Source organism: Tetrao urogallus (genome assembly GCF_951394365.1).
Source record: "Tetrao urogallus genome assembly, chromosome: 1".
Lineage (NCBI taxonomy): Eukaryota > Metazoa > Chordata > Aves > Galliformes > Phasianidae > Tetrao > Tetrao urogallus.
Window position 1 is genome coordinate 123,216,251 of NC_136813.1, and position 72,089 is coordinate 123,288,339.

The 72,089-nt window shown below is 38.2% G+C and overlaps 2 protein-coding genes across 4 annotated transcripts; one reads left to right on the forward strand and one right to left on the reverse strand.

The window, feature by feature from the left end:
* Positions 1-3,760: 3,760 nt before the first annotated feature.
* CDPF1 (cysteine rich DPF motif domain containing 1) lies at positions 3,761-12,370 on the forward strand (the record flags this gene model as incomplete). The annotated part of the gene is made up of 3 exons (XM_079550619.1): positions 3,761-3,876; positions 6,094-6,205; positions 12,227-12,370. Exons 1-3 carry the CDS (start codon positions 3,764-3,766, stop codon positions 12,368-12,370), a joined length of 369 nt encoding a protein of 122 aa, XP_079406745.1. The 5' UTR covers positions 3,761-3,763.
* Positions 12,371-22,330: 9,960 nt separating this feature from the next.
* PPARA (peroxisome proliferator activated receptor alpha) lies at positions 22,331-33,234 on the reverse strand (the record flags this gene model as incomplete). Of its 3 annotated transcripts, none has more annotated exons than XM_079549333.1 (6): positions 22,331-22,578; positions 24,074-24,521; positions 26,788-26,990; positions 29,437-29,575; positions 30,989-31,149; positions 33,024-33,234. In XM_079549333.1, the coding sequence occupies 6 exons, from the start codon at positions 33,229-33,231 to the stop codon at positions 22,331-22,333; spliced, it is 1,407 nt and encodes a 468-aa protein (XP_079405459.1). The 3 variants fall into 3 exon arrangements, with proteins under 3 accessions (XP_079405459.1, XP_079405458.1, XP_079405460.1); XM_079549332.1 differs by having other exon boundaries at positions 26,803-26,990; positions 33,024-33,231; XM_079549334.1 differs by lacking the exons at positions 24,074-24,521; positions 26,788-26,990 and having other exon boundaries at positions 33,024-33,231.
* Positions 33,235-72,089: the final 38,855 nt, after the last annotated feature.

A 72,089-nucleotide genomic window follows, 5' to 3' on the forward strand; every position in this document is an offset into this window, starting at 1 on the left:
AGAAAGAGAAAGGTGCCAGAGAAAAGAGAAATGCCCAATGTTAGTACTGCTGATGATTTGAGTCGCTCAGGGTCACAGATTTGCCTGTCATTGTGGTAAAAGGATTAGTCTCTTTGGCTTTTAACTTCCTCCAGAGATCCTTCATCCTGTAGTTGGTATGCTGGAGAGGAACTAGTCCTCACTCTTACTTTGTACATCTGCTTGGAGGAGAGGCAGATACTTTGTTGTAGTTTTCGTGTTGGACATCTTGCTAAGATTGTGTATAAGACCAAAGCAATGAGCTTGGAGTCTGTGATCGTCTACCTATCCCAGAAATGCTTATGTGCCCTTGTTATCTGAGATGAAAATAAGGTTCTTTAGTTGCAGATGAGCTTTTTGGAAGTACTAGAAGTTTTGTGTGAGAGTAGGATGCATGTGTTTGGTGGTTTAGACTGAAGGTGTGAAGCACATGCATAAACTAAAAGTTTATTACACCTGTCATTAATTTTTTTTTTGCAGAAGGATGACAACCTTGCTTTTTTATGTAACAGACTTTACTTATGAATGGGAGCATTGGTCCTGAAATCTGTATGTGTGTGAACTTTGCACTGTCAGCTAACTTTCGTAAATGCTACTGTGTAGACAAGCTCTTGGAACAAATGCTGTTTCCAATGAGGTAAAACTTGGTACAGCTGATCTAGTGACGTATAAGCCTGGATTAAAATGGAAAGCATTGTGAGTTTACCCGTGCCTTGCAGGCAGGATCATATGTTTTTCAACTGGCATAGCCAAAAATCTGTTTGTATGTAGATATCATTCCTTCCCAGTGGTAGTCGGTGAACAGATTCTGTTCTACATTCCAGAGGTTTATAAGAGAGCTGGTGTCCCTGTATCCAACACACTTCATCTCTGAAGCCTGGGCTGTTGGTCTGACTTGGAATAAGGGCACATTCATTCCAAAGTGTGTGATCCCCACTGCCATAAATATCTTTGTTTTACGTTGGTTTTTTTGTTTGTTTGTTTGTTTGTTTTTGTATTTAAATTGGTGTTTTGCTTTGTTTTAATGAAAGGATCACTGTGATTATGTTGTCTATTTTAATTCAAGTGACTTTCCATACCCTATGGGGTTAATTATTTCCCCTGGTTTAAAAAAAAAAAAAAAAAAAAAGACTGAAAATTGCATGCAGTTTCCTAGACTGAATTTCATTCAGACAGGTGAGTGTCTTGGTATTGCTACCAACTGCTAACTTCCAGTGTGTTTGGGGGGTCTTATATGTTAAACCTAAAATGTGAGATTCAAAAAGCAGACTTCTTACTTGAGGTTGTGTACTGTTTGAAGAATCCGGATTTTAATATTCAGGGAGAAATATATAGCACATATGTGCTTTATATCTAACTGGAAAATCTGAAAGCACTTCACTTAATTAAATTTCCTCCACATCCCTGTGGGCAAGGTAAAATGCATAATATCCAAGGTTTACATCACTTTCCAGAAAATGTAGTTGCCTAAGGTATTTAAGAGTTGCATTTATTTATTAAATCAGTACCCAGACCCATTTGTGTTACGTTTGAAGAACTCGTGCCCCTGAAATGCCAGGAATTGGTGGTGGTTGCAGGAATTAAATGGTAAGGGTGATTATTCCCAAAGTTAAATTTCACAGTGTAACAGAGCACAAATTTATGGACTGAATGTCTGTCAATGAGGCCTTGTAACCATTTGAGGATCTTGGGGCTCCTTGTTCTTCTGGAATATTAGCTGTCAAGTAGTCACAGCCCTGCTTCACCTTGGCTGCAATTCCCCTTGGCTGCATGTGTCTCTAAGGATTCAGTTTCACCACACAGGGTGAGCAGAAATAGCAGCTTACTGTCACTGAAAAGGGAAAACCTACGTCCCTCATCTCAGCCCTCCCTTTCTAGCTCTGTGGTTTTGCTTCTTACCATCTACTGCTGTTAGCACTTGTTGGATTCCTCTGCAAGCCAGTTTAGCTCACAAAAGCAATAAGGGAAAAAAAAAAAAAAAAAAGTAGTTCTTTTGACTACATAGGTAGCTAGTAGTAAATAGTATGATGCAATAAGAGCAAAGCCATGAACCCATGATGCCAGCTACTGGATCCCCACTCTGCATGCATCAGGGTATTTCCGACTCTCTGTAGTCCTATCCTGTAGACTGAATGCCCTTTAGTTGGACATTCGGATTGGAGTGTATTAAGATACTTAATATGCTTCTGGAACATCTTTCAGTTGAGTTTTATCGGAAACTCTGGCTTGCGGGCTTTCAGACTGCTCCATGATGCCAACCAAGTGTGGTAAGCGGGGACAGTTACACAATTAGTTTCCAAAGCATACCCCTATCCTCAGCTGAAACAGAGACATGGCCTTAGTGAATTGAATCAGCTCTGCAGGGGAAGGGTGCAGATGGCAAGCTAAGAGAGTAGGGGATGACCTGCTGTCCTTTGGCAGAAGGGAGCTGGATGACAGCTGACATACTTTCCAAATCTGAGTTCCTAGTGTCCACCTTCTGAACTACTCGATGCCAGCTCTGGTTCACTTAAAAAAGCTGACACGTTTACAGATGAAAACTGCATGCCGTGCAAAGTGGGAAGACTTTAATTAAAAGTTCAAGTTGTCTTGCCAGCTGCAGAGTAAAAGTGTCCATTCAGGAAAATGGTGCAGGTGAGCAAGGATTCCTGAACTGTAAACAAGTGATTACATTATATTCGTAGACTGGGGCAAGTTTTGGGCACGCATGTTGTTAGCTGTGTTTGATCTGATCATGCCTACACATAAAAATCAGTCCTGAAAGAATACTTGCTGCACTGCGCTTTTTGAAAACTGCAGCTTGTGACTCTCAAGTAAAGTGATACCAGTGTAGAATAAGCTCCCAAATGGAAATCCATGGCCAAAAGTTTAAACAAATAGTATTGTAAGCACTGGAGCTGACGGAGCACACCACATTTTATTTTCTGTCTTGGAGTTGATAGCTATGTCTTTGTAACGGGTGACTGAAGCCTTTCAGAAAGATGGACAATAGCTTTCCTGTATGCAGGTTCTCTCATTATTAGAAATACACAGGTATTCTGAGTAAAGATAAAACAGTCTCCTTTCCCTTTTCTGCCAGTTTTCTTAAAAGGTGTAGAACATAAACATTTTTGATGGGACCTGCTCCTCTGTCCTGTGGTTTGAATGGGCCAACACTCTCTCTACACAGGGCATGATTACATTAGCCTTGTTTCCATAAGGAGCCAGATAAGAACAGGGAGTCAGTATTAAGCTCCCAAAACTATGAGGAGGTGAACCAAATGCAAGGAAAAAGGCACAGTAAATCTTTGCAGCACACACCTTTCTCATACCTGCCTCATCAGTGGAGGTCCCAGACCTTTTCAAAGACTCCATTTGTAGTTGATGGGATGAGATGAGCATTGCAGAACTGAACTGGGATTCTGCACAGCCTATGGAAGGTCATGGCCTGAGAGGCACTAAAGGAGCATAGGACTCAGTCGTATACCTTGCTACCTAAACTCTTTCATGGATCAGGTTCTAAATTAATAGGCAAATTTTTCTTTTTAGACTCCTATCTAAGAAATTTGGAAACTTAGCTGGGACATGGGAAAATAACTTGTTTTGGGAGAAAATGTTTACTAGTTAAGATTTGCAGTAGCCAATTTTCCATTGGAATTTAGTTTGCAGTGCTAGATGTTTCATGTTTTAATCTTCTTGCAGGCATGCTCCCATAACTGCATTTTGGAGCTAAAATATTTTTGCTTTTTTTGTTAATAGTTTAAAGATGGATTCTCCCAAAGAACCTGCGCCTACAGGAGAGTTCAAGTGTCAGCTATGTGGCTTAACAGCTCCATACACATACTATGGGCAGAAGCCACCAAACACACACTCTATTGTGTAAGTATGGTTTTTCATGTTTTACAGACTTCATTTATGCTCTCGGCATTGGAAACCTTGTGCTGCAGAATAATGTTTGCTGATTTAACCCAGTTATGTGCCATATTGACCCTGAATCTTAGGTTTGGTACTTAGTGATTTTCTTTTTACACAGGAAAGAAATTTTTTCAAGTGTCAGTGTTGATAGCAAAAACAAAAATCAGCTTTCCTATCCTGCTTCAGTACTGTGGACAGAGTTGTATTTTGCATATTTCCTAACTTAGTGACCACCCTACAATTTACCATAATTTTCTTACTAGAATAGTATTGACTATCAGCACAACCTTTCTGGGAATAGCCTATACCTCACAGCTCTGTCAGCTGGGCAGCACATAAACACAGCATGAGTCTCGTATGTATGGTAAATACACTTTTTAAGAACTGTTTGACATGTGGATTTTTGAACAGCAGTGCTTTTTTTGCACTAGACAGTTTTTGGGCATTAAAGTGTCTGGCAATTTAGTACATATTTACTTTTTAGAAGACTTAAGCCTTTTCTGTCTGCCGAGCAGGGATAGTTTGACCAGAAACAATGAAGTTAGTGCTTTGTCTGCAGACATCGTATTTACCACAAAACAAAGCACTTAGCTTTAAATGTGTGAGCAGTTCTTTTGAGGTCATCCTGGTTAACAAATCCATCAGGCAAACATATTCGGGAATGAACAGGAAATCAGGTGTATACTCTGTGTTTCACCCTTCTAAGACCACTCTGTTTCTTATAAAGCTGAAGCAGCTGTTGATTGCCACCTACTTCAGCTGAGATTAGATTTGTTTTCCTTAGACAGCTGTATTTTTATCATTCCAAATCCCACAATGCTATTAATTTTTCCTTTGTCCACTCAGAAGAGGAATGGACCTCCTTTGATCACATACTTTTGTAAAGAGTCTGGATTAAAGCTGAGTGTAAATCTTAATGCTAGGTTATCCAAGCTTGGTTTTAACATCTAGACTGTAATTGAATTGTTGAGATTCAAACAGCAAAAGAATAGCGATGTAGCATAACACTTCAGTATGTGCCTAAAAAATAGCTTTGCGTACTGTCTTTAGTGATTTATTTTCTTGTCTCACTAGTTCTAAATGCAGTGCTACAGGAACCATATGCCAAACATGAAGGTTTGTACAATGGCCCGGACTCTATACTGATGATGACTACATCAAGCTTAAAAATCTTGCAAAGGAAGCTTTGCAAAGATAATCCAGTGTTTATACACAGGAAGACTTGTTAAGGAGTTGATCTGCCATGTAAAGATGCCTGCTTCTTGCTAACAAAGAAAGGGTGAAAGGCGTAAGCCATGCCTCTTTATGAGCGAGGGGGAAAAAGGAATGCACCTACAGATGCTCATGTACATACATGTGTATATATGCAGGCAATTAAAAGATGATAGTATGAGTTAACAGTATCTTTTAAATATGTATTATACTCCATATTACTACAGAATTCAAGATTGATTTATATGCAGAAATAAGCCAGGCTTGCAGGGTGCCCTGTGCAGACAGACAACAAACTGACTTCTGCACTGTTTTGCCTAGAGCTCCCAGGAAGAATAAGGCTTTATCTTTCCCAAGCAGGTTGCCAATTTATTAATAAATGCAAATTATTAATAAATGTTTCTCTGATGCAAATTATTAACAAATGTACTCTCTGAAAACTACAGTCTCTGACACAAAGGAAGAATATATTGGATCATTGTAATGCTTTCTGCTATCAGCTCCTGCTTGCTAGTGGTGAGAACTATAGCTTTACAGCGTGGACATAATTAAGAGCAGGCTCTTTTTATGTTATATTTGGTGTATGCAGCTTTGGAAGAGAAATCCTACTTAAAGTTGTGCAGTTGAGTAATAACTTGAGAAAGTACTAAAACTGGCTGTGTGAAAGAGTGCCTGTCGTGAAAGCAGACCATAAGGAATACTTGAAAGCAAAGCACTGAAAAAATGCCAAATAAGACAATGTTGAGATTATCATCAATTGCCCTAATCTTGAAAGCTAGATAGTGGAGTATTGTTGGCAGCAAGCAGTCATAATGCTGGTTTTGAAGAAGGGAGCTGCATAGCTGCTACATTGCATCATGCAACACCAGAGGGAAGACTGCCACCCTTTCAGCCTCCCCGATTTCCCTGTTTGAACCCTTCCCATACTGTGAGACTTACCTTTAAAAGTCTGAAATTATTCTCTTACAGGATTTTGGAAGACAGTTATGTCATGAAGGACCCTTTCACCCCCGACAAGGAGAAATTCCTCATCCTTGGGTCTCTGTGCAGTTTGTGTAGAAGAAGTGTGTGTGTTGGTGCAGTAAGTAACAAACAAAACAAACTTCTTCAGTCATTTCTTTTTGTTCCAGTCCAGGACCACACATCAAAAACCCAAACATCTTATTTTTAAGACTGGCTAACTGCATGTTCTTGTTGATTACCCTGTGGTAAAGCTAATAAATGGAAACAGTCAGCAACTTTATGTGCTATTTACTGAGGAGCACACTCCATCCTCTCAAACATAGTGAAGACTCTTTTCTAATTTCTCAGCACATGCAAATACAGGGGAGTTCACATACTACTTCAAGATCTTTAGGTTTCTTCTTATAGTATTGTAACAGTGGTAGATTTTTCCTGTACAGAGGATATGAACAACCATAGGTTTGCATCTGCAACGCAAGCTCACCGTTGTATTTGCAAGAGCTCATGTAGAAATTAAACAGAGAGGAGAGTTGTGCAGTGCTGTGATAGCTCTCTAAAGAAGAATGAATTTGAATAGCAGCCAGCACCAACTTTAAGCTATGAAATCTGAGCACAGTCCAGAAAAGTGGTATAAAATTTCAGTTGTCTTAATAACTTCTCCTCGGTGCTGGGCTGGTCCCTTTGTTTGCTGTGAGTTCAAAGCAAAAATGAAGACAGTTATTACACAGTTATCACTGTCTGGAGGCTGTACTGTGCTTCTTTAAGGCAGTACAATTAATGAGAAAATTCAGGTTCTACTCCTTTCTCTCAGCATGTCAGTTTTGTGGCTGAAAGAGACTTGGAACTCATGGAGTGGTCAGGATGCATGGATGAGTCAGCCCAGGAGGCAATGTCACCTGATCATTTAAATGGACTACAGCATGTATTTGTTCAACCAGATGCCACTGCCCTGAGAGCAGCCAAATCCTGGCCTTTCTTTCAAAGTGGTCATTCCTTATCTCAGATCAGGGTGCTTAAATCTGGAGTGCAGCTAATAGCATGTATCTGAGCACACCTTAATCTTAAGTGTCAGCTTTAGCAGTTTTCAAATTCAGCCTTTTCAGCTCTTTCTTTGTTTGCTCTTTGTAGGGACTAGCTTCAGAGACATGACTCTTTCCAAAAGTAGCTAGTAGTATGAGTTTAAAAACAAACAGCCAAATGAAAAGAAAAAAATGAAAGACATGCACTTCATAAAGGTGTGGAATTTTTTTCTCATGTTTGGTGGCCATTTTTCTGGTTGGACAGAGCAATACTGTTGGCATACTCAGAGCAGAAAGTGAGATAATATGGGCAGCTGAGACACCTCATATGCCAATGCCAGACAATTTGGGTGTTGGAACTGAGGAAATTCTTCTGAGATTAAAAATAAAGGTCAAACTATGTTCACAGAATTTGGAGGGAGAAACACAGCTGAGACTCTTGGACAAGTTTAAGCGTTATTCTGATTTGCAGGGAATTATTACTGAGCATGAATTTATTACACTGCTCTAAGAGGAGTGCGAAATTGGCACTTTTCTCCTGATTATGTTTGTGTACCATTTCTGAAGTCTCTTCTGTCATGTCAATGAAAGAAAATCACAAAAAGATCAGATTAGCATTTGCAACTGGGATTTGTTTTTCTTTTTAGAACTACCTGAGGATTCCTATGGGAATCAGATGAAGCCCGAGTGCTGAACTCAAGTTTCTGGAGACAAGTAGCTTAAGGCAGTTGTGTGCATGTACACAGTGTGGAGGTAAAGCTGACATGTGAGCAAGGTCTTCCTTGTGGCAGTGAATGTCCCTGTCTGGGCTGGTGGTTGCCTCACTCACACACAAACAGCCAAAGTAATAGCAAGCATATGGGCAAGTGCAGATCACATAGTTAGGGGTAATGAGCTTGATTCTTGCCCTAGCAAGTCAGGTTTACCCCTCCTATGTAATTGCACAGGATTAGTAACTCAGGCACACTTTGGGCAAACTTGAGCTCTTTTTGCTATTTGCATTCACAATTCAAGTGTGTTGAACTTATGAAGGATTCAACAGATATTTTCAAGTCTGGCAATCAAATCTATCAGAAATATTGAGGTACAGCCTCTCAGTGTCCTGCCATGCAGTCTTCCTCTTCTGAATGTGGGTGTTTTTTTTTATTTTAAAAGGTTTAATAACAGTTTCAGATAATCTAGAGTGTGACAGCATAGAAGACATTAGCAATGAATAGTAAAAGCCTCTTTTAAAACTTCTTGTATCTTTTAACACTTCTTGTGCCTATTTTAGCTGTTGTGTAAATATGTCAGGCATTTACTTTTTGTTACCTGAGTCTTCATTATTCCCCTAATGGTATCACTCAAAGCAAAATCATAATCATAAATTATTGAAAATAAATTCCTTACCAAACTGGCCAGGCCAGATAGTGAATCATGCATACAACTATGGTTTCCAAATCTATTTAGCAATGCTACTTAGGTAACATTGAAAGAGATCTGCAGAAATGATAATTACTGCTTTAAACACCCACACCAAAGTAGGTAAATACATACTATTTCTCTTTCATGTAGGGAAGATTAGAGTATAGAGAGGTAAAAATTTATCCAAGGCAATAGAGAGAGCTATAGTTAGGATAATATCTCTGTGGGTTGTTTCTGGTTCCTGCTATTGCTTGACCCAACTACACCAACTGAGCCTTATGCTGTTTCCACAATGTTATAACATAGGAATTGAAAGTAAGAAAATCATGTTTTCTTGGTCCTCGTTGGCAAAGAGGCTGGAGCAATATGGTGGAAAGCTGTCTGTGACAGGTTGAGTTAACATTTCTCTGTTAACTCAAAATATAGTACTAGACTAACGTGTAGTAAAAATAAGACTTGTCTGATCCTAGGTTTAGCCAAGGGATTGGATTTAATTTGCTAGCTTTTGTATCTTAGAATGAGATTTTAGGCTTTTTTTGAGACACCCCGCACTAGCGGAAGTGTCTTTACAGCTGCTGTGCCAGGGGAAGTCGAGATTTATGTTCTATATGATGTTCATAAACTCACGTCTTCAGATAGTCTTTAAAGTCTCACTAAGTTATTTTACAGTCAACTTGCATTGTACTCACTCTACTGAACCAGTCTTTAGCACATTATTGATAAATAAGTTTGGTACAAATGGAAGTAATTCTAATGATTGTTTTAAAACATGCCAAAAAAAAAAAAAAAAGACACTGCAAAAAGTAGGATAATAAAAATATTTTTTAAAGTCTTTAGAAAGACTTAGTTCCTTTTTCCTGTTTCTTTTTCATTAAAGGGGAGAGGAAATGATGTAATGTGATCAAGTTAGTCATTTAAAGCAGGCATTTCCTTTTATTGCAACACTTACTAAAAATAGATTTTAAACACTTATAAGAAGCTACTTTTAAAGAAGAAATGATGAAAGGGAGCAATTTTCATCTGTTACTGCTCACTGTAGCAGGAGCTGAGTAGACAGTGACCTTGGACATGATTGTAGGTATTAAGTGATAAACATAACACTACAACTGCTTTCCACACAACTTTCAGTCATGCAGGGTCAGTCCTGAAGAAGGTTAGGCAGACTCTTTCCTTTACATAGGGTTTCCTTCATAAGTGTGCTAAAAATAATGCCGTTATCTATATTTTTGACACAATCCATGTGAGAAGAGAAATAAACTCTGTCAGTTAGCTTTGACAGCTCAGTTTTGCCTGAACTGAATGAAAATGCCCCCTCCTGACTTGACTGTGGTTGTGGTAAAACATACTAAGGAGTTAAAGAATTGTCTAGTTAAGGATGGAGTCCTGTCAGGACAGTGATCAAAGGAGGGCTTGGATATACATAATGAATGTAATTTGTAGCAGGTAGGCTATGTTATCCCATGACTGAGAGAGGAGTCTGAGGACTCCGTCCCTGGAGGTGTTCAGGGCTGGATTGGATGGGGCCCTGGGCAGCCTCGCCTAGCATTAAATGTGGAGGTTGATGGCCCTTTATGTGACAGGGGGGTTGGAGACTCATGATCCTTGTGGTCCCTTCCAACCCTGGCCATTCTGTCATTCTGTAAAGGTGTGTGTACCTGCTATCCGGGTGTGTGTGGTTCATAGGCATGATTCTGTGTAAGCCCCATAAGTAGAAATCAGCAGAAGCTGTCAACTTATTTCAGTTAAAAGAATGCAGATTGAGCACCTGTATGTCTGTGAGGAGCTTGGTCTTAACATCTTTCTCCTCTGCAGAGTGGGGCAAAAGCCTCTCCTGCCTTTGCCACTGCTGAGCAGTATCCTTAGGTGCAGTGGCCATCCCTATGGAGCCATGAAGTTAACCTGAGGGCCTGGGAAGCTGTGTGCCATGTTGTAATACAAGCAACAATAGCAGGGCCAACTTACACTCTAATCTTCCCTTTTTAACTGGCAGCTTAATGTATTAAGGATATCAAAGGTCAAAAAACAATAGGCTGTGAGACCATGCAGGGGGCTTTTCAGAGGGCCTCACACAACTCTGAATGTGAAAAAGCGTGACAACTGGTGCAGAAAAGGACAATAGATGAAGAGAATTTGTCACACAGAGGCAAGGAGACTGTGATTTTGATATAATCGAGTGGTACCTACTGTTGAAGTGTGGAAGGTGAGTGACAAGGGAAACAAAAGTGAGAACAGAAATGCAAAAGTATCCAAACCAAGTTCTTAGAGAAAGGCCAGCCACAAACCATCGTGGCAAGAGGAAAACTTTGCCTGAATAGCAAAACCCTTGAAATCTACTGCACCCGGAAAGATGTCCTGATCCATCTGAACTGATGTCTTTATTCATGCTTAAATCCCCAAGAATAATCCATCAGTAACACCGCTCTAGCTTACTTATTAAATCCTGTTTGGAATTTAGTGATCAGCATGCCTGGAGAACCAAGAACTTCAGTCTCACTGCAGGGCAAAAGAGTAACACTTCAATAAGCTTCTCCTCCAGTTGTCTGAACTCTGCACTGTAAATAGATTAAAATATTCCAGCAATTTCCCTTCTTCCCATTCAATAATTCTAGCATCTGGTTAGAGCTAACTGTGTGGAAAATAAATATGGGGTCTGTAACACTCCTTAACTAAATTAGATGTGAACTATGTCAGATCACAGAGCCATTCCATTTCAAGGGCAGGAAAATGTCTTTGAGCACAACAGATTCTAATACTTTGCCTTCAGTAACTGCAGCAAGGGATGTCCACTCAACCTTTAGTAAGAAGCCTGGTTTTGGTTTTTAATCAGCGAGTACATTTATTCAAGGTAAAAAAGGTTAATGAGTGAAATCTTAGTTAAAGGATGAAATCTCAGTTGAATTGTCTCAGCTGAATTAAATTCAGTTAGCTATTCTGATTACTGGACATCTCTGTGATATTCATATAATATACTTTAAGTATTCTCCTAGGGCTATGCAAACATGCAAATTACAAAGACAAGTTTTCAGGTAGTTGTGGAAAAATATGCAACTGAAGTCTCAGAGCTTACTGTTTCTGACCTACATTCTTTGTGCTTGACTTTGCCCTTCTGTCATTTCATGGAAATTGGCAAGAAGAGCTTTCTGAAACTTCAGATCTCAAATGCCGGTTCAGGAAGTGGAAAGATCTTCCCAGCAGGGAGAAATCTTGGGAAGATAAATGAAGATTTAGCAATAGAGAACTTTGCTGTTTAGGTGAAACCCACGGAATCTGTTACTCCCAGAAAGATGTTCTGATCTGTCTGATGTCTTCATTCCTGTTTAACTCTTCAGGAATAATCCATCAGCAACAGCAGCTTGGCTTACCCATTACACCTTGTTTATAATTTAGTGATCACACGAGGAATGATTCTTGAAGGAAAAAGCGAACTGCAAGGAAATTGGTAACTGTTTACTATAGCACTGAGCTGATGAAGGTCAGTTCTTTAAAATAATTGTTTATTTGGTTAGCTTTTGTTACAGTCCAGTTTTTATTTTTCACTCAGTACCTCAAGTAAGATGTTAGAATTACTGAACAGAAGAAGCAAAATTGCTGGAGTATTTTAATCTAGAAGAATAATTTAATTCAGAATAATGATTCTACATATAAATGTGGTTTAATGAGAGTGGAACTTAAGCAGTTCCATTTTGTGTATCCAGCTAATACTGTTTTCTTTACAGGAATGTAGTTTGTTCTACACTAAAAGGTTCTGCCTCCCCTGTGTGAATGAAAACTTACAGGCCTTTCCTTTGGAAATACAAGAAGATATGGATAAAAGGAAGCCCCAGTCAAAGTCTAAGAAAAAAATGCATTCAAGAACATAAATACTGAAAGACCAAGAAAGAGAGACAGTTCTTTGGCTGAGCTTTCTCCTCTCTCCTTTTTAAGACTGTCATGTTGCTCCTTTTGAAGTAGTGACCTTCATTAACTCTGTGCTACAGAACACAGCTACACGTTTCCCACTGGCTTGGCTTCAAGCATCACGGTGCAGCAATTGCAGCACCAGCAGAATGGCCTTAGGGTGCTGGAAAAGCAGAAGGAATGTCAGAAAGGCCTGTTTGTTGCCTTATCAAATGCATGTAGTAAAAAACTGAACAGTGTTAAAGCATAGGAACTGTATCCCAGTTTCCCATTTGCTGTTTTAATGTTTTGTATGGTTCTTGATAATCCTACAGTGTTATGAAAAATCTGAGAGATTTATCTGACTGAATTCGCTATACGTCCAAGAACATAAGTAGCAATTGTTAACCTGCCATTGTTAGCTTGGTAAGATTACAGTGAGGAAGAAAGTCAGAGCTTTATTTTTAAGTCCAAAATGATACTGGTGGGACAAAACGTCATAGATAGCCACAGAAATATCTAAATTCAAAATTCCTGTATCAGTACTATCACAGAAAGTACATGCTTTTATAATGGCAACATTTAAATTTTTTAAAATAATAATTTTTAAAAGGATACAAATCTGCAGTCACTTTGCACTCAGCTTTCCAGTCCGTCTCTGCACAGTGATAGAAGAGGTTACTTTGTCTAGTTTAATATGGAAATCCAGCTACTGAAGTCAATTATTTTCTGAAGCGGGCAATTGAACAATCAGGATTTGAGAAACATAGTTTTAATAAAAAAAATATATATATAAAAAATTGCTAGGAGAAAAAACAATTTCTTTAGTCTGTATATTGGCATCATGAATGTCTGTGTTGACTTTGCCTTAATTACAAGGAAGATTTATATGCTAATATAGTCAATCAGTCACACACCTTGAGGATGTGTCCAGAGTGCTCCATAATCTCCGCATTCATGCTTTTATTTTATTATAAAAAATATTTTATTTATTTTTATTCATGCTTTTTTGGTCACTGGTTCAGAACCAGTATCAATGCCTCAGTTAACATTGCTCCTTTTCTCTACTCTTTCAGCTTTATCATTTGTTTTATACTTACGCAGTACTTTTAGGAGGATCAGCCTCCTAATGTATCTGCTAGAAGAAATCAACATAATTTTGATGAGTTATTTTATGTTATTTAAGACTTTCTAATGTCCTGGAATCTTTCACTGTGTTTTTTACTGAACCTCATGTATTGGTTTCTGCTGTTGGAGAGTAGAATTTCTTGCAGTTACTAGAGGAGCAATCATGGATATATTACAGCCTTTTTCAAGCTCTACTTGCACTTGAGTATGAAATGCATAGATCTCTTTAATTGCCTAAAAAAATACTTGTTAGAACTCAACATTTCAGATTCCTTCCTGCAGTAATAAGAGGTTACTCTTTCAAATAAAGTGATGTGCATCTTGCTTAAAATTGGTGTTATTCAATTTCAGTTTCATGTTACACACAGCTTCTCCCCCCCCTCCTTAATTAACACAAGATCCTATGGTATGTTTACACAGGCAAATGTCTTTCTAAAACATTATCTAAGTTTTTATTTTCTTTATTTCACAATGTTGGCAGCAGGTTGTATGTTAACTCTTAGCATGAAAGTAGGTTTTAAAAGCCTGGTGAGTGCAGTTCACATCTGAATGAAAATGTGCCTTTGGGCTGTGAGATACCTGAGGCCTGGGAGGTGCACCCACATGGTGCTGGGAAGGACCTCTGCTCTCTGAGCTGTTTTTCCTCTAATTCAACATACCGTGTGCCCTTCTGTCATCTGTGATCCTTGTGCTAGGAAAGGAAAGCTGGCCTACCTGTGATTAGAGACCTCCTGTAATGACAGTTATTATCTGTGTCTGACTGTTACTGCTTGCATATTCTGCATTCTAATATTTCCTACTGAACATGGGCATTATGCTCTCTATCACAATGTGTTGGTGTATGTGTGATTTTACAGATTGAATGCTGTCATCATACCTAAACTTACCACAGCTGAGCAGCCGCGAGTCCTTCTTCACAGGATGCACAGAGCCTTTACAGTTGGGTTTTATCAACTTCTCTGAGTACTTTCTTCTGCTGAGAATGAGGCCCTCAATCCTCCAGCACACAGATGATGAAAAAAAAAAAGTTTATTTACTCTGCTGTGATTTTCCTTCAGCACTGTTTTACCACTTCAATAAATCCCTGGGTTTGCAAAGGAAAGAATGCATATGTATGTTACGCACACATCCCTAACAGTTAATCTACAAGCATCCACACGTTCTAGATACTTCAAATAGTATTCTGTCATTAAAAAACCCTTGTAATACCAACACGTTATATAGTAAGCTTATGTAGTACTTCTTTTTAAAAACAGACATTTGTTGCCAGCCCCCACAATAAACGCAGCCATTCCTACCAAAGCTCGCTTTATCCACTCTTGGTCACTGGTAGAAGTACTATCCCTGGTGTGAAGTTGAGCAGCTGAGTGCTTTCTGAAGCAGAGCCCTGGATATCAAATCAAGGCAAATTTGTTTGAATTATTAATTAACTAGAAGAGCACTCCTGCCACTGGTGCTGTCTCAGAAGGAGTGACAGCTGCCATGGTGCGCAGGCACATCACCACCACCTGCCCTGCACACCCAGGTTCTGACTCTGCACACGTTGACAGGACCTGCCAGGTGAGGACATAAGCTGTACAGGAGGTCAGAGCAGAACTATCTTAGTGTACTTAAAAGCTATCGATGCATGTATGGTCATTGGAAGGGATTCAGTTAAGATGTGGCAGCTGCTTCGGATAAAGTACAAGAGGCCACCAGCAGAGTGTAACAACTCTGCCAGTCTCAAAACCACAACAGTAGCATGACTTATTTTCTGGAAATGAAAGATCAGCACAAGTCATTAGGTTCATTTTAAAAATACTTTATTTTTTTTTAAACCATTAAGGCAAAAACGTATTGCAAATTAATCATGTTTACATTCAATCTTGCAGGATAACTTTTTTTTTTTTCTTTTTAAAGCACAGAGGTTTCCAGCAGTCTCTATACAAACAGTGAATCCAACCATTTATGTTTTAAAGAAGGAAACAAACAAACAAACAAACAAAAAAAAAAAACAATGTAAAAAAGTTCCAAGTTTTTTCATTCTATCTCGGTAGGCCGGTAACATCTGAGAAGCCATCATCACATTACACTAGATGTAACTTTTACATTCACACATGTAAGTGACTTTGTCTTTCCTATAAGACCCTGTGAGCCCAGGGCTGCTGTTCTTTCCTGGAAATCCCATCTGCATTTGGTCTGACAGAAAGACCCTCAGGAACCCAGAGGCACTGGGTGGGATTTCACTGAGAAACACATTCCATGGAAATCAGGTTTACTATTCCCTTCCAGAAATGCCAGCTCTTTGCAATAAAACACACCCCAAAATTCCTCTAAAAATAAATTAAAAAAAAAAAAAAAAAAAAAAAAAAAAGTGACTGGAAACAATGATTTGGGTTTTTGTTGTTGTTGTTTTTTCTTCTTTAATATCATTATCTTGACATAATTAAACACTTATTTGCTCTACCGACTAGGATTTGGCAATGCTAACAAAAATGTGCTTTTTTTCTGTCGTAGCAGATAACAGACAATTTAACACACCATGAAGGGTTCTAACATCGTGACGTAATTGTTACATTCCTACAGAAAATCAGAGTGATTGTATAGTGAAATATCAGGAGCGATATGAAATGCAGCTCATCTGAGAAGCTGATAGCACAGATAGTGTCAAACAGCAATAGGGGGGGTTCTTTTTAAAATCTGCACTATTCAAACTTAGATCAGCTTTGTTGTCACTAAGGAAGCCGGAAATGTTCTTCCACTTCCGAAACCAGAGGAAAATATCTGTGGCCACTGAGAGGAAGCCACGGCCTCCCACTGCCAGCCACCCCACGGGAGCTGTCCGTGCAGGGAGCGAGGTGAGGGATTTCGTTGAAGCAGCCTCTTCCCACTCTCTACGTGACTGTCGGGGACATAACGGCGCAGATGAGCGGATCTGCTCCATCCCCAGCAGCTCCGAAGAGCGCTGCAGGACCGACGGGGCAAAGGCGCCGTGTCTCCGTGAAGGCAATTCCGACACCGGGCAGCAAAACTTTCCTGTGGCACGCAGATGTGCCTGAGGTAGGGAAGCCTGGATGTGGATGGCTCTTTGTGTGGCAACTTGCATATGAATCACCCGGCAGTTTTGCTAATCTTACGATTCCCATTACACATCACCAAAGAGATTTTGAATGTTTATACTGCACTCCTACGCAGTAGGAGGAGCGTGTGCCACTATTTTGGTTGGCTAATATTTACCACCACCATTTTTTTTTTCTCTTTCAGGGGTGAAGAATGCCGTAAAACTTTTTGCATTGTGCTGCTTTTTTTTTTTCTTCTTCTTCTTTTTTTCCCCTCCATGGTAGCAATTACAGCTCATGTGTATCCAACCTGAGAAAACATACCAAAATACTTAAAATGGCTTTTAAGTACCTTATGCCTGCTCTTGCAGTCCAGTTCATTCTTAAGACCCAGCCTGTAAGGAGATTAATCTCTCTTGTGCCTGTAGCCTACCCCTGGGGCAGAGGCAGCCCAGCTGAAATTGAGGTCCTTGCAGTAGAAATTCTGTTTTGAAACAAGGCTTCGGAGGAATCTGATGAGATAACACTGATGCAATCAGTCAAGAAGATTAAGGGGAAAAAAAGGCTTCAGAAGCTGAAGAAGCTTTAAAAAAAAAAAAAAACAACAAACTGTAAGCACGTTAGGGAAACCAGAAGAGGAATGCCTTTGCCCTAGGATGGATTTAGTCAGCAATGCATTTATATGATATATTTACAGTGTAAAGTGACACATTTGATGGTAGCTTTTAAAGTTTTTTTCCATTGCTGCCTAAGGAATTCAGAAAAGAAGCAGCCATAAGTTACATTTCATCCTAACCCAGACTTACTTTAAGGAAGTCTGTATTCTGTGTGAAAATCCAATTTTCAATTTGGTGCCAACTGTCAATGCCAAACGGTGACAAATTGCAGAATTTATGATAGGAATAAAACTCACGCAGGAATAAATAGATGCTTGCCTTTGACTTAAGGCCCACCACCCTTACCCATAAAAGTAAATCTTTCCTCACTGTACAAAAGGCTTCACAAGATAAAGTATGAAACAAGTATTTAAATTAAATAATTTACATATTTTTCTTAAAGTACCTCTGTAATATAATTTAGTGAAAGTTTATACCTTGCAATTATATTCTGATATTTTACAAATCAAAACGTGAAGAAATGGTATTACATTACATTAAAAAATTCCATAGTACATACGATCAATACTCTCAGATCAAACCCACATATAATTTAAATCTCTAGTAAGAGGACAGCAGAGCTAATTAACTCTAGATTAAAAAAATATATATGCAACTCATTATCAAGAAAGCACTTGAGATATAAGCAAGTACCAGATACCGTACTAACCCTCACATTTTGACACTTACTAAGGGATCAGGGTTTTCAGTGAAGGTCCACTCTTTATAAGAACTTATCCTTAAGTAAAAACCCGACAGCTGCAAATGCATTTGTTAAAGGCAGTTGCAGATTTTCTACTAAGTAACATGGTCGCTTTTAAGGAGAGACAGAGCTGAAATTGTTCCTCTTTAGACACAGTAGAAGCAGCTACAGCACAATCTCTGATTTCTTTGTCTGACACGATGCTCAAGTTGTCCAGGCTTTCCATTAGAGATAAGGAGGAAGTTTCAATTTACCAGTGTGTGACCCAGCTCCCGTGATGAATAAATCTCCAAAGCTTTAGCAGTTTGAATAAACAAACAAATGTTTGGATGCTTATTATAAGCTCTTTGATTTGCAAACTTGTGCTAGCTCTCTCATGAGAACGGACTTAGTGCAACTGCTGGTATTTCCTAAATCTGTGCAGGCCAGAAATAAAGCTAAAATAAGCTCTTTGGCAACACTTCAGCTTTCTAGCAGCTGGCTAGAACCAAAGCACAAAGGCACATGGAAATGACAAAAGAAGAACACTTCTTTAAATGCCAAGAAAGATTCAATTTCTGTAAATGGAGAACATTCCTATCCATTGACAGTCAATTTGTGTTTTAAATAAAAGTGGATTTCTGAAATTTACGTAAGGTACAATGCAATGTTTTGTTGTTTTTTTTTTTTTCTTAAAGACAGCTGTGCACTACCAAACTGAACACAGAGTACCTTTAAACAATATATTATAGAGTTTGAAAATGAGTACTCCTAATTATTAGAAACATACCCTTTTTTTTTTTTTTTTTTTGGCTTTTTCTTTTCCCTGCTATTAAAGTACCTAAGGCTTACCAATAAATCAAAAACTAAGAAACAAAAAGACCCTCCAAAGTGAATAGGTGGTTTATTGAAATCCTAAATTGCACCATTGCTCCTTAGGATCCCTATCTACCTGCTGCCTCTGGTTGTAAGCTCATTCCCACAGTTAGGCACTCCTGGTCTTCAATGCTATTACATTAAAATAAGCTAGCGTAGATAAGAATCAGATCAAAACTATTCATAGCAAATTAATAAGCCTTTAATAAATCTTTATCCTGAAATCAGCTAACTTTATTTCCCTCCATAGATTGAACATTTTAAAATATTAAATGATCTCTATGATGTGGAGATGCTGAAAGCTCCTCAATAATATACTTACAACTTGTCAGACTCCAAACTTTTTGAAAATGAATGTAAATTGAGTACTTTTGACATCTAATTGGCAAATATCTACTTCAGTCATCCACACAAGTCTCTGATGTAACTTTTTAGAAGCATAAGGTTTAAATTAAGAACTTCCTTTTGCACACTTATGCAAGTGAACTGTCTGCTCTGTTTCATTCTTTGAGAAACGCACAGAAGTGCAGAATCACTGGGGTTGGATGAGACCTCTGGAGATCAGAGTCCAACCTCCTCTGCTAAAGCAGGTTCACTATAGGAGGTTGCATAGAAAAGTGTCCAGGTAAGTCCTGAATATCTCCACAGAAGGAGTCTGTGGGTACATGCACAGTGCAAACCTGTAGACGGTGGAATTTATCCGGAATTTTCAGCTACATTATCATCTTGTTTATACTTCTGTAACTCACAGATGTATTCTTGCCATACATTTAAAGGCCTGCAATTTAATTTAAAATAGAAATTGAATGCTGGTGTCCAAAGGGATTATTCAAAAAAATGCTTGCATTTTCTTTTGTTATTAAGAAAAAATGCACCTGAAGTAAGAAAAAATGCAGATAACACACTTTCCTAATTTCCTAAAGTAATGGGATCCTGTTACAAAGAGGCTTCTTTGTAACGAAATTACATATTTCATATTATTACATATAATGTAATATAAATACAAAGCTGTTTTAAATTCTTTATAATTTTGCCAAATTTAAGTATTTATAATGAAACTTTTCAGTTCCAGTTGAGTGTATTAGCCATTTTTGGAAACAATAACGGAGAAAATATGTTTTCTCCACAGTGATTTTGTCTTTTCGTTTGTTTGTTTGTTTGTTTTCTGAGAAACTTCAGTACATGCAAGTAATGGAAGAGAACTTTCAAATTTGCACTTTGCACATGACTGTGCTTTGGGGGAAAATGCAGCTTACACTTCACTTGAGCCAGTTGGCTGTTAGAGTTTCCACCGTTAGAATTTCCACCACCATCAACTGCACGCTGCTAAGCACTGCGCACTTCCTATGGATGGATGCAATGCTTACAGATTGCTAATATGCCATTGTGAGATATTGGCTACTTCCTTAACTAAGCAATTTTGCTTATCAAATACCTCAGTGCTTATCTTATACCCAAAAGCCACCGTTTCCTTGAGAGACAAGGCTGACTTGAAGAATTAAGCAGCATTACTGATAAAATCTTCTTGTTATTTCTGAGGGCATAGTACTTACTGTTGCAAGACACAAGACAACCCATTTCTCATCCACTGTTTCCCAGTAAAGCCAACAATCTTCCCTTACTGAAGTGTTCGAAGGAGCTGTAACATAATGCTTATTCGTCCCAGCTGTGGGGAGAAGAAGGTAACTGACAGGGAATGCAAAGGAGGAAGTTCTGCGCATGTGGACCTAGTTCTTCTATCTTGCCCTAGAAGGTCACCAAATTTGAGGCTGATGCTTTAGTATTTCACACTAAAACTTCTGCTAATGGCCGTCATCTAGGTAAATACCAAATTGCTGTTAAACCAGTAATTTATTCAGTGCCTAGCCATGCCAGCGGGCTTGTGCAAAAACAAATGTAACTAAATAAGCACCAGTACATGATGTTCTCACTTCATCCATCTTAATTCAGAGAATGTTTAAGATCCTAATGTTTCCAAACAAGCTACAATAAAACAAGGAGAACTTGTCATCCTGTGGCACTGAAAGCTTAACTGTTGCAAAAATGTTAAGACTGGCTCCTGAAGCCTTTGCTATGAAACAGATAGTAAAATACAGAAATAAGAAACTGAAATTACCAGATTAAAAAATGTCAAGAAAAAAAACTAGCACAGTGCCTTGTATGCAACTAGCACTTGCTTTCACATTTTGTGCATTAATCTCAATAAGGGACCCTGCAAAATGCCATAGGCAAGCAGTTTCCTTGTAGCTTATTTTTAATCAAGAGTAAGTTCTATCGTAAAACACTCGGGTATATGATAAACTTACTCTTAGTTGTACTCTCTTTCATAACATCAGACAATTGACAAGCTCTATTTTCTTGCCACTTTATCTACTATGGCTCTAATGAGAAGGAGAAAATTTGGTAAAATAATCCAGCTATTACTTCTATAGGCAACGTCTATCAAAGATTAGAAATATATGAGTGAAGAATTGGGAAAAAAAAAAAAAAAAAAAAAAAAAAAAAGTACTCATCAGAAAAGTAAACAAGTTCAATTAACTCCATACTGCCAAAATACAGGACAAGAAAGTACCTTTCCTATGTAATCATTTCTTCAGAGTAAGCTATCATTGCACTAGAATGCTGTACAGTTGAAATTCTTCCCCCACTCTCCCCCCTCGACTAGGATCAGATTTTTCTGTCTGTCCAGAACTCTGGCTGATTCAAAGTTGTATTCTTAAGTCAAAACTGACTGCATCTTGAGCTGTTGCAAGTTTTCCAAGCTACACATGGTTAGACATGTTTTTCCTCAGGGAGATTTTTGCATTTCCTTTCCTTTCCAAACAACAGTTCCATGACTTAGCACTTTTACTCTTGCAGAAAAACCTGAATAGTACTATCTGCTGTATTGTTTATTTTAATGCTTGGGATTTTATTTCATCTATTGAAAGTATTGTCTTTTCAGTGCACTAATTGTAAAGTACACCAATGCCATGCTATGTGCAACTGTAGTGTGCTTCCTGGATTTCAAGCAATGGCACAAGAAAGGTCTTTCAAATTTTGTATATATGTATGTACAGTAATACCCAATCATTTGATAAATCTAGACTGATTGCCTCCAACGAAAAATATTAGTTGTCCTTCAGTATTTCCATTAGCCAAGAACGCGTCACCTTTATGACAGTGCTTGTAGCTGGAGGAATCTGCTGAATTTGTTATTGTAACTCTAAAATGACTAAGCCAAGAGGAAATACTTTTTTTTTTTTCTTTTTTTTCTCCTCATTTCTGTTACTTAGCATTCTGATTTATTATACAAATATATGTTCTTTAGCAATCTTCAGATTTCCAAATAAAAGAACTGCTTTAAGGCGCTTCATGAACATTACAATCAGTATTTTTCTGCAGAACTCATTTGAATGAAGACAGAAGAACTCAAACCAAAAGACCTGTAGCACTCCAGTTACTTAGCTTTTACATTTTTCACGCTCCGAACTGAGTGAACAGCTGATAGCAAGTGATTTTGCTCCCATCTATTATTAATATTGCTGTTGTCTTTAAATATCGTGGAAAAAATACTAAAAATCCTTAATACATATCCCTGTAGATTTCCTGCAGTAAAGGGTGTAAATGTGCATCAGATTCAGTCTTCTTGATTATCTGAACAAGCTGAGCGTGCTCTGTGACAAGCTGCCGGAGGTCCGCCATTTTTTGGAGAAGTTTCGGGAAGAGGAAGATATCATCAGGATGGTTGGTTTGCAAGTGCAGTTTCAGTACATGCACAATGCTCTCCTGCATTTTTTCAATGTGTCCCACATTTACGAGACCAGGACGATCTATTCTCAAAACAGAAGAATACATGTCAAAATTTTTGAAATATTCTTTATTGTAGGCTATCTTATGGATTCTATATTTCATAGACTAGTACAAATTTATATTATACACTTGAGGGCAATGACAATAACCTCATCAACTTTAACAGGTTTTGGAACAGGCTTAAAGTAAACTTTTAGAAAAATGCAGTCTTAGCCCTCAGGTCAAAGCATTTTCAGTGCCCACAGTTATTTGAGGAAAGCTCATAGTACTAAATACAACCTGTGCTGCTAAAGGAAAAAAAAAGCAAAAAAAAAAAAACAAAAACAACAAAACCCACCCCTTCCACTCACTAAACTAAAAGAAGCATTCAGCCTAGGAATCCAGTTCTATAATCTGCATGCCACAATAAAATAATTCAAACAGTAAGGACAAGAGTTAAAAAACACATGGTTATTTCTAAAGACTTTTTCAAGTTTGGGAGCTCTAATCAAGATACAAAATATCTGGCTTTCACCCTTGGTTCCCATACAACCTGCTATAGCATAAGTTATTGACAGGATGTAGAGAAGTACCTACTAAGGATGGTTCACACTTTTCAGCACTGGATCCCACTTGCAGCTACTTACAATCCTATACTTTAACTCTCTGGGTCAAACATATCTGTGAGAAGTATGAGGTCACAAGCTAAATTTGTTTCTTGCAAACTTCAACTATTTCCATGGAGAAGAAAAGAGAAAAATACCATTTTGCCTGAAGAGAACTCTCTTGACTTTCGAAAACTCAAAATATCAATATGGTGTGCAAAAGTAACTCAAGATTCGGTTGGAACTTACTGTCTAAACTAGCACTTGAAGCATTTGAAAGTCTACAGACTTTCTCTTCTTGTAATTGTTGAGGATGCTGCTATTAACAGTGAAATGTCTTACGAGTTTGGCAGCATATAAAAAAAAGCAGGCAACCATGCCATTGGAACTGCCTTGATCTTCTTATTTTCTTTTTTCAAAACGCCTATGAATAGTTTTGAACTTAACCTTAAGTATGTAAGCCCTTTCACGAGGAAAGAAGGGATAACATTTGTGTTCTTTCTCTCATAAACAATGGCCATAAAAACAAAGCCACATTCCGCGGTACTATGAAATTGTTTTTTAAAGCATCACAAACTACTTTTTGGAATTAGCTGATCGAGTTGGGTTTTGAAAATAAGTTGCAATTTTAAAAATCAGAAAATAGGACGTGCATCGACAGCACTGTGCATTTGTGCAGAATTCATTACGTGATCCAATCAGCAAGTCAAAAGGGAGCAAAACTATACCCCTGTCTCCAATTTCATTACAAACTGCTTTTCAGTCCATTGTGTAAATGCAAATACTACTTCCTTAAACATTAAAAAATAATAATCCCCAAACATCAAACAAAAATACACCAACACTCTTTACATTCCCGTTTTAAAAATACACAGTAATTAGACCCCTCTCTAATTTTTACTGCCTTGAAGAATAAATGTGTAGCACTTACCTCCACAGCAAATGATGGCAGCGACAAAAAGTGATATATCACTATCATCCAGTTCCAGTGCATTGAATTTCATCGCAAAATCAAATTTTGGCTCCATTATATCACAGAATGGCTTTCTCAGACTTTTCAGGAACTCTCGAGTTATAAAACCATTTCCATAGGCTACCAGCATCCCATCTTTGTTCATTACAGATGCTAACATGGCAAAGATGGCTTCATAAACTCCGTATTTCAACAGCGTCACTTGATCATTCAAGTCAAGATTGGAGAAGCCAGGGATAGATTTGGCAAATTCAGTAAGTTCTGTGACAGTCTCTACAGATGTACACTGGCAGCAGTGGAAGATTCGGACTTCGGCTTCCTTGTTCTGAATTCCATTGGCAACCGATTTTGCTACCAGTGTCTTCTCTGCCATGCACAAGGTATCCATATCATGTATAACAAAGGGCTACAGAGAAAACATTATTAATTCATCAATAAACTAAAAGCTATTAATCATTGCTTTGCTAAAGAAATTGGATTTGGGTGAACCTTTTAATTTTCATAATAATCTGTTTTTAAACTGTCAATAAACCTTGAGTTCTTTCATATTTCTGCATACAGAGAAACCACGTATTCCAGAACTATGAACTGCAGTGTTTACAAGCAAGTCAGCTCTTCATACAACAAGGCAAAAAGCAAAAGGTAAATAGGTATGACGTATCTTCAATCTACTTTTACGCAGGATCATAGAATCCTTAGAGTTGGAAGGGACCTCTGAAGGCCATCCAGTCCAACAAGTCACAAGAATGTGACCTGTTTATTACTCTTATGTTCACTATCAGATTTTCATAACTATCTCACAGCTGTTCTTCCATAGAAATTGTGCTCAGCTTGCCAGCTACAGTAAGTCTAAATAATCTCTAACACCAGAATTCCATTAGGATGTCAGACAACACTAAACTTCAGTCTTGATCACACTCTTTTCTGTAAATAAAACCCCCTTCATTTAAAAAATATACGCATTACAATCTGATGAGGTATTGCCAAGGTCTTAGAAACCAAATATAAAAATGACACCTTGTCATCATCAAAAATGCTGATTTATTCTGCAGTGAGTTACAGTAATGCCAAGAATTAGGATCTCCTGAAATCAAATATTAATGTATACTTCAGAAGTAGGTAGATTATTAATTACCAACAACAAACCTCTCTCTCCCCTTTGTTTTATTTTTATTTATTTATTTATTTAAGATAAAAGAAAATCAAAATATATTTTCCTGGAAGAGATGATAAGGTTAGAAAAAAAAAAAACCAAAACCTCTCCACATTCCTGCATATTGAAGAATGAGGAAATAACTTGTTTCTACCATACTAGTTCTGATTCCTCATTGCTTTTTCGCTCGTGAATTCACTGATACACATGCAAGCTCTAGCTCCTGATAATCAGACAACTCTAATCTGAGTGCAATTACATCAACTTCATTGCATGAATACAAACACAAAAATTAAGACTTAGTGATCCAGGATCCCTACACTTAAAATCCATATTGCAACTTCTGGCACAATAACAAGCTTAAAAATGACTTTATGGAGATATCTACTTGGTAAGGTTTTAAAGCATAGTATTTACTTTAGGCTTATGTCAGTTGTACCCTTCAAAACATTTACACCCATGCTTAATTTTTAGGCATCTCATCAATCCAGTGTAAAAGACTGGCATTATTCATATGTTTCTCTTTTAATGTGCTTGTAAGGTTGGCTAGACTAGACTATAATACACCAAATTCCGTAATTTGGAAGACAGCTTGCTTACAATTTGCATAACAACCAATTTTTTTTTTTTTACTGGAATTAATTTTTTAAAAATTTTACTGCTGATTTTATCTTCTCTATCATATATACGAGACACCTCTTCATTGCTGAACATTGATTTCCTTGCCATATTCAATCACTTCTAGGAAAATTCTGTTCATTGTCAAAACAGCAGGGCTCTCAGTAAAATCTTGGATAGCAGTTGTACAACTGCTAAGTAACTATTTCACAATATCTACTAATTAGCAATGAACAGAATACTGTAAGTAAAAATTCTTAGAGAACATTCATTATTTTTTTCAAGACCTTGGATAAATTTCCTGGAAGAAAATTAAACTGTTTAGCATACATGTCCCCACAACCCTGATTCTCCCTTTCAAAGTAACCATACAGTTATGACCAGGAAGGTTGCATGAGGAAATGTGTAGTACTGTTAACAAAGAATTAGAAATATGAGTTCCTTCTCTTCCTACCATTAATACTGTTGGGATTATAGCAACAGAAACTCAGAGCTGCTGTATGTCCTGAAAGATAACAGTATTTAATGTGGTATCTGTGGCAGAAAAGCATTTGAAATTCCCTTCCCCCCTCAATCCCCTTTCATAACAGGATATTAAATTTGAACCATTTTCCCCACCAATACCACAAGGTATTCACATTCAGATGCCCCATTTTGTTTTCTGATTAAGAACTGATTTTCGTTCCCTTACATATCTACTATAATTTAGTGGTTCCTAAAGCTATTATTCTCATAGTGCCTAAAAGTATTTATATTTATTATAGGGATTTCTTTTTGTATATCTCATTTCTGTATTAGCAAGTTACTCATTTCCTAAAAGATATGCTTAAAAGTTGAACAAATTATTATATCACCTTATGACCTTCTAGCTTTACTTTAAAGTTACATTAAAATTACTTACTGGATTGTTGTTAGTTTTCCCTGCAAGGATGACTCTGGCTTTAACCTTGTTCATATTGAAGTTTTTCAGGTAAGCATCATGAATTCTTTTGGCAAGTGATTTAAGATCTGCCATTTCTGAATCTTCTAGATAATTTTCACCCGTTAAAATTTCTGCTTTCAACTTGGCCTTCTCAGACCTCGGCATTCGTCCAAAACGTATTGCTGATAGGAGGAAAAAATTGAGGGGGAAAAAAAAAAAAAAGTTATTAAAAAAACTGTGCCTTTTCCCATTGCTGAACAGACAGCAAGATTTTCCATTCAGAACAACCAAAGTAGTGATATAGTCCTTTCCAGCACAGATGATGACTGAGACCTGACTGATGAAACTCATGTAGTCAGTATACTAAACTGAAGGTAATTAGACATTTTAGAACACAAACTGGTATCTGCAATGATGTAGAAAGCATGCGTTTTTCCTTCTACACTACAACTTCAACTACAGTTGTTCGCTCCTTATTGTGTCTTATAGCTCCTAAAGTGAGACTAAAAGTCTACCACGGGAATTCTAAAAAGATTCAGTGATGAAGGTCATGTCAGGAGCTTGGCAGAGAGTACAAGTGCTGGCTGGAAAGCTGCATGGGGAATTACTTAGCAGGGAGATGGGACCAAATTCCAGTGCCCATTCTGGACCTGCTAGGGCTTCAGCTATTTATGCACTGGATTTTTGCTCAGTTCAACATATATGTACTGTCTAGTGAGAACAGAACAGATCAGAGACCCATACTTACGCTCAAAGGTCGCTCAACAGGACTTTTTACCAGACCCAGATTAGCTCACCAAGATCGGAGAGGATGAGAGTAGAGTTTAAGTATCCAATCTATTTGCTAGGACATTCTTTTGAGGGGCAGGAGACGTGAGTTTGAAACCTCAATGGAGATAGGAGTCTCCTGTTTCTTGGGCCACTGTTCTTGCCACTTAACGACAGAATAAAAAGCATATTTTCCATACCTCTTCAATTTCATCTAAAACCAAAAGGAGCACCATTTTACAAGTGGCCCTGCCCTCTGATAGCGGCAAAGTTTTGAAAGTACAGCTGGTCACTTTTGCCTCATTTCAGCAGCTAACCAGTGGGAGGAAAGAACCTGACTGCTTTGATTGAGTCTAAGCCTGTGTAGAGTCAGCCCTTAAACATGCCAAGGAATTTTCTCACGATATACTTGGGGCATGATCTGCAGTGTAGTTTTGGACTTCAGTGGAAGGTCTGCTCTAAATCTGGCCATGAATCTATCAGAAAAGTGGAAGAATCTCTCTCCTAAAGTGAAATTTATACTGTAAAGGTCATGGCTGTAAATCTAATTAAGATTTATTTCCTGAGAAGCATGGCCTGCAAGTTAGAAGTCTTTTCCTTCCTTCCTTCCTTCCTTCCTTCCTTCCTTTTTGGCCCCCATATGTCTGCCCCACAGAACTGCTGCTTCCTTCAGCTGGAGCACATGTAACCCCAGGGAAATCATTTCAACTGAGAACTAACCCTGCTAGCCAGCACAGCTCTCTACTCAGTTCCTGCTCCTGAGATGTTACTTTGTTAGCTGGCACGTTCTTCCCAAGTCACACAGAGACTATACACCCACTCCCAGTGCATTTTAGTATCAGTCATGGTTCCTCACAAAGGAGCCAGACTTCTCCAGAACCAGAAAGTTAACATTCTCAGTGTCACTTCCCAGGGCTCTAGATTACACAGCCATAGGTAGCTTCCTCAAGCAGGTAGTCACCCCAGCTATCTTGATGGCCTTGTTTCCTCAGAAAGTTTGTCTTCCAACCCACAGCTTTTCACCTAGCCCAGCAACTTACTCTCAGATCACACCTGCTCTCAAGTTCAGCCTTGACACAATCTGATTTACGTAGGGAAAGCAAACTGCTGTCATTTGGACACCTAAATATGCTTTTTTGTGGCTTGGCCTCTCCCTCCCTTATCTTCACTCCTCTTTACCAAAGTTGCTTAGCAAGCTACATACTGTACATAAAACTGCCTTCTGGGGTTGAAATTGGCCTGTAAGCCACAGGCTTACCAGCCCTATATTAAGTCATTAACACAAACAATAACATAATTTTTTTTTAACTGTATATCTAAATGCTCTAAATTTTTACCATTCCCTTTAGCAAGCAATCTACCAGATACCTGCTCCATGGTCAGTACACACAGTCAGCAACCTCCTCCCCCTTTCCAAACCATCAGTCCAAGAGCTGTTGCACGGAAGCCTACAAAATATTAGAGCCTGGTCTTCTACAGATTTCTGTCCTATGTCTTTCTCTCTCCCAATGAAATAGTTCTCCTTCTGCTCCTCTGCAAATCTCCTGACCAGAATTCTTCCAGTACTGGAGCTTGTTTCAATGTTACCAAAGTTCTTGGTGTAACAAATTAATTCACCATTACATGGACAAACAGACAATCCACACAACTGTGTAAAGTTCTTAAGTGTATGTTTGGCAGGTGTTTATCAGTTACTTCAACTAATCATGAGGGAAATTGGCACCCTCTGCCACAATATATACCGAAAAAAAATATGAAGTTCAACTCATGTAAAGAAGTATATAAGTTTTCCAAGTGCTTGCTTCCAGAAGCAGATCCTGGGTAGAAACAAGCAAATTATTAAGGGGCACTCTTACCTACCATTATGTGACATTCCAACTGAAAGGCACTTTTGAAAACGACAGTATTGGCACTTATTACGATTTTTTTTCTGAATTTTGCAATTGCGATCACATTTATCATAGATGAGTTTTAATCGGATTGTTCTCCTAAAAAAACCCTGTAAGAAGTTTGAAAAAACAACGTGTAATGTTAACGAGCTGTTGACTACTAAACTTTAATCATGTACGTAATTTTTTTTACTGTTCATTCATATCACTAGCAAAACAATGTGAAAAGCAAAACCCGTACAAAGGTATGAATTTCCCACTCTCTGCAATGAGGTGGTGTGTATGAAGGTGTGTACAGAATGGAAACAGGAAAGGAGGGATAGTTTTCATCCCTCTTCCCTGTGAGAGAACTGAGAACCTTGAGTACCAGAGTAAATCTGCTGTTAAGGATTATGTAAAACATTCACACCTTCCTTTTGCATATATTTTCTCAGTGCCTGACAGAACAACCTTCATCGTTCACACGTGTAAGTCACACAAACACACAGAAACAACACATTTCTATTCAGCAAATGTGAGGGGTATTACAGTGCAGCACAGTGTGGAGAAAGAGCCAAGAACACAAAATAGGCATTACAGAAAAGCCTAGAACTCATCAGATCTTACCAGGATGTCTTGATATTGCAGTGTAACACCAGACTCATACTGAGAAGTAATTAATGGGTTAGCAAAGCTTTTTAAAGTCGTTGCAACATTTTGCTTCACATGACATAGTAACAGATATAATTTAGGCTGTGGAGATTTCTGACCACAGGTGATTATGAACTTGCTCTCCATGTCCTCAATGTCTAGTAGAGTTTCTAGTATTATTCCATAAGATTTGTACTTGAAATATCACCTTCTGACATGGAGCAGGAGAGAAAACTGTACACATAAAATTATTTCTCTCGCCTTACATTTAGTTTAGGAAAAAAAAAAGAAAAAAAAAAGAAAAAAAAAAAGCAAAACTAAAACGTAAGAAAAAAAAGGAAAAGAATTTTAGAATTCTTGGGCCATACAATTCTCCAAAATCATACATTAACGATAACATTAATTTGCCTCAGATATGTGCACTGGCTGCAAAACTACAAGAGGTACAATACTAAATGATTCAAGCTGAACAGGATGGTGATGAGGTATTTGGGATTTAGTAGTGTTATAATGGAAATGTAACAAACTTGCATGCTTCTCACAGCTGTACTCCCAACACAAATAAAACACTAGTGGAGCAAGTGGGCTTTGATTTTAAGTCATGGTTTAGTGTTCTAAGTTGTTTAACTAACTAACTAGTTCCACAAAAGCAGCATTACAATTTTCATTGTGAATTGCCTCTGCTTGATGAAGGTCTGGAATTGAGTTAAGGTATCTAGTTGCAGTACCTGAACAAATTATTTCCCAAAGAAGATCTCAGATGTAGTTATTAAATTATTTTAATGGCTAAAATTATACTAATTAAACATTTATGAAACAGATGCTTATCTTTAGATAACCCTGCAAATAAAGCGACATGATTTAGGCTCTTAAAAAGAAAATTATGACTGTACCTTACAACCTTCACAAGCATGTACTCCGTAATGGTAGCCTGAGGCTTTATCCCCACAAATTCTACATTCAATGTTTAATGCTCCACTGGGTGATTCATCTATGCTACCTGGAGCTGTGGCAAAATTAATGGATGAAGGACTGGATGCTGGTGAAAGGGTGTCTAAAAGAAAAAGGAACACTTCATAATTACTATGCTAAACCCACAACAACAACACAGAAAAAGAGCTTATTAAAAAAAAAAAAAATTGTGAGTCAATAGTGAATAATCATAGCCATTAAGTGAATTTGGCAATAAGTGTTTGAAAAATAATCCTTATTTACTTTATTAGCAAAACCACAAACAGAATACAGGGCATACCTTGCTAATTTCAATGAGGAACACAACATCAAGTTGACAAAAAGCCTTACTGAAGTAACCCTAACAACAAGAGCTAGAAGGCAAATAATGATCCTTCAAGATTCACCAAGAATACTCCACACAGAATGAGAGAAAACCAAGCTTTTTTGGACTTTCCTGCATCCCATTTTTAACTTTGAATTTTTCTACTTTTTGTCTGTTGGATGTGAATATAAAATTGTTTAATTCCCAAACTTAAAATAAGTAACTAAAAAGTACTCAAATAATATTTCACTCAAATGGAGGAAATTTTCTTCATGTAAAAACGTGCATAGAAGTGTCTTCACTAATAATGTAAATATGAAACCAAGAAAAAACATTCAACATGTATCTCCTACTAAAGACAAACAGCACAAACTATGACAGGAGGGAAAAAAAGAACCCAACCCAAACAATAAAATAGATTTCTCCTCGTGGCTTCAATTTTGTATTACAATAACCATCCAACCCGTCAATCACTCTTTCCAGAAAGGTTATTAAGAGCTCATCTTGCTTTTATGTTTCCATCTCTCGTGCCATAATGTTTAGAATGAGATCTATTACTGTAGTAAGACAAGGGACATATTCCTAGCTCAAGTTGAATTTGTCCAACATTTGAAGATACATTTACAAATCCCACTGACTCATTACTCATAGTTTTAAATGATGCTCTTAACTGAGACCTAAAATGCAGTTATACAGATTCATTTTCTAAAGAAAACATTTACTTAAAGTGAAAACATACTCCTTCACATCACTGAAAACAGACATTAAAAGGAAGGTAAAATCTACTTCTGAGATATCCAAGCAATAAAAGCCTTGATCAAATATTTTTACCTTTTGAATGTAATGGAAAAATAATCTTTGGAATTTCATAAAATGAAATAAACTCTCAATTTTATTAGTAGATGAGTATGTTACAGAACCAACACCTTTCAGCTTTAACTATTCAATTAATATTTCCACCCTGTTTGAGGAAAATATTTTCTGAGGCCAGAATTTCTTTTATCTTCATCTTCCAACTTGTACCACAAGACTTCAGCAAATTAATGGGTGTGTTATTTTAACAGAAAGATTAAGAAACACTTATGAATGTAGGTCAGCAAGTATGACACTGGAAAAAACACTGGCACAGAACTTAGACTTCATTGCCAGCATTGCCAAGCCCACAGGCAGAGTCATCAACAACAGCCTAAAACACAGGATTTTCTTAACGTATAATTTTCATTTCTTTTTACTTGTGTAATGGAATTTAAGCCTTACAAGTTCATGCTTTCCAACTTCTCTAACAGAAAAACTAGGATCTTTTGCCATGAACACTAAATACTGAAAATAAGAAGGCGACACTAGAAACTGATCCAAATTACCATAGGACTTGAATGCACACACAAATAATTGAAAAAAAAAAAAAAAACAAAAAACAAAAAACCAACCAAAACTTCATGTCTCAGAAGAGCTATATGATAACTTAAAAACCAGCAGCTTTATGTTACAATGTAGTAAATTAATTCTATCCTTACGTATATTAAGGCAAAGCTATAATTAGCTCATATGTTCTTAGTGTCATTTAGTCATAAACAATAAATATTACATTAAAATGGCTTTCATTTCTATCACTTTGTATTTGTAAAAGAAAGTTTTATGGTAACCTCTCTTACCTGTTATAACTGATCCATCAGATCCTGGACCATTTCCCAGTGATTGGAACTCTGTTAAACTTAAAGCTCCAGAGCTATCGTCACCTAGAGACTGAGAAATGTCTTGTATGTTCTCCATATCTTGTAGAAACTCTCCAGATAAAGGACTACCTATATCATCCTCCTCTAGGGGAGTAAGTGGATAGAGATGGTTTTCAGTGTCCACCATTTTGGTCAAGTAGAGCAGTCACTTAAACTCCGTATGCTGGGGGAAAAAAAAAGTTAAAAATAAAAAAATAAAAAAATCAGCACTTACAAATTCAGAATTATATATATACATATTTATATTTGATTCAGTTACACACAGTACATTGGATAAATGAGTTCTGATCTGATAATGAGATACTATACAGCATTCTTTCTCCAGAAGACTTACACAAAGTGAATCTCTGACAGGTTAGGAAGAAAAAGTCCACAAAATACTTCAATATAAAGAAAATGCATGACAAGATCAATTTGTAGATGTTGTTTTCTCTCCTTTGCTGTTGAATGTTACGAATTGTGTTTCTACAGTGGGTATTATGTACTTCTCACCAAATGTCATTGAAAAATAACAAGTATCAATATGTTGTATGTAATAGAGTACTCTTTCCTCACCTCATCTAACAGATTTAGATATGTTGATTGAGATTTTCTTTAATCTCTTAAATTTGTTCAATAGCTCTCATGACACTGCAGAGAACAAAGTATGCCATATGCAATGCATCTTTACAGAGGCTAGCAAAACTAATAGTTTTTGACCTACTTAATTCAATACATCTTCAGCAAGAATGTTCCAGCATATGCAATCCAACATACTTATTATTCCTAGAGTTAGCTTTATTTCCCACAATGAAATAAGTTTTCAAAGTTGCCTTCCAAACTCACCAACAGTGTCATCAACTTTGAGTAACAGCACAGAATCCTAAGATTAAGTACTTATTTCACAAATTTCAGTTATTCTTCTATTGCTATGTCAGATGACTAATTAATAAATGCACTGCAGAATTAATAAATGCTGCTCCTGCTGCCAAGATACACTTCTGCTACAAGACACTCATTTTTAGACTGAGCAGCTAACACTTGTCTACACATACAAACATGTACTGATGCATTCAATGAGTTTGTGCTGGCTTTCAGAGAAACTTTGGCTGTTCCCATGGTTCCCAATCAGTGTTGACTTTTACAAAGAGCCATATTTTTGCTGCCATTTATCATAGAGCATGAAGCCACCCAAAAACTGGCTACATGGGGATAGGCAAATACTCGTTTTCCAATTCAAGTGCTAGCTTATGATAAAAGCAAGAACCAACCAGCCAACCAAATATAAATCAAAAACAACCCAACTTTCCTTGATGCTATTTAAAGTTTCACAGAACTGGTTTGCTTTCAGTGACATTAAACACTTTATATTAAGCAATCAATCCATGTATCTGATAATCTGTAAATGACAGATTCATCCTATATGTGTAGGGTATTTATTCCGGACAAAACCCCACGATTTTTTGGCTATATAATTGATCAAAAGATTACAGTTATGTGCGATACAAATAGCTGACTACTGCTTTACATACTGAAGAAGACATACAGCCATCACTTGTATTCGGTTGTATAAAAAGATCCTGAAATTTCAGACGAGCAATATCCCTACAATCAAGCCTTTCCTCCCCAGACTGATGGCAAAAGTCTGCCTTCAATTACATTTGTGTAACTTTACAAGGTGCTATTACCAGGTGGTATAACTGGGGCCAAAATGATCTACTCTGTGCAAGAGTAAGAGTTTGATTTCTACAACCTGGTATGTACACACACTTTTTAAGTGATTTATTTTTCAACCGCACTTAGCAGTGTGCAATAGAATATTTATCAGCAAGGCAGGGATTTTCATGTGTATCTCAACCTCAAGAGAAGCCAAGTAGCAATGGTTGTGATGCCCAACAATTTTAGAACAGGATATTGCAATGGAAAATAACAAGACTAACTCATACCATACTGAGTACCAAACTGTACTTGCTGTCAACTATATTCAGTACTGAACTTTCATAATTTGAAATTATTTCGTAAAAACAATTCCAAATGCCACTTCTGAAGCTCAACAGATGTTCTGCCTCCAAGAATTGCTTTTATTTCTCTAGTAAATTGTACTGGAAGATACTATACTCCAGTTGAGAAATTAGGAATCACTTTTATGTACTTTACTTGCAAAAAATAAAAGCTACATTACTATCTGTTTGCTTTTCGTTGTGAGGGAAAGGAGTAAAGAAATCTTGATGTATGTAATTTTTATAACGGGAGAATAACAGCAACTGTTCTCTGGCAATTCAAAGGGGACTACCTAATCTATCTCTCCAGGGAGCCATCAACAGAAAGGGAAGAGAAGTCTGCCAGAAAATTTGATCAGCACTGTTCTGTTGGTGTGCTCAGTCTAGCACAAACACATTACCTTCCTCTGCAGACATCACATGTATACTTTGCCAAAGCATTGCTGGGGAAGTTTCAGGAAGCACAAGGCTTTGCATAGCTCAGCATTACTTGCAGCTCCTCACTGAATCACAGCCATCTCTGCAAGTGCTGCTTATTAGTCTACCACAAGTATTTTTAAAAGATTAAGTGAATACTGAAGTTCAACTTTCAATAACATTGACATTAAACACTTGATAGCTGAACTCTGAACATGGCAACAGCTCTTTCAGCAGTACAATCAGTTTTGCCCAAATTGCATCATACTATCCACTTTAAAATAAATATTTAAAATTCACTAGCCTGTTTAGCTGAATTTGTATAACAAACTAACAGCTAGTGAAGTATAAATAAAGTACTTTTGTTTTTAACTGTTAAATGACATACCCTTTTGTACTTTCAAATATTACTTGTAAATTACTGCTGCTTAATCATTACTGCTTATGTCAATAGTTAACTAGCTACCTTAGCAGGCACAGCTATTACATAACCATTGCTGAAGACTGCCAAAACACACTAAATCTTTCCACTACTGAAACATATTATGCATTTTTAAAATACTTTTTTTTAAGAAGCATGTATACAAAACTTTAATCCAAATCATTTAGTACGCATGCAATAAAGCCCTTGCCTTTTGTACCTCTGTATCTTGTGCACGTCCACACATGCACATGCTTTCATTGGCAGGTTTCACTTAATATGCAGGGATACTGTTCACATGAATATAAAGTCTCTAAAATAAAGAAAGTAATGAGCATGAAGTTTATACAAATGATATTCCCAGTGAGTGTTTTGCTCTACAAGTAAAGCTGTACGTGTTACAAGAGCAGATGGTGGTAGCTGCAGTCTACACACACATTTGTATGAGCCAACTTTTCTTCTTATTCTTAAGACTTCAGAAAATCCTATGCCACAGAGATATTGGCAGTGTTTTCTCAATTCCCTAACAACATCTTAGTATCCAATCCCCTGCCCACATACAAACACACACACAAAGTGAACTGAAAACAAGATGATAAGACACAGAAAAATGAGAACACAATTTCATGCAATTATGGCTTTAAAGATGCACAGGTTTTACTAGCACTTTCTCACAGTCTAGTATCTCTGAAGTGTGCCTGTTTTATGAAGACAACCCCCTTTCCCACCACCACATTGCAAGTACCTCCTGAGCAACTTACCTAAAACTTGAAGCAGATTTTAAAGGAATCAGTCAGACTACCAAAGAAAAATGCCTACTCATGCAGCAATCCTTTTGGTTTTTTTTTTTTTTTGCTTCATTTTTGGAAAGGGACAGTGGGACCCTAAAGCCCTTGTTGTTCCACATTTAATACCTGCACACTAGGGGCAATCCCTCTAAGGAGACAGATCTTTGAGTTGCAAAGGTCTCTGAGAAACAGTAACAAAGTCTGGATTTACTGCATAAACAAATTGATCGTGTAAAGGGCTTGCTTGCAAACATCAAGGTTAAAGTTGAAACAATCATTACCTTTAGGTCACTTTGAGAATGTTGTAGCTGAACATGAAACATTCAGAACTAGGGGGTGCAGCAGATAGATGCTTTTAGAGAGCTTAGGTGAATAGGAAGAGCCTGAGTGAATAAATAAACTGCAGGATATTTCCTATATTCTGCTTAAACACATAAAAATCATCCACTGGAAATAAAGTTGGGCACCTAGAATACAAAGTCTATTCTCCTATCGGGGAAGAAATACAAGCTTTCTCCTTTATCCTTTGATAGCTTTATTACTTTGTGATCTTTCACACCAGCAATATTTTGTATATTCCAAAGCATTAAAAACGTAAGTTAAAGAGAATTTACAATGAATGAGATGAAAATTTTTGCTGTGCTACATCTTCCTCAAGGCTGCCAGCTGGATGCATGCACATACACACAAACTGAAAAACTGTGGGTTTTTTTTTCCCCTTTACACAGCTGTACTCCAAGATACCATATACAACTTGAAAGTATCCTTCCCTTTAAAACAAATCAAAATTCACATACCCTAATTTTTGAAAATTACACAGAACTTGAAAAGCTGAGCTCTTAAAAATTACAAAATTAAGAAGCTTATGCAACCTTAACTTTTTTTATAGGCACTATGACAGTTAATGTATACTGCACAGTGTTCTTCCCCTGGATTGCTCCCCTTAGAATTGGGCAGTGCATTAAGCAAAAGTGGAATCACAGCTTATAGGACAACCCAGTCTGTATAAGCCCACAGCAGGAAAAAAGCTGTACATTTTTTGTTTGCTCAAATGGGAAGAATATTCTTTGCCTAAGAAAACTGTGAGAGAAGAGGGAGAAAATAAAATTCTTCCCAGAACAAGAAGTACTCGCAGAAATGGAGGAACACTTGAGTTTCTTAAAGGAAGGACTCATGCCAGAGTCCACTGGCTCACAGAAAGCATGGAGCATGATGAAATGGTGAGTTTTAACTTTCTTTCCTTGAAGACACTTCTCTAATTGCATTAGGAGATGAAGAGATAACATACTTTTAATCTCACACTGAATGTACTGTTAGAACTCTGACACACTGCAAGATGTGAATATTGGTTTGTTTTTATATTACTGAGCCAAACCCCAGCAGAACTTACTGAGCCAGAAGGCAATATTTCTTGGGTCCCAGGCTTTTCTGTCCTATTGGATTTTAAAAGACACAATTCAGAAAGAGAGAAGAAAGGCAAGATTTTCACGCTGAAAATCACCAGTGCTTTTCCAAACATAAATCATTGGTCAGCACCATAAGGAAGCACTTGTAAAGACAGGATTAAAACATGAATTAACATGTTGTACAAGTAAATCAACAAACAGTAAGAGGATGCACAGGAGCAATGCTGACTAATGGCAGATCAGGTGTGAACAGTATAACATGCCCAACAGAGTGTACATTGCACTAAACAGAAGTACTCTTCAACTAGACGTACTATGTCAGGTTGCCAGGGGAATACACATTCCTTCTGCGTTGCAGCCCCAGCTACTAGCCCACCACAACTGGAAGAAAATTACTGAGAAGGCCAACATGGCTTATTTAGTCAAAGCGAGCGACATAAGCAGAACAGATATTTTCCAGCTATTTGGAAAGGTACAACAAAGGTGTTCCTTAAGTGCATAACATACAAAATCACAAGTTCAAAATTTAGCATTTGCATCAATATCATAACCTATGAAGACCAAGTAGCCTCAAAAACACAATGGAAATGATTGCTCAGAAAATTCAGACAGATCCCACACAGAAACAGACAGAAAATGATGGGGAAAAGAAGTGGATAATCAGTAATGGAAAAACAAAACAAAACAAAACAAAACAGAGACAGACTGAAAAAATGCAAAGGCACTATGCAACTACTCTGCATTTACCAACCCAGTCCCAACCCTGCTGGCCCATGCCTGCAGCCTTCTCCCAAGATGTAGCAGCAGAAAGTAGAAGCTACTTCATGGGTCCTAGCTCTCTGAAGTGGGGTTTCATTGATTGAAGAAAGATAAATGTCTCTGAACAGGGCCACTCATTCTCTTCTAAATACAACACGTCTGCTTTAAAACTATTCAGATGCCTTCTATACCTTCATGCTTATATACTGATAATTTCCTTTTGTATTTTCAATTATGTAACACATTTATTACACACGTATAAGTGGTTATAAAAGTTGTTTTGTCAAGGTTGCTTTTCAACTTGCAACAGAACAGCAGTAACACTGCGCAGGAGGTAAGTATTCCAAACTGAATGCCCTCTAACTTTGACACAAGTGAAGCAATTACTGACAGAGAAGAAAAATCATAAAAGCAGAAATCAATTTGCAGTGGACAGACATAAGAGGGATATTCGCCTCACTTAATGACAAGCATCTCATGGACACATCCGAACTGAGCAAAACTCGATGAATTTTCAAGAGTGGGATTGATTGGTCTTTGAGGCCAAAATTGCCAGAGCTCTTCAACCGGATCACTTCTCTGTTCTAGTTTACTGCAAAGCCTTACAAATATTAGTGCTGGCTCAACACAGGGAGCAGAAATAAGCACTCGTGGAGAGGGCAGTGTGCTGCACAGTCAACAAACACAGGTGTATGAGCAGACCAAATCCTCTCTGAAGAATCCAGTAATTGTACCAACAGCCTAGACTGCTAAGTCAGGTGCTTACATTGCCTGAAGAAAAGCAACCCTTCTACTGAAGTGGCTGCTGAGAGCAGAAAACTCCTTATAGCTCACACAGCCTCTGGATTAAAAATCATCTATTGATTTGTATGGCCACAGAACCTTCCTATCAGCAGGGGAGCTTGCACATATCCCAGTTATCCACTACTCTTCCAACAGTAAAACTCTCATAGAAATCGAGGCATTTACTTTCAGCTGAAACAACACACTCCACCCTCATCACCCCTCCTCCTGTTCAAAAAACACAAAACCACAAAAAACTGTTAAGATTTCCAATTCTGGAAACTCTGAGAGGTATAATCTAGCTCAAAGAAACAATAAAATATCAAATGGATTTCTAATAGGAAATCTGAAATTCAACAACCCTCCCCCCAAATTAGGGTGGAGGGAACTCAGTAGAACGCTCTGAATTTACATGCATGACATTTACACTGACTTTACATTACACCTGAAAATATATTTCATCTGAGTTCTGTATTTGATACACAATCAACTCGTCAACCTCTAGCAGACAGATCTGGACTTATGATATGAAGAAATACCACAGTTTTAAATTATCAGTATGATGGGATCCAAAGCCTGTCTTTAAATCAGCCACTGCAAACCGCTTGAACAACAGGAGCCAGATTTGACTTCGTCAGCAATGGGACATAAAGGTTTTGCAACCTTGCCTTCAGGCTCCAGAGACAAGACTTACAGGTCTATTGCCTTAAGTCTACATTTATCTGAAGTCACATTTGCTTTCTTCCACATAAATAGACACCAGATGTAACAAATACGACAGTACTTAAACTTGCATCTAGGTCTTTCTGATAAAAGAAGAATTCTGTTTTACTTAGCTCATTTCTGTAAAGAATGGAGATTGTATTGTTTCTTGAACTGATATGAAGCTCAAATAGTTTCAAGTCTGCATGTGTGTATGGAATAGCAATAGGACAATCAGAGGGTTTTTTTTTTGTTTTGTTTTGTTTTGTTTGTTCCTCTAGATGTAAACTTTTAATTCAGCTATTTCTGTATTTGGAACAGAAAAATCAGAGCTATTTTCACCCTAACGAGCGCTGACCATAAACTTTTGTCGGAAATTGCTGTATGTCAAAGTAAAGCATTTAAATCTCTCTTTCAAAATATGTCTCTTTCAGTAGACTTTCAAAGGACTACTGAAAGACTTTCAAAAGTCTACTGAATCCTTTAAATTTTTGTAAGATTTCAATAGTCAGGAATGCAGCATTAGTCAACAAACTATTGAATAGCTATCAAGGTTTTTTTTTTGTAATCAAGATCATCCTTCACTTTTGTTTTCTTCAAGTAGCATTTTTTTTTTTTTTGGTCTACAATAGAACCCAGTCAGATCTCTAAAAGATCCCCAACTCTAAAACAAGCATCACCAAAGTTATAACTGGAAAATTTGGGGGAAAATTCTTTACTATTGTTTTGACTTCTGTTGTTAAAATCCCTAGAAATCCTGGAAAAAATAGCAATTCATGATTATTTTCCCCCTTCTCTGGCTATCCAGTTTATGATTCCACTTTAATACCAAATAATGATCTCTGACACACGTTGATGATTGCTTAGTTTTAGATGAGGGCTGCTCCAAAAGTAATGTCTCCTAATTTATTCTGTTGACCTACAGTGTCAGAAGTGGATATTGGTGGTATAACAGTAGAGGCAATACTTCTTACTGACAATATCCCATTATGTTTTGTTGCTGTGCAACAGTTGGTTCCAAGGTCCCATTCTTTAGAACACCCCCCTGCCATAAAGACAGGCAGAGAGAGCTGGGGCTGTTCAGCCTGGAAAAAAGAAAGCTCCAGGAGATCTAACAGCTGCCTTTTAGTATCTAAAGAGAGTGCTATAAGGGGATAGACTCTTTAGCAGGGTCTATTGTGATAGGACAAGGAAATCAGTTTCAAACTGAAAGAAAGAAGATTTAGATTGGATATAAGGAATTTATTTATTTATTTATTTTGTTTGCTTTTAAGATAAGGGTAATGGAGCACTGGAACACATTGCTCAGAGGTATGGTGAAGGCTCACCCCCAGAGACCTTCAAGGTCAGGCTGGATGGGGCTCTGAGCAACCTGATCTAGTTGTAGATGTCCCTGCTCATTGCAGGAGAGTTTGACTATGTCATGTTTAAAGGTCCCTTTGAGCTCAAATGATTCCACAATTCTACCATTCTATGACAGATGGCAGCAGAGGGGCAGTCTTGACAAAATGGTGCTCAACATGGAATGCTTATGAAGCAGAGGTGTGTCAGTGAATTCCACCACGAAAAAAAAAAAAAAATGTACCCACTGACATTCATTGGTGCTTGCCAAACATCTACTGAGACCAAACCATGAATGTCAACACAGTGAGGCAGTGGGTGGTGTGTTTCAGCAGTGGTGACAGTGATCTGAAAGACAAGCCACATTTCAGACAGCCGTATGCAGCTGTCACACCACAAAATGAAGAGCTCTTGTTCATCACCGGCAGAAATGCATAGCTAGTGCTAGTAGCAAATATGTTGAAAAATAGTATTTTGGAGAAGAGAATTTCCTCTGTCGAATAGTGTTATTGAACTCTTAGTAGCTATTGTAGTTTCCATGGAAATAAGTAGGAGGTACTACTTTCAGAGCAACCTATACAGAATAGGCACATAATAACTAGCATTTCAAAAACAAACAACACCTGCCAAGACAACAGTATGTGGGAAGATTATTCAATTTACCATGTTAGTTATCATTGTATATAAAGCAAATATTCAGATAGAAGTTGCTAATATCCAGTATTTTGAGGCATAAATATGGACATAAATTAACTTTTTTTAACAAGATACTCGAAAGAACAACAAGAATTTGCAGCAGTTAAACCCACAGCAACAACTCAGTAATCTCTATGCTGTAGTGTAGTTGGTGTACCAGTGCACTCTGATACGTGCTCTCTTTCAAGTTCAAATACAGTTCCCCATGTACTTCTAACAGCCCACCACAGTTGCTAATAAAAACTCCACTTCACTGTTACATATACTTCTGTGCTTGCAACACACTCTACCTTTTTTTCTTTTCCTCTCTCCACATAATCTCCAGATTTACTCTTTACTCATTGCTGTATCAATGTCCATATCTCTTCAGGTCACTGTTACATTACACTCATATCATTCCATACTTGATCGAGATTCAAATGATTATGTGTTAATCATAGCAGCCATAGCAATTTGCTGTTCAAACTTTTACAGATTCTAAATCATCTATGACAGCACCATGAAGGAAATGCAGCTCAAACAATTTAGTGCACAAATACGCTTTTTGTTTTTGCCACTTATATCTGAAGACCACAACAATCAAAGATACTAGGTAGGTGTTTAAAGAGGCCATTTTCTATACACGTACATTAAAATCTAGGATTTGATTTATGACTGATACTTGAACCAATGCAAGGTCACATTCAGACAAACATGACATTTATGTATTTGCTATTTGATCCAAGAACAAGGTCACATTCACTCAGATGTGTCCTCTGACTACCTGCTGTATTTTTATTATCACGTTAATCAACTCAAAGGTCTCTGATTTTCCCCATCTGTCCCAAAACTCCTTATCTATCTTTGTGATACTGACAAGTTAATTACCTAAGCCAATAGTCTGAATCAATTCACAGTTAAAGTCACCTTATGTATACTATGTCCAAAATTAAAACAACTTGAACAAAGCAAACAAAAATAAGATGGTTATTTATGAACTACACGCATATATTAGATGTCCGAAACTATTATCAATGCTCTTTTTTTAAAAAATAAAAATATATACATACATACATACATATATATATATATATATATATATATATATAAGGTCTAATGTTCAAGTCAAGGTCTGTTTCTATGCATACAGCATTTACAAACAGCCTACACATCTGTCCTAACTTGCTCCTCACTGGAAACCAGATCCTTGAGACTAAATTGAAATGTTGCAATTGTTTCCTTGCACATGTGAGTAATGCATCTTAGATTATGCAAAGTGACTTCTCAACGACATTCTAACCATGCTCTGACATTCTACAGCAACGTCATTTGTTGAAGGATAAAGATATAAAAGAGCAAGAGGCAAATACAAATTGCATTTTAACATGGTGACTAAACGATTATCTTCAATATAATCAATTTTTGAGTAAATAAAATGTAAGCCTCTTGCTAAGTCTCCCGCAGAGTACATTTTTACTACATGTGGTAAAAATAAACTTCAGAAGGTTAAAAATTAAAGACATCTGTGCAAATAAAATTGTCAATTGAAATTATAATCTATGTGTATACAGAGGCTGTATCAGGCAAGTTTCTTGGTTGTTTTCCATTACACTTACTGATGATACTGTAATATAAACGTTTATAATTCAGAAATCTTACTTGTTCATGTACTTAAGAAAAAAAAATTAAAACAAAAAAAACAACACACGATTGTCCTATTCAGAAAGATGTAACCTTTCCTGCTAGCAAATGAGATGCTTTAGACAGAAAATATTTATATTAATCAATTGTCATTAATTTATTAATTAAAATAAATTGTCCTTAATTTATGGAATCAACTGAAGACTTTGATGATTCAGTGAGAAGCAATTTCTAAACCTTCAATAATATTACAGCAGTCTTTAGGATTCATGTATATGTACAGATGTCTTAAAGTGCATTTCTGCAGACTAGCATGTAAGAATTAATTTTGTTTTATCTCCACAGAGCCTTATATGTGCTATATATGTTGATATGTGTTGTTAATAATTCCTTTTTGGCAGGATTGGTAATAATGTACTCTTAGAACTAAGAATTCTCAGTGTGTTGTGAATAGAAATATCTGCCTTCAGTTTAAATTTAAAGTGAATTTAAAATGAAGGCTGAGAAACTGTTTTGTGATATCCCTGTATGACATCATCTTTGCTGATTATTCAAGACAGCAAAGAAATTGTTCCTATAACAAAAATACTTCAGCTGACTATAACCTAATATCAGGCTTGACATTCTGCAACACAGTCTAAAATATTTTAAGGATACCAAGTAGTTTTGAGTTACCTGCCAATGAGATTTCCGAAGTTTTACATAACTTCATGAGTTCAAGCAATGAGATAAAATCTTGGCAGTATTAAGTTGTGACAGTATAAAAATGTGGAAGGTAATATTCATATTGATACTTTTTTTTTTTTTTTTTTTTTTTTTTTACTGTCGGTAGCACCGAAACACTGGGAAAAGGGCAACTGTTGTAAGAAATAAAAAGCTTAGATCTCTACTGATTATCTTCCAAAGTCATAATATTTTCATGCCATTGTCACCCTACATCATCCTATCGTTTCTCCCTATCTTTCCTTTTCTCACCATACCTCTCCCCATACAACATCTCTGAACTACTGACTGGACAAACAGTGTGCATGTGCTGCAGCTGGCTCAGAGCTGCATGTTGCAACTGGCTCAACACTGCTCCTGTGCCAACTGGCAATTGACACGCCAAACAGTACAGATAATTTTCAAATTCATATTGCATCATTTCCTCAGTGGGGTCAATAACACATTTTCCTTTCTTCTTTCCAGCTTCCAACTTTTATAGAAGTTCTACTATTTCAAAGCCTTTGCAACCACCACTCATTTGTCAGATTGTGGGTTTGAAGACTTGTAGGTTCAAAGCTATTGGTAGAGGAAGGCAGACTCTAATGCATATTTATGAATTTCTGAAGTAACTAGACTAAAAGATATGAGAAAATAATCCTGAAGATGGCTATTAACATAGCACTTTAGAAGCATAATTCTTCTGATATTTTACTCCCCTCTAAATATATATATATATATATATATATATATATAAAACAGTTTGCTTTCAGTGTTAGTTTTACATTCACTATTATCTGTAGAGCACAGAAACTGTACACAGAAGCTGTGTGATAGATGCTTGAAGTTATGACAGTAGTTGAAGTATTCTACACTTCCACAGGGTCCTTCACTCCTAATCACATATTCTATTAAGAAAAAGACAATTGGCTGTCCTTGAAATAGTGTTAAATAATCACATTGGCTATGGACTTCTGACTTGTAGGCAAAAATAGTAGTTCTTAGAGGGATTGCAATAACAGTAACAATGCAGTTACTGTTACAAACAAAACAGTAGCAAATAAAGCAAAGAGCTATTGTTTTGAAACAATACTTAATAACCAAAAATGGATTGGAAAATTGGATTCTCTGGCATATTGTTTCAAGACTATTCCTTTTATCTTCAAGATAACACACAACTTTGACTGAATCTTACCTGTTCTTCAACCACAACCTGAGACTTGCTGTCTCCCCTTTTTAGGGCACCTGTCAGACACAGCTTCCTCACCTGGTGAACTCCCCAGTTTTGCTATCTCTGATTTCATCATACAGGCCCTATCCTGAAAAATCAAAATGAAAATCCTACAACTTTGCATCTGTATGTATAACTAGAGTAGCTCTCCTACAGATGCTTGGCATTCCTTTGAAATGCACCTTTAAAAGGAAGCCTCATCTACGGCTTAAAGTTCCATCCTGGCTCGGTCTCCTTGTTCTGGTTCAGGAAAAACGCCTAGTTACTTTGACATATAATGCTGCAGTTTCTGATTTAGGTATCAGCAACACTAAAAAAGTCTTTTTGCCTCAAGTAAATCTTCTTTTCAGCCTCCATCACTCTCCCCATCCCCAAATCTCAGATTTCAGTTTTTGGCCTTACACCAGCACGCTTAGATTCAATGCTCTTTCAGCTGTCTTAGCCTTCTCTTTCATAAGCCATGTTAACCCACCCTCAAAACACCTCCTTCATCTGCTTGAGTCCTCCAGTCTTCTATCTCAGTCCTGTAGTATCTGCACAGCTGCACTCTTCTCACCATCTGCAACCGCCTGCATGATTCGTTATCAAACATAACAGACCATGATTATTTGCTAGTTGAAAAGCTTCAGTGAAATTTACATCTGTTTCTGGAAGAGATTCAAGAAGTCTGAATTTGCTTTCTTAGAGGAGAAGAACATTACTGTCTGTTTTCTGTGGTTTTATTTCACTGATAAACTTCACTCCCCTGCCCAAACATCTAGCAAGATATATCTGATAATCTAATTTCAACTTAGTAAGACTGTTATCCAATAGAAGAGACTGACCTTCATATAAAATATTACAGATTGAATCCCCTTCTTCTTTTGAAAGTTCATGGAGAAATCCCAGTGAGTTAGCTTCCATGCTCTTCTACCAGTAGGCAAACTCTAATGTCTTCTATACACAGCATCTGAGGCTGGTTTATTTATTCTTCAGGGTATTGATTTTACTCACTCCTTCGAAGTATTTTCACAGGCTTTCATCACTCAGTGATTACATTTAAATTTAAAACAAAAACCAAAACCAACCAACCAAAAAAAAAACCCTGCTAAAAATAAACTAAATTTGATTTAATGGCATGCCACAACTCAGAGTACCTAGAGTGCAATTCTTTCATTTCAGTTTTGTTCCAGTAATTTAGAAATTCCTGCCGTAAGAAGTTTTTCTTCACAATCATTTTATCACAGAAACAAAGCCTACAATGAATTAACATTGCAGACTGAAGTCCTGTCAGTGGGTATGAATGCAATGGATCTACATTTTTTGGCAAATGGACATCAAGCACTTGTACTTCCAGGCTACTGACAAGTCAGATAGAGGATATGCTTGGTTCACATGACTTCACAGTTCTAAATCAGGTCACTCGCAACAGTACAGAGATCACAAGCCTCTCGCTCCTGCGTATCAAGAACGTCAGAATACAACCAATTATTTTCCTAACATCTAAGCTCTCCGTTTGCCCTTTGCAAGACATAAAGGCTATCTACCTACTGGTTTAACAGCACTGTATTTAGTGCAGCGTCACCACTACTGCCTGCCTGTCATTCCACCACTCTCCATTTTTTTTTTTTTTTTTTTTTTTTTCAGTAAGGAAACAACTACATTACAGAAAGGTGGAACAAAAACCATCAGACTACTGAAATGATCAGGATAAAAAAATCTTGTTTATGAAGTCATATATATACTTTCATTACTTTGCAATGTACTTTGTGAGACATTTTAGCTGACTGATCAAACTTTGAATAATCAGCTATAGGGATACAGCATTTACAGCAGAGTCAAACAGAAGTTCAGAGCTGCAAAATAAAGTTGCATTAAGGTTCGGCCAGCTTAAGTAATCTAATAGCTCCTTGACATCAAAAGAATACCCCTGCCATTGCTCCCTGACACTGTCCCCACCTCCCCTCTCCTTCATTTCCAGTCCTGCAGTCCCAGACTGCCCTTGTGTTGGATCTCACACTCATCTGATCTCCCTGCCCACAAGTATGGCAGTAAATAAAACAAAGTCAAGAGTACAGGCTCGAGCCACACTGTTAGTGCTCTTTGACACCATTTTGGCCCACCTCAGCTTGGTGTTCTCCCAGATAAATGCTCAGGCAGGGTTAAGGGGACAGCAGAGGCCAAATAGTGAACTGTTCTCCACTGGCAATTCAGAGGCAGCCACTCTGGTTTGGGAGGAAGCCCAAGCTAGAGCGCAACCTTTCCACTTAGCTCTGGATCCAGAGAACAGTCCCTGTAATATTTTATTACCTAGTATAGACACAGCCTCAGTGAAACAATTTGGCTCCAGTAAAACATAAAAAACATAACATGGGAAAAATGTAAATAGACAGAGATAGCTGAACAGACTCACTAAAGGGCAGCAATGAGGAGGGACAGAACCACAGAGCCGACAGCAAAGGAGAGAAGCACAAGTGGGAGCATGACTGATCTTCAACAGCAATTGCCAGATCAGCTCAAGCCATGCCATGCAATCGCACTTCTTGCTGCTGGGCTCTCAGAAACAACAGAAAGGGAACATCCCATTCTATTCTTTTTTTCCATACACACATATACCAGGTAGAAAAGAAAAAAAACGATTGATAGCAGCAAAATAAGCAATTCTATATTCTTAAAGGATAACTGCTATTGAAGAATTCTCACAGAATTTATCAGAGTTTAGAACCTCAAGAAAATGCACTTCGCTGTAACCTTAGAATTATGGCAGAAGGCTGAAAATCAGGTGCCCCAAACACACATGTAACAGCTCAATATTTAGCAGCTGTTTGAAAACATTGGCCTGCTTATGTACAGGCACTGTACATCTCTATGGAAGCACAGTACATCAGAAGTGCAGCTGCTGCCTTTTTCAGAAGCAGCATCCAGTGCTAAAAACTACTCTCATCTCACAGCTACCTGTTTTGTGAAGCTAATACTTGACTTATTTCTAGTTTGTCTGGCCTGCATCTGTCTCTTGCTCTGATGAGAATAAATAAGTAATTAAATAAAATAATAAAAATTACTTTCAGGTATTAAAAAGCAGCTTCTTACATGTTCTTCTCTTTGGGCAGCTACATGTAATATGAGCATACACACCAAACCATTTTCAAATTTCAGACACGTACAGCTTAATAATATAAGTATACTCACAGAGCAAAATTCTCTGTAGTAAGGCTGTCAGAATCAACAAGGGACAGAACACCCCTCTTTGTATGGCTCTCTTCTAGTAAAACTGCATCCACACAGCATCTTGCATTGACAAAAAAAAAAAAAAAAAAAAAAAAAAAAAAAAAAAAAAAAATCCACCCAAAAAAACCCCAGTAACACAGCACACTGATTCCAAACTATACGTATCTACAGACTAAAAATGATTTGAAGATCCACTTTCAACCTTTTCCAACTATACTGACCAAATGTCAGTATCCAATATTCTGTGCATAATTATACCAGTTATTTTTTCAAATTATTCTTAGAACTACTAACGTCCACGACAAATCTAGTTCTAGCCTCCATCAGAAACATAATGTTTACATTGGCAATGAGTAGTTCCTGCTATCCTCCCCTGAAAACTGCCAACAATCCCACAATACTCACTATGAACTGTGGGCTGAGATTTCCTTTTATTTTCACATGAGTGGGTAAATTCGTAGACTGTTGTAATGGAACATTCACCAGCCCCATGGCAAAGAATGCCACCAAGCACTGTCTGACAATAAACCAGGAATCTCTAAATCAGCCTCTTTTGACAAAGCACTCACCGTCTCCACATTTCCACCCTCAAAACCAAGTGGTTTCATTCTATATTTTTCATTCTAATTATGCTGGGAAACATTTTTCATAGGTGTTGAATGAAGATGTGGGAAGGTTTTGTTTTCTTTTCCATGAGCCCATAATGTTACTCTAATGCCATGTGCTTAGTAACATTCTTGCTGAATCTGTAACTAACAGGCAACTAAGAAGCATCAACAGTAATAGAAATCCTCACTTTCAAAGAGAATTTACTAATAGACAAAAGTTCTTACCATCTGGACACTCACATTCTGGTTTAAGTTCAGTGATTTCTTCTGTGAAATTGTTTTATCAGTCATTTCTGGTAAACAATTAAAATAAAACAGGCATGTAGCAGTCCATGTGTTTAAAAAAATGAATTACAATACAACTATACATGAAGATTTAGAACTTTCTCAGACAGTGTCACTATGCTAGATATGTAGATATATCCAACAAGAAGTAAACCCTCTTTCAAAGCCTTAATAGAATAGTTTCAAATGACTTTCTTTCTTTTTTTTTTTTTTAATCTAAATAACATTAGGGCAGATAGTGATAGCATTATTTCATGCAAAACACACCAAACTCTAAGCTACTCACAACACTAAATGCTCTCAGCTCTAATGTATATATATATATATTTTGTTTGCTTGTTTTTTTTACACATTTAGATGAATAATTCATTCAGCCAGCTATTCACCAAACACCAGCTCTGATTCCCTTTTACATACTTACCACAAACTGGATTACAGAGATATGAAAATACAAAATAGAAAAATATTGGACTAATTTGTTTTCATATGCATTACAGCTGGCTGGAACCTTACAACTTCAGCAGCTGCTAAAAGCCAAGAAACGACTCTCAGTTTCTCATGGCAGATGCTTTTTTTTTTTTTTTTTTTTTTTTTTTTAAAAACCAAGATTCTTCTGCTATTAGGAAAGTTTAATAATAATTAATCTTTCCATTTATAAGTAAATTTAAACAACTTAAATGGGGAGTTTGGTGGCCCTGCATGTGGCAGTGGGTCTGGAGATTCAGGATCCTTAAGGTCCCTTCCAACCCTGGCCATTCTGTGATTCTGTGAAAACCAAATATTATTGTGAGTCAGCAGTTCTACAGAGGGACAGTTAACCTGCCAAATGCTTGCAAATATATCTCATGCTGTCAGCATTTCCACAGGTATGAGATAACTTGAATCTAAAATGATATATTTAGTGAATATAGTACAGCAGAATGAACTATCCACTTTGCTGGTTCTCATCTTTCAAACTGCAAAGTACCAACAAGTTTCCACAGCATGCATGTAGAGCACTTTAAAACACATCGAAGAAACACAGTGATGTAACAAGCCTAAATCAGGATTGGAAAACTGCTGAATAGTATTTTATAATTTGTAATAATCTGTGCATAGAGAGCCCTTCATTGGATACAGATTATACTTCACAGATATTTCAAATACATATGCAAGGCACTTATAAATAAATACTGTTTCATAAGCAGAAACCATTAGAACTGGTATGAGGAAGCCGAATCACAATTGGCAACACCTCAATGCTACATGCAATCTGGTCAGACAGCAATCTTCCTATATCCATATAAAGTTTGACAAACATGCCAAATATCACACTTTTCAAGACAGAGCGATTTTCATTTTACTTTGAGTCTAGTGCTGATTTAGAGCCTAAGCTTACAGGATAAGTACTTTTTCACTCAGTGATCATTCAGCGCTCTCCTTCAAAGACTTGTTCAATATTTAACCTTACGGGCCTGGTCCTGAGAAATGCTGAACACTCTTAAACACTTCTAAAAAGATTAAGAACTCAGAATTATTCTGGATAAAACCTTTACACACTTCCTTCTATGTAGAAGTTGAACACAGAGAACAGACACCACAGCATAAGGAAATCTTGCTTATTCTGTTCTCCATGACCTGCCCTTTATCAACTGTTTGCACAACTTTATTCAGATTTCTTTCTTGGTCAATTGACTATTTTTACATCAATTACTCCTTACAGATATACTACCTCAAATGTTTTTTTCCTCTCTAGTAGTTTGGGAACGTTGCCAAAGTAGTTCTCAGCCCCCATATTCACTTACCATTTCACGCAGCATCTGGCAAGGTTGAAACAGAAGCTGCTTTCCATAATCTGTTCCCTTTCCATTTCACGTGCACATTGGTGATAGCAAGAGGCTCTTCACTAAAAAAAAAAAAAAAAAAAAAAAAACCCTCAACAAAATTTCTGAAAGCTTACTAATCTAATTTTATGTTGATAGTATGTAACATAATGGCTTTTTCTTATTCTTAAGGTCCCTTCAGGTAAAAAAAAAAAAAAAAAAAAACAACAAAAAAACAAGCAAACAAACAAAAAAAACCAACAGCTACCAACACTTATTTCACTTGGGTGAATACTAATTTTTTTTAAGTGACTGAGGCTAATAATACATGCCTAATTTTACATGAAGACTACACTGACATCTAGCTAACTAGGGTCTATGACTAGTACATCCCAACAACATTCAGATTTTTTTTTTCCTCCATACTAAAAATAAATAATTAATTAAAAGCACTCAAGATCACTTCACTGAAAGCCTTCTGGTATTTTTTACTATGTACTGTAAAACAAAATACTTCTACTCATAAGGAGCATCCTCACAAATGTCCAAGTGTTTATGTGGACAAACGGTTAAGGTTTTTGAGAACACACACATGCATCCCACAAGATGTCTTTGCAATTGGCCTTTCAGCTACCAATCACACCCCAAAGGGAGAGATTTTATTGTAACATGTATATAGTTACAACCATTAAAGGAGAAAAAAAAAAGGCTGCATATACATAGCTATAAAAATAAATTATAGTTTGATTAAATTGGCTCCATTCAGCTCAAAACCACACAAATTAAACCTTTAAGGAGATTCTGCAAGTGATGCCAGATTTGATTAAAAATGTTAAAATTCCAAAATGCTGCAAGAAAATGTTTTCATTTATAATAGATACAAATTCAGCATTATTTATTTTTCCAGACAATTATGGCATTCTCCTGTTCCTGGATATATCTTGTAACAGATATTCCAGTTGCAAGAGCGACAAGTCATAGCGCAGATCTCAGCAGGTAAGTTAAAACATTTCAAACAGGAGGCTAAAAAACTAATAATAATAATAATAATAATAATAATAGGGTGTTATTTGCAAATTTGAAGAAAGAGCTTCTTCAAAACACTGAGAATAAAAAAAAATATGCATTCCCCTCTTTGATCAATTCAGGCAAACAGTGAGCACTATAATCCATTTTCCAGAACAAGATGAATACCCTGGGCCACCCATCCTACTGTGCTGAGCTGTGATGTTTTCTCCCCTGAAGTTTTTATAACACTCAACATAAACTATTAAAAACAACTGAAATGCAGCCTCTATTCCATGGTTTAAACCTCCTAATTCCCTTTGAAAGCACTACAGTTTGGAGGGGCATGCACAGGAAATTAAGATATTGAACAAACAAACAAGGAAACAAGAACAACAAAAAAATCCAGTACCCTGAACTGCAGGTGAGAAAAATGCCAGGACACGTGGGATTATACGAGACAACAGAACTCTCTAAGCCACCTGACTGTGCAGGATGAGAGTCAATACAGGGCATCAGCAGACTGATAAGTACTTTTTTTGGCCTATGTCAAGCGCTCCTTCCAAAGATGGGAAAAGCAAGAGGGTGTGCTATTGACGCGGTTGTACAAACCTCTGATAAGGTCTGCGCGTGCACTTATCCTACTGAAACTATGCACTGTGCTACGTAAAAACCATAAAGTTGCCACAAAAAGCTACTAAGAGCCCAGGGCTGCTGGCTGGGCAGCCCATGCCAGTGAACAAAAGTTACGACGCTGGTTTAGCTTTGAGCAGCGTGTGACCACATCACATGTACCACCGCTACACTCAGTCCCAGCACTCCACCAGGTATCCTCAGCATTAAGACAGCGATTCAAAATATATCAAGGGAGCATTTTTATGGTTTCCCGCTTTACTACCTGCGAAGACCGCGCGAATTTCAGCCAAATAATTAATGCGAGATGCTAACAGGAAAGTCTGCAGGTGTCCTACAGCCCTGCAGGGGACGCCGGAACCAGGTCCTCCCAACCACGGACCCTTCCAACTCGAGCCACCCCGACTGCTCCCCAGCACTCGCCGTGTCCGCACAGCCCCTAACGCTGCCCCCTGCCTCCACCCCAGCCCCACTCAAGGCCGGCCCTCGCTCGTTCCTCAGCTCCCGGCACCCACAGCATCTCCTCGCCAGCAGCTCCCCGCCTCGGCTAGCGGGACGCGGCGTACAACAAGGCAAAGCGCAAGGAGAACAGACGGGAGAGGGAAGGCCACGCCATCGGCAGCACCAGAACCGACCCGCGCCCCTGCCCCGCGCCCTCGACCCCCCCAGCCCGGCCGGGGGCTGCCCCCGGGCAGCGCCGCGCGTTCCTTCCGCCCGCAGGCACAGCCGGCCGGGCTGGGGCCAACGGCGTCGCGTCCCCCACCCACACCCGCCCTCCCGGTGCCGCGGGCCCGCCGGCCTCCCGGCGCGAGCAGCCCCCGGCGCGAGCAGCCCCCCGAGCTCCGGGACACAGTACCCCGCTCCTGCGCCTGGCTGAGCGGCTCCGGGCGGCGGTGACAGGTACCGGAAGTGAGGTCGCGGCACACACCCCCCGCCATGGCCACCCGCCATTGGCTCGGCGGGCGGGCGTAGGGCGAGCGCCGGCGGCGCCGGGTGCCTCCTCGCCCCCTTCTTCCCTTTTCTCACCGCCATTCCGCTTCCATTCCCGTCTGTTCGCCCGCGCCGCTACTCACCGCTGTCGAGAGAGAGAAGGCGAGACCGAGACTCTGAAACTTTCAGTCAAGGGCGGAGAAAGCCCCGCGGTGCGGAGAGACGGAACGGCCCAGCGCGAAGGCGGCCGTGTGGGGACAAAGTCTGCGCTCGCAGCCCTCTTATCCGCCCGCCCGAGCTATTTGTGGCAGGGGCCGGGCGCTCACGTGAAGGCGCGGCGCTCAGGCGGCACGAGGGGGGCGAGTGACCGGTGCCCTCCCGCCTCGCGGTGCCCACACGGGGGGCTGCCCTCACCTCGTCCTTCGTTAGCACGGCCCCCCGAGCTCTTTCTTGCCTAATACAGTACGAAGGGGTCTTAGCGTGCCGTGGGGAAGAACGGCTTTGGGACTGTTCCCTAAGGGCCTTGGCAGTGTCTTGGGGCAGCGTGAGTAGGGCCCGAGGACGTGGCTATAAGGAGCTTTGTTCTGTTCTGGAAGTAAAGGCAACATCTACAGTGTAAAATCCCTATTCTTCATTAAAAAACATCATGGACCTGAAAAGTCTTTCACAAAGCTTTGTTTATTTCTTTAATCTCTTAAATCCTCTCAAGGTAACCCAAAACACAAATGCTGTGGTCTTATAAAGGAGTCACCCTTCCCCCTCCCCCCTCATTACTTCTCCTTGACTGCTTCATGAATACTACATTTCTTCATTATCCTCATAATTGTTGTGGTTATCACTACAAAAAAAAAAAAAAAACAAAAAAAAAAAAACCACCAAATATATATGTATATATATCAGTAGCTTGCTTTTTGTAATTGTATAATTGCACTGTTAATTTCATGTTCTTGCTCAGTACTGTCTGGAGTAGTCAATGGAGAAAACACAACCTGTTTCATGTGCTTCCAAAGGGAAGATCATTTACGTATATTGAGCATATGCTCATGGCTTCTGCTTATTTTTATTCCTACAGCTCAGAAAATAGAAACACAGGACCAGAAGGGAAAGAAAGACAGCTCTGCCCTGGAGCCTCAGCTGTATTACAGCAAGCACCATCTTCAGTTTCATACATTTCTCAGCCTCTAGGTTAAGCACAAGGATCTGTATGCTGGAGCAGTCACTGCAGAAACAGCAATGATAGAGGTTGTAGCACAACCAGAGAACACGCTTCAGTGCAAACTAATCAACAGCAGCTGCTAACAGCAGAAAACCAAAGCTAAGGAAAGCTGACATTACAGTAGTTGAAGGCCTTTTCAAATGTGTTCTGGAGGCAGCCCAACTTCTCAACCAGTTGTGCTCAAGCCAGGCCAACACCCAATGCTGCAAGAATTAGCTGGTTTAGAAAGTTAATACCTGATTTTAACACCTTCATATTTCCACATGATCTGTATGTAAGGGAGCTCAGCTGATAACGAGACAGTAAGAGATGTTATCTGGGGAGATCAGCTTTTCATTGTTTGCTTTTGCTCAGTTGTTGTTGCTGGTTTTTTTTTTTCTTCCTTTTTTCATTTGTTTCCCTGAAAATATAACCAGTTAAGATGAGCTTCTGTACAATTACAACTATATTTTGTTTTGATTTGAGTTAATGATCAGCTCCTAAAAATATTATTCTTTGCCCTCTTTCAAGGAAGCTACCCAAATTTACCTAGCTTTAGATGGTTTGTTCACATGCATACTTCTTCTGCTAGTAAAATAATAAAAAAAAAAAAAAAAAAAAAAAAACACCAAAAAAAAACAAACAAAAAAAACCCACAAAAACTATACTTCCAGGCTTTTGCCTTTTGAATTTACAGATTTTAGAGATTTGCCACAGCCAGGGCTTTGCTTTTGCAGTGAGAAGCGTGCCAGGTTGTTCAGGCTTTGCCCTAGCTCTTGAGCTTAGCTGTCTTTCCTGAGGACTAAGAGATATTTCGTGTGTGTTTTACTGGGTTGCACATTAATGTGATCCCACACTGAGTAAAAACTTTAAAATGTTTATCGGAATTTAAAATAATTTGTGGGCCATTTCCTGTTGACAAGCCATGGGTTCCCCCTCCTACGCTCTCTGATAGTCAAGCTTGCAGCAGCCTCTGTCTGTAGCAGTCAGTGAAGAGTACCATGTAGCCCAAGACCCCTCCACTGGAAGTGTTTTCTTTTCCGTAAAATGTGTTTTGTCCATAAAAATGGCAGGTGTTGCAGGATGTATCTGCAGTACACCCATCTCGCATTTCAAACATTTGTGCAGGGGACCTTGCTGATTTCTTTGGTACTGAAAGTGATTCTGCATGCAGCTTCCTGATAGGGTTGCATAAATTTGTATCACAATTCAAATCTTAATAACAATAAGTATCTGAAACATCCATTAGCTGTTCAAATGTGCAAGCTTTTAGAAATCTGAAATTAGATTATTTACCAGGCTTTTAGATGGAATAAGCTATAATTACTGTTGCATTCTATTAATGTGCAATAACAATATTGGTGTTGCTCAATGGATTGACAGTTGTGAAACAAGCAGTCAGACTTGTGCAGTGGCTGATTTTCCATCTTTTCAGCATCTAGCTGGTTTTGTCAGAGGTCTCCATCACACGTAGTCTTTCTGTAATAAAATGTTTTCATTTGCAAAACAAGAATGTCTTCCTGGCTGTTAAACAACAGGCAGGGAGTCTTGCAGCATCTATGTGGAAGAAGGTGAGCGGATCCAGTCAGACCATGGATCACAACTTTGGGAATGGGATCAGCAAAGGCTCGCTGTGCCTTTGCCAGCTCCTCTAGCTCCTGGTGACATGCAGGAAGTGGGCTGCCCCTGCGCTCAAATATTTGCTGTGGTTTCTCTTGCTTATCCAGTGATAGGAATTTTAACAGACAATGTGTCTCAGTTCTGCTGTGTCATCATGAAAGACTTTCTTAACAAGGTCACTACAAGCCATAAAGTGGGGCCTTTCCATTAGACATTTATCTGAACAGAAACTGCAGCCCCAAACAGCACATACAGTGTTTCATAAGCTGGAAAAGCACACAAGTTCCTTTTCTCTTTCTGTGGCTAATGATTTAATGATGAGCTACTGTTCACTCACTGAAAATTATTTCAGTTTAACCGTATTAGTCTTCTTAAAGGAAAAGAGGTGGACAGACTTTCACAAGAGAGCAAGCTTTACGAACAGAAGTCACTAACAGAAGTATATAAAAACTTTTGAGTGTAATTTAAGACTTTTGTGCATAATTTTGTGCAGGCTGAATCCTGCCCACTTGTGATCTGTCAGAGTAACGTGAAGCCAAAAGTCCCGAGTGATAATAAATGGAAGATGACAACAAGAGTTATATCAGTTAAATACATGGCTTACGTGCATATGCAATATGCAAATTATTCTTAAAGGACTGGTTCTCTCTCCAAATCAACCCACCTACACAAGCGAACTGGTGAAACAGAGGCAAATGTGAGATGAGCCCATCCTTACCTTTCTTGCTGTCCCACTGCAGAAGTTTCACAGAAAGGTCTGTGCTGGGATTAACTGCTGTTTTAGGGCAGGCTGTCTTTGAGGGCTGGTTGGCTTTAGATGCAGGTCTCTGGGCTATATAAGAGTAAACTTCTAAGAGTGGTAAATGAACACATTCTAAGATAAATCATCTCAAGCATACCTGCCTCATTTTAATATGACAAGTCCTGGACAGAACCAGGGAGCAGGTTACAGGCTTACACAAGCCCAATTTTCCACAAAACTCCCTAGATATTGGATTATTTTTTAATCTAAGTAAGGTTTAGTTTTCCTACAAAATAAGAGATTAAAGTTGATAGCTATATTTAACTATATTTAATTTTCATTACAGATGTTTAAGATGCTGTTCCACTTGATGTAGACTGTGGACCAAGACAGTCATTTCTAAGATATTTTCTATCCAACTTTGAAAGTGAATTTACTCATTACTTCTTACTTACTAGTGAAATAGTTCATTGTTTGTCAGAACTTCAAGACCAAATGCTCCAGATGTCAGTACATCTCTTCCTGTCTCCTGTCTGAACAGTTGTATTTAAGATGCTGCTGCTCAAAACTTACCATTTAACCCTTCTTGGCCCAAAGTGTTTAGAATTTCTCTAATAAACAATATCATTTTCATGCTGATGCTTTCATAATTACTATTGGCTGGCTATTGTTATTGAAAACAATTGAAAGAATTGTGGATTTACATTTTGCTTAATGAGATAGTTCCCCCAATATTATTACTGCAACTCATTCATTTCTCCATTTTAATAAAAAGGTGATTTTTTAATTTATTTATTTATTTATTTATTTTAAGAAAAACTGTTGTTGGTGAGCAAATGCCTTTCTTACAGTAACAAATGATTCATACATTACGGGTAAATGAAAGGGGAAGCCCTGTCCAAGATCTTCCAGAGGGGAAGCCCACTCCTGACCCTTCTGTAACATGTCAAACAGCCATCGGGGAAAGTATTAGATTGAAAATAGTTTACAAGAGCAAGCAAGTACTCTTAACAATCATCTGTTTGGTTCTTTCCTAAATACACTCTACCTCTCATCCAAATGTCTTCCTCCCCCAGTGTAAGATTCCTTTCCCGTGCATTTTGGTTTCACTTGGCATTCTATTACCAGATTCAGCAGGATTTAGCAGATTGAATAGTATTTAAATGTTTCCCGCTTCAAAGACAGCATTTTTCCTATCCAGGCCTTTCACTTCCCTGCTTTTGCCCTGTTGGCTCAGCAAATTCTCTGCTGCTTCTTCTTCCCCAGTCTGCATTTCATATTTGGTGTCCCATTTGTCACACTGAGTTTCTCCTCTTGGGCGATATCTTTAAACCTCTCTGTCAACAGTACCATCACTGTGATTCATGTCTTATTCATTATTTACTATTGCAACATATTTTTTGCCCTTCGTTCTTCCCACTCTTCAGTTAAAGCTATCCTTTACTCTCAAGCCTCTTTAGTATTTGCAACAGTTCTGTACTCCTTTCTGGTGGCTGCTTCCAACAACCAACCCTTCTTTCCTCTAATACCTCTAATGCCCTGTGCTCTGCCTACTGTTCTTTAATAATCATGCTAAAATCCACCATGTTCCTGAAGATCAATACAGAACACTGAAGCAAGAAAAAATGCATGGTGGATCATGTTTCTTAATACAATTAGCAGCTTATGTTAGGTTCTCTTTAAGACTTGTACTGTGTCCATTTAAATACCCATGCAGTGCATGCGTATGTCCTTGCATGCTTAGATTAGCACACACTACAAATGGTAAGTTCTCCCAGCATACTTTGATCAATACTTATTTATTCTTGTCTGGCTTTAGTTATAGCCTTAATCTAAGCTTCAGTAGTTTATGCGCCTTTTCACATGTATTACGCAGAGTTTAGGAAGGAATTACCATGTATATGTCAGCTTCCTGTGATCTCAGCTCTTTGCAGCCCAGACACAGAAATCAAAACTACAGTTGGAAATGATGTTTGCCTTCATACTAGGGATTACACTTCAGCCCGTGTTCTTCATGCACCAAAGGTATAAGTACATTAATTTAGCAAGCAGATGCAGTGATTTTAAAAGTTATGTTTCTGCTGGAGCACCCAAGCAGAGTCAGCGTGAGTCATGTGCACTCATATTTGTTTTCCTGCAAAGTCCAGTGGTTTGGCTTAAGCTGCTTTTGAAGGTGAGTTTAAAGTTAAGCGTTGGGTTTTGACCTTTTTTTTTTTTTTTTTTTTTTTAAGGCAATTAAAGGGAAAGTACAGGTTGCATGCTGCTTTGAGAGTGGCAGAGTGGCAGCACATGGAGAGAGCAAGTTGAAAACAAACTGGGAGTTACTAGGACTTTGTATCCACACTTTTGCACTGCTCCAAGAGCCTTAAAGCAAGTGGTTTCTTTTTCTAGTTGCTTTTGCAAGCCTAAATACAGTCTTCGAAAACACCTAATTTTATTTTTTTTCTCAACCTGGAGAAAGAGAAAGATATTTCTGTCAGTGTAGGTTTTCAAGTACATCATATCAAGTAGAAATTTTGAGTTTGGGTGCTAGGGTGTGTAAATCTGATAGTTATTCAAAGCAATTAGCTGAGTAACTATTCTGCTTAAATTGTTTTCCTACCCTGTTTTCCAGGCCATGACTAACTCTCACTGTGCTACACCCATTTTTTCCAGCTTTCATGACTGATACTTTGAGCACATGCTAGAACAACCTTTTATGAAGAACAATCACATGTTTCATTTTTGGGCTCTTTACTCAATTATTACATATCCACAGATCAGATTTTTAAGTAAAAGAAGCTTGCAGTTGGACTGATCCTTTTCAGGTGCCACTTTTATCTTCACACTTCAATTGGCCATGACCTCGTTGAGGTATTTCTCACTGTTCTTTTTGCCTTTTTTTGCTTTGTCATGTGAAAATCACGATTAACAGGTTTCTGAAAGCAAGACAGTCCAAAACTGTTTCAGATGTTTGACAAAATAATTTCCAAACAAGATATCTTGTTTTGTGGAAGAGGCCAGATGAGATTTGAAAATGCATGCAGATTTACTGTGCCAGGACATATCAACAAGCTTATTTCTTGTTAGATGTTCAGAGCCAGCTCATCTGAGGCGAGCAGCAGAAAGGCCGTAGATTCCTGATACTGTAGACTCAGGAACGTCTCAGCACTACGTTCTCACTGTTCCCTCACTACCAGCAGTTTTTAGGGCCATTCTGTGAACCAGATTAGGAGACCTGTTCAGCTGAAAAATAATTTTTAAAAGCTGCAGGAAATAAAAATAATTTCCTGATCTAATTCCTGGCATATGCCCCACGCACTGGAGAGACCGTGTGCCGTGATGAAGAAACGCTGTCTGATTTCTTCCATCTGCAGTACCGCTGGAACCTGCCTGGCACCAAATCACAGTCAGGCCTAGGCAAAGAAGTAGAGGGGATGACAGCAGTGAGTGAGCCAAAGAATCAGGAAAGAGAAAAGAGCTCATTTTCTTAGAAGGTAGCTATAGGGAATCCTGAAAAAGAAGGTGATTCTCAAGTGGATGAAGAAGAGTTAAGCTAGTAAATGTCTTCAGGACTGTTGCAGGTCCCCTTTGTTTGGATATGCAAGCAGCAGAAGGAACCGTGATTTTCAAACCTGCTGAATTTACGGAACACCAAAGCATCAGCTCCTTAACACTGTATTTGTCCAAACTGTAATGAACAGTTTTAAGTAAGAAGATCTTATGGAGCTGTGTTTAGCAGGAATATCTGTGTGGGAGAGGGGTGGATACCTTTGGACTTTGTTAATAATTAACTGGAGGAGTGTGCTAAAGCCTATGGAATGGATAGTATGGCAGTAAAAATACCGTGACTCACTGAAGTCTGAGGTTAGCAAACGGACAGAAGTAAACAAAATCGCGCATGACAGATCCTTCTGCAGATAGACTTGTTTCTCTTTAATGAAACTGTCTGAAATGCTTCCTTCGCTTCTGGAAAACACATATAAATAAAGTGATTCTAAGCCTGCAAGAAATAAAAATTGTTGCATTCAGAGCTGGATATGAATCCAAAGCTTTTCTACAACATTTGCAACATTCAGCCTATCTTCTGAACATTTTTTTTCTCATAATAAACCCTATGTTAACATCTTGCCAGTTAAAAAAAACAAAACAAAAAAAAAAAAACATAAAGAAACCTTCTTTTCTCAGGTCACTTTGCTTGAAAGGAAGTGAAAGCCAGGATAAAAATGTGGATATGTAATTTTAAAAAGCAACAGAAGGACATTCTGTGAGCAGCAGGCCTTTCTAGTCTGCTTTTCATTGTATGGGTGTCACTAAATGGTCAGTTTTTAACTGAATTGTTTTATAGAGCTTCCCCATTTTTTAAATTATTATTTCACCTATATCCATATAAATATCTCCTGCTATCCCTTTTTACCTCATAAACCTTGGCTTGAGGTAACAACTTGTTGCTGCACTTGGCTCCAGAAGCAGGCAGATAAAATTCCTCCTGTTTGAAAGAAAAGCAGCAAATATTCCAAAGTTGCTCTCCTACCAGCTACTCAGTGCTTGGAGGGTTTGCATGTACTTACTGGGAAGATTCCCTCTTTTGACAAACATAGCTGGAGACTTCAAATGTTCCCAAGCCAAAGGAAGCACCAGGAACAGGGCACATAAAATGACTAAGTTCTGTTCCAGAAGAACCTGAGTACAAGAAGCATGGTACAAGAGTGTTTAGAGACTTCACATAGATTTTGCATCTGTTTTAAATCATGCTACCCAACTGCAGTTCCTTTGATTACTCAGTCCATCCACGTGCATGTCTGCAAATATTTGTTAAAGAACTCAAAATATTTGCTGTTTATCCTGGGGTGTAATATTTCATATATTTGTTTAATGTCCAGGCTAGGATTTTCAAATGTATCAGCTTGCTCAATATACCTTTAATTTATTTCCAGCTGCACTAGAAAGAAAATAATTTCCTCTGTATACATACCCTATGCGTCTATTCTTGAAATGTTTACATTCTAGGAGTTAACCTGTTGAAGCTGTGTAAAAGATAATGCTTCCTGTCACTCTTGCACATGTCAGCAGGTTTGTAGTCAAAAGAAAAAAAAAAAAAGCCTTTGCTGCAATATACTTGCAGTGAGCACCCTGCACCGCTGGAAAGATAGGGTGAAGACAAGGCACTGCTATTTTATCACGGGGTAAATGAGGCTAAGATTAATCAAGGGTGTGAGGGTGTTGACATCACTTAATTACTTGGTAGTAGAATTACAAGTGCTGTCTATCCACTGGAGATTTTACAGTTAGATTAGCTATTACATATTACTGTGCTCTAACACAAGGGCTTTGCTGTAAATAAAAACAAACCAAAGCCAATTAGAATGCAAAGTGAAAATAGATCTTATTTTGAAGGGCAAATGCCATAGTTTAATTTTAAGAATGGAAAATGAGTGACAGGATCACAGCATGGCAGAGGCTGGCAGGGTGCTCTGGAGGTCACCATCTCCCACCCCTGCTCAAGCAGAGTTCCTCAGGGCAGGGTGCTCAGGCCCAAATCCAGGCTGCTTCTGAAGTTCCCCTAGGATGAGGCTCCACAACTTCTCAAACCAAGGTGTCTCTGGCTCCAGAACTGTACTTTTGGTGGTTATGGCAACAGAGTGGTCCTTTAGGATTATGTCCATGTTGCCACTCAACAGTGTTGAAAACAGAAAATTCCTTTCCCTCCTGAGCTTTTTTCAGGCCTGTATCTCTGTCATTTACCTTCTTTGGGCTCTAGCAATTTTCAGACCCCCAAGCAAGTAAAAATTTGACGAAGATTAACCAAGTGAGTAAAACTTTGGTTAATCTTAGTCAGATTTTCACTCATTAAGTTGGCAAAAAGACCAGATAATTTTCTGTAGGTGCATGAGTTGGGCTGACTCATCGAGGAGACAGCAGACAGCAGAGCAGGCCCACAGGAGAAGAGATGGCCTCAGCCAGGGCAGGAGGAAGCTGGATCTTCCCTGTCGCGGCTGTAAGTTGTTACATCAGTTCAGTTGTTTGTTAAACCACACCTGGGAGGAAGGTGGCAAAGGCCACTCACTGAGATGTTTAAAAGTAGATCAAGGAGTGGCTGAAATCACTGGTGGGGTTTGGTTTTCCATATGACCAAGGTTAGTTATTCCTCTTTTCTACCCGCCTTCTCTAAGCTCCTTGGCTAGGGCAGTGTTCCCCTCAGCAAGCCTCCCATTGTCCTTTCCTGCCATCTTTAAATCAGTTATTAAAGCCTTATATATTCCACACACTTTTTTTTTGTTGTTTTTGACACATTTTTAATTGACTTTATACCAGAGTTGTTGCTCCTGTTTACCTGAGCAACCATGGCAATTCTCTGTGACAAACATCTCACGCTGTTCAGTTCTGTAGATAGCCTATAGATAGCTTACGATTCTGAGATATTTGAACAGCTTTCATTTGCAACTAGCTGCAGAAAAGTCAAATACCTGAATCAGTTGTTATCCTCAAAGAATACTCTGAACTACATACAGGAAAATAGATATAATTAAGTAATAACATTGAATTACCCATTTTTTAGAGGTTTGAGCCAAATCAAACTGTTCTTAATCTAAACTCATTTAATCTCTGATTAAAAATAAAAAGATTAATACAATGCTGAATGTTTTAAAAACTGAGTTCCTAGAAGTGCACAGTTGGAACAACCACACCTTTTTTTTCCTCCTCTCTCTTATATTGACCTTTTTCACTCCAGAAATAGATGTTTTACAGCTGGTATATATATTATGCTTATGATGTTTTCATTTAGAAAGATATCTACAGATGTTAAATTAATCTAGACAGATTTTATTTACCCTTGAGACTTAGCTACAGTGTTTTCTCTTGGAAAGTATTCACGTTTTATTTGGCTCCATGGTTCATGAAAATCTGGCAGTCTCTGCACAAATTATGGCTGATCTCATGCTTTTTCTCATACATCCTCTCATGTACGTACATATGAAAGATGTGTATAGTACTACCTGAGGATGTACTTTAGAATCTGTTTTGAATTTGGTTGCTAATTCAGTGGCCCTGCTTTTTCCTTCTGAAAGCAATTTTTAGTTCATTCATTCATTCAAATGGGACTGAGCCTAGCAATTCTGCTCTCTAAGTAGCCTCCTGGTAGAGCTACTCCATACTGAAGGGATAAACCAGATCTTCAGATAAAAGTTTGGCAATACAAAGGTATCTGTGTGTTTATATACAAAGAGAATCTGTCTGTTTGCAGCTCTCTGAACATGTATGGCTGGACTCTATACTGCTCCAATGTGAAACACCAGGCTGTACCCAGAGCAGCCTGTACTGGATATGAGGCTTCTGATAAGCTCCTGGATACCAAAGATTATTGAGCAAATGTGTTTGATACTGCAGTACACTATATTATGTTGTTTTTTCCATTACTGATCACAAGTCATCAAAGGGCTACTAGAAAGTAGACAATTCAATCCCAAGGCTTTGGGCTTCAGCAAAATGAAATCTTACTTTTAAAAAACATTCATGTGCCTTGAAAAAAAAATATCAGTACAGCTTTTTTTTTTTTTTAATTTTTTTTTTCAGTCTGGATTAATCACTTGAAGCAATGTGCTAAATACAGTGAGCCATTCTTTTTAGGATTGCATGGATCAAGCCACAGTTCTTGGCAAGCACATCCTTCATACCATGCATGCTGCAATCCACCATTGTTATTTTTTATTCATGGCAGGAGAGCAGAATGATTACAGCAAGTTAAAGGATAGCTCCTCCCTGGGGATCTTATGCTATAGCAGGAGATATCACTCAGGAGGAGTGGGGGAACAAAAGGGTTGCCATAAAGGTCATGGCAAAAGCCTGATGTGGCACATGATGTTCAGACTGGGGCTCAGTTATGGGTAACTGGTATTAAAAATGGGGAATGAACGTACTGCTGAGATGTACCAGATGCAGACATACTGTGAAAGAAAGGAAAAAAGACATTGTTGGTAGTGGAGACTTTGGAGTGGGGCCAGGAAGTAGAAAGATTCTGTAGACACTTCAGTCCTTTAGTCCCCGTTAGGACTATGCAACCTATCCATCACATGCCCTGTGGGGACGTGAGCAAAATGACAAGGTTTTATCTCTTTTTTTTATGGGTGTTCTGTGAGATAAAAGTCTTGCAATTATTTTTGCCTTGCTGGATTCACCAGCGTGGAAGTGATAAAAACACAGAAAGTTATTGAAAAACCCAAAACAAACATAATAACAACCACAAAACCCAGGAAAATTACATTCCAGTTTTTCCCAGTATCATTACCAGAAAGTATCAATGGTCAATGTGGTAAAATTATAGCATTAAATGTAATAAGAAAAAATTGCTTTTTAGGAGAAAAGATATAATGCCACGTTTTGTTCACATCAGGCAGAATGCAGTCTCAGGTCTCACGTGAGATGACACTGAACATAAAGAGATTAATCAGTGTATCTTTTTTGTTCCTCCAGCACAAATGGAAATTACATCTACCTTATGCTGACAAAAACTGCAGTAGTAGTAGTGTCCTGATGTAAGGGCACTGACATATGCTGTAACCCTATTTAGTAACTGCTCAAAGCAGTTTTGCATGTCCTCTTAAGGATGATATAGAGCTTCTCTTTTCCTGATACTCACAAGGCTGTACCTTCTGCTGCTTTTCAGAAGGTCACAACTTTTTAGCTGTGCCTCTTTCCAGATATATTTGTAATGCTTATCTATCACACAACCTGGGTTTAACTGCAGCGTAAGAGCTGCAGCTCTTTCGTGTTCTTATCTGCATTACTATTTTCCTTGCCCTGCTGCCACAGATGAGATGGCTTTTTTGCCAGGTTCATAGTACAGAAATAAAACACACTTTCTTTTCCTCACAGCCCTTATACATGAATGCAGAGATGGTGATGGTATCAAGAAGCAAACTGAAAAGTTGCCTGGTAGCATAAGTGCTTCTTTCTATAACAGTACTAGATATACCAATGTGCTTCTGAAGCCAGAAAAATTCATTATTTAATAAAAGTAGTGAAAAACACACACAATATGTATTGTAGGGATCCCAGGCCTGGTGACAAACCAGGAAATTTGATGTTTATAGTTGATACTTTAGCATGACTTTACCATTCAGCTGGCTTATATGACTATTCAGCAAGCACCATATGTAGCAAATGAAGCTTAGTGCCCACCTCAATTACATTCAGATTTGCTCGAAAGCAGACAACTTTTAGCTTTAATAGAACCAGTTTCTGTCATTTAGAAGTATTTCTCCTTTCACTGACAAAAACACAAATGTATGATTTCCATTAAGCTCTTTTGTTTTTTATTCCCAGTAACAAAATATTGCCTCTACAAAAAGCAAAGAATATCTGCCCTGGAAATTATTTAAAAATAAGAAAAATATATTTTATGCTTAAATTACTCGCTAGCAGGAATGAAACACTGCATTCCTTCCTCGGAGGATGTTCTCAGATGCAAACAAACCAGAATCTATGCAACTTAGTCACCAAAACCACTAAAGTAAACCTTGAATCCAGTTTTAGGAAACCATGAAGTTCTATTTTACACTGCTCTGTGAATAGTTTTGTATTACCAGCAGTTGGCTTAAAATAGTAACAGAACAATTTGCCATTCTCAAAAAAAATCATTCGATCATAAGAAAAATATTTGCATGAAGTAAATGGACATTGAGTAACTGCGAACTTTTGTACCGGTGGCTATGTTGCACCAAGTCCCATGACAAACAAAGGGGGGAGACCAGGAGAAAATGGACATACATACAGCAGTTTGTACTGCTTTTCTGTTGTGTTGTGAAGAGTATCCTCCAAACAGTGACAAAAAGGCTTACCATTACTACAAATTCTAACCACACCCAAACAGAACAAAACAAGCTTGCAGACCCAATTCTTCCTTATGGCTAGTTCATTTGCCTGATACTTGGAGCTCTGTGATTTTTTGTTCTTCCATCTGAAATCATCTAGCAGAGACTTTTGTAGCGAAAAGAGTAGCAATCTGTCTTTGATATTGCTTGAGTTTTTTCCTGGGACAGATCCTGACAGCTATGCTGCACTGTGAATTGTAACCCTTAGTTACAAGTTGAACCACACTCACCGCTGAAGAGAGGGGACACTGATGCTCCAGCACACAGAAACTGGAGATGCAGTCTCCCCATGCACAGACCCTGAAGTTGGAGCTATGAGAAACCGATGTCTTTATCCAGCTGTTGCAACTTGGAAACTATCCTTACATTCCCTCTGCTTGCTTGTAAATCGTAAGAAAAAGGTTTAACATCACTAACAAAAGTCACAATTCACCTGTGGATATGATTGGTTTTACAGCTGGGTCTAAGGTTCTGTGATTTCAGAGACTTGGGAAATATTGAGGATCTCTAAACATTCACTTTATTGCTTCTTCTAAAAATGTAATTCTTTTTAAAGCAAAAAAAGAAAAACGAGGCTTTCTCGTTTGGTAAGCTTGGTATTGAATGAAATAATCACAGTGAACCTTTGTGCATTAAAATAAAATCCTACTTTTTTCTCCATTGTAAAACACTAGTGAAGGCACAGGAACTCCTTGTCTGAGTCATAAGCAAGGGCAACTTAGATGAGTCTTGAGCCACCAGGGCAGATGGTCATGCTCACCTGTGTCATGCAGACTAGCAGCATGATTACAGGCTTGCCCTTCAACCACTGGCAGCTTGAATGATCCATTTCGGAATTCCCTCTGAATTAGGACTTGGTCACGAGTTCACCTGATACTTTTCAAACACACCTGGAAAATAATTTTAACATGTAATGACAATGAGTGGGTGGCTGCACTCAGGGACAATGCTAGTGATAGCAATTGCTGCCAGTAATCTCTCTGAGAAGGTTTAGTGCACGTTAATAGCCTGTAAGAAAGAGCAGGCTTGGAAGATCATGTATTTTCTTGCAGTCCACCTGAAGAGTGGAATATGTTTCATTCAGGTGGAATATACTTAAATGAGAAGCTGGATTCTCTTTGAATTTCCATGGGAAGAAAAAGCAAAAAAAAAAAGAAAAATGTCTAGCTTTTCCCTAGCAAATCCAGAAATGTGAAGTGCTGCAATAGTGGCAGTGCTTGGGTCTGATCAGGACACACCCAAAGGGCTCTGTCCATATGCGCTGGAGCTCTCTCTCATTACTGGATAGTTTCTACCAAAATATTGACCCCAACCATTAATTTAAGAAGGGAAGGCTAACCGAGATGGTGTTTTATCTCCTCTTCAAAAGCAAAAAAAAAAACAAAACAAAACCAAAACAAAACAAAAAGCCTGCTCTTGCTTAGATCCACAGAACAGAGGAATATCATGGAAATAGTTTCATGGATGGGCTGGTTAAGTGAGAAGTTTCCTTCTGCTGAGCTGCTTTGGTTCCTTTAAGTAATGCCATTAATCATCAGGAAGTACCCTGCATGCAAGTGACTATAAGCTTTCTTATTAAATCCCTGTAGCACAAGCTATTGCATTCTGTTGGTCTGTAGGTGGCATCGTTACAAGATCACTAGTGAGTATTCATAGGGAAACGTGTGATGATGGGAGAGAAATAGCACAGGTGGAGTTCTCCAGGGCGAGATGCAATTGCAGTGATGTCATTGCATCTTACTGTTTTAGTTAATGTTCAGTTAACGTTTTTTACTGAACTGTTTTAGTTTAACAAATATCTTATTGTAAAAAGCTGTCGATTTTTCTTTGGCGCTTCTGAGCGCAAAAAATATATTATAATCCTGTATACAAGCAAACATTTGCTCATGATCTGTGAAAAGAATAATATATTCAGAAGTGGAATAAGTGTTTTTCTATTCATGCTTGTCTGCATGAATATTTTCTTCACTTTGGGAAAGACCAAAACCAGTAAACATTGCACATCCTTTGTATTTTCATACAAGGTAGTATAAGTGATTGCCTAGCTAATAACTTGCTGGAAAAATTAAGGGTTCACTTTATTTCAACTATTTCCATACATCACCTAGCCACCTCTTCTCCCCCATTTCCTTTAGATATTTCCTTTCTTTCCAGCACCCCCCACTGCATTGAATGGCAGTTCCACAGTACCTCTCATCTGGGGGATGCTAATTCTATTCCAGGCTCCTGCTGCTTGGCCAGTTGATTGCTTCCTTTTGCACTGATACGTGTCCATGTCAATAGGCAAACACTAATAATCTACTCCACTTCTGCCATTTTTTACGTATTTTGTGGGAACTTGATTTCACAGAATCACAGAATCACAGAATGGCCAGGGTTGGAAGGGACCTCAAGGATCATGAATCTCCAACCCCCTGCCACATGCAGGGCCACCAACCTCCACATTTAATACTGGACCAGGCTGCCCAGGGCCCCATCCAACCTGGCCTTGAACACATCCAGGGACGGGGCATCCACAGCCTCTCTGGGCAGCCTGTTCCAGCACCTTATCACTCTCTCTGTAAAGAACTTCCCCCTGACATCCAACCTAAATCTTCCCTCCCTCAACTTAAAATCATTTCCCTTTGTCCTGCTGTTATCTACCCTTTCAAAGAGTTGATTCCTCTCCTGTTTGTTGGCTCCCTTTAGGTACTGAAAGGCTGCAATGAAGTCACCCCTCTGTTCAGCCTTCTTTTCTCCAGGCTGAACAAGCCCAGCTCCCTCAGCCTGTCTTTGTAGTGGAGGCACTCCAGCCCTGTGATCATCTTTGTGTCTGTCCTCTGGACCCTCTCCAACAGCTCCCTGTCTTTCTTGTATTGTGGGCTCCAGACCTGGATGCAGTACTCCAGATGGGGCCTCACAAGAGCAGAGTAGAGGAGGATTTCTTTTAATCTAATATTTCCCTGGCACTGTGGGGTCTACATTGCTACATTGCACACAGTCCCACTGTTCACCCACCAGAACCTCATCTAAATGCAGGGACATGCACATCTACCACCAAAGGAGAAGCATATTCATCTGTTTTGGGTAGCTACAAACTGCTGTAGAAAACTTCTGCACACGATTCAAAAAGTGCAAATACTGAAATCTAACATTTATTTTCATCACCATTACTAATGTAAGCTATGATTTCTCGTTACTTTTGGTGCTTCAGTAACTCAAACTAATGCACATATCTTCTTCCTGTGTCTGGAAATTTCATCTTCATACATAGCAAACTACAACGCTCCCCAGGAAATGTTACCAACTAGCTTTTCTAGGGTGACTGCTAAAATACTTAACAGTCTCGATTGGTCTCTGTTGGTGGTTGTTTTTTGTTGTTGTTCATTTTTTTTTGAGTATATCAAATTGAGAAAGGCGCAAATAACACATCAACATTGTGACACTGCCTGTCAGTAGAAATCAAGCTACAATTTTTTATACAAAATCACAACTAAACAGTTGTAAGCATGAACAACTAAACAATTGTAAGCATTCTGATCTCTAAGGAGTGTTATTCCCATTTGTATTCATATATATGTTATTGGTGTGTAAGAAAGAGAATAATTTTATCCAGTTTGGAGTGATTTTATTTTCAAACCATGCAGTACCAGTAGTCATTAATGCCACTAAAGATAATGATAAACATCTGACCTCTAGTGGCAGCTATCTCAAAAAATATGAAGAATTTAAATATGAAGAAGTTGGAGGAGTTGGAAAGAGAAAAGAATGTGGTTAAAAAATAAGATGGAATTGTAAAAGGTAACCTGAACTTTCACTAAGTCCATTGTTAGTATTTTTTTTTTTTTGGTTTAGATATCTTTTCTATCAGAATCATTGTTTGGGATCCAGGACAGTTTTGCTTCTAAAACTTTTCTTCTCAAATCTTTTAAATTGATTGCTCTGCTTAAGAAATGTGTGAATGATTTTCCACAAAGAGGTTTTCTGAAAGAAATATAGCAATATTCTAACAAGCTTTATATCTTCATGCAGAAAAGTTTTAGTAAGTTTGTCGTGTTGTTTGTTCCCACTTGGTGCATACACAGTTAATCAACAAGCACATTTAGATTCTCATTGGACTTCTCAACCAACACGTAACGTTTCCCAGAGAAAACTGATGCTTCACTATCAGCACTCTGCATCAAAATCAGTGTTCCTGTTGGACTGAAAATACTGTCGCTATTCCATAAACAAAGGTCACAGCCTTCCTAATCAACTGGCTAATCCAAACATTAAGTCCCCTC